At 35.1% G+C, this 72089-nt stretch overlaps 2 protein-coding genes across 2 annotated transcripts; both read right to left on the bottom strand.

The window, feature by feature from the left end:
- Positions 1 to 3105: 3105 nt before the first annotated feature.
- On the bottom strand, positions 3106 to 14522 carry LOC133338646 (zinc finger protein 468-like). The gene is made up of 5 exons (XM_061546814.1): positions 14517 to 14522; positions 12176 to 12223; positions 4729 to 5028; positions 4486 to 4656; positions 3106 to 4425 (listed from the first exon to the last, which is right to left on the bottom strand). The coding sequence occupies exons 1-5, from the start codon at positions 14520 to 14522 to the stop codon at positions 3106 to 3108; spliced, it is 1845 nt and encodes a 614-aa protein (XP_061402798.1).
- Positions 14523 to 44795: 30273 nt separating this feature from the next.
- Positions 44796 to 60771, bottom strand: LOC133338652 (LIM domain-containing protein A). Its single transcript, XM_061546819.1, has 8 exons — positions 60600 to 60771; positions 49631 to 49786; positions 48638 to 49391; positions 48304 to 48522; positions 47963 to 48232; positions 46767 to 47902; positions 45001 to 45208; positions 44796 to 44933 (listed from the first exon to the last, which is right to left on the bottom strand). Exons 1-8 carry the CDS (start codon positions 60678 to 60680, stop codon positions 44884 to 44886), a joined length of 2874 nt encoding a protein of 957 aa, XP_061402803.1. The 5' UTR covers positions 60681 to 60771; the 3' UTR covers positions 44796 to 44883.
- Positions 60772 to 72089: the final 11318 nt, after the last annotated feature.

The following is a 72089-nucleotide window of genomic DNA, read 5'->3' as shown; positions in this document are numbered from 1 at the left end:
TTACTAAAAAATTTAGTTGTAATTGTGATAAACGAGGAGCTAAATGTAATATTTTTTTATTTTAACAGATTTTCTTAATACTAATTCCTTTATTTTTTTATTTCATTCAGAAAAGGGCAACATAAAAAATTGTTGCAAGAAACCAGACCTGTTTATTAGGCCATGCAGTAAGGCCAGCTGATATCTAAATTTTTGACAAAACATTTGATTTCGAATTATGTTTTTTATTCGAAATCAAATGTTTTGTTGGCCAAAAAAAAGGTATCAAGGTTTATTCCAAGCAAGATCTATATATGAAGGTCATCCAGTTAGTGCGGCTCAAGGTATATTTAATAAGGTAGTCGCATCGACCCAGCTGTTGGACAAATAAATGTCAAAAATGTTGTTGTAATGTTGAACCAAAAAATTAAAAAACAAAAGTATAAATGAAAATCTCCGAATTTCGAATAGCTTTTTTGGCAATACTTTTATTAACATTTTCTACAAGAATTTGTGTAAAAAAAGCTTGTCAATCTGTTTGTTTTGGCAAAATATTTTTGACATATCAAAATACAACAACCGATGTTTGTTGTAGAAATTCGCCGATGCGGCTACCTTGTATATCTACCTTGGTGCGGCTCAAGGTTTATTCTTAAGGTTAATAAGAAGGCGAATTCGAAGTCTTGAAGAAGGCGAATTGACTGTCAAATTTATTGTTTGAAGAATAAATAAACAAAAAAAATTTTATTCGAACCAAAATATACGTGCACATTACTATCATTACGTTTTATTGAAAGATATTTTGAGTTTTTATCCTGTTCTGGTTGGTATTTCGCGATTAAAAAGTTGACAGAGAAGACTAAGGCATGAATTCGCCTGTCGGTTAACATTTGGTCTGTTCCCGTACTGCAAGAATCTACTCGATTTTACTATTTTCTTCGATATCATAAAGGAAAATTCGTTATCGTAGTAAAAAGTAGTAGATTCTTGCAGTACGGGAACAGACCAATTATTAATAAACCTTGGTGTAGCTGATATCTACCTTTTTTGTCAAAATATATAAAATTCAAAAAATTACCATAGTTAGCTTTGTTTAAATGTTTGTCTTAGTCCTGATTTATATTAGGCGAGTATACTTGCGGCAATTCTTATCGTTCTCTTTTGAACTTGCTTCATGCGTCTATACAAGGCAATTCGGTTGCAAACATATATTTTCTGAATTGAATTATTTTTTCTGAAATAACACTACAAACCAAATACACAAAACGAATTGCCAGGAAATTGTCGGTACGAGCAATTTTTTCCATTTCTATTCCCCTTGCCCCTCTCTCCAGCAATCAAAGACTTGCGGCAAGTAAACTCGATTAATCTAAATTAGGACTTAAAATACACAAAATGCTTATCGAATTTATTGAAAAAGCAATTATTTATAAAAATAAAAGAAGTGTTGTGTTAAAAATTTATTCTGCGCGCTTAAAAAGTGCAAAATAAATCGAAATGTTTTAAAAGATATTTTCGCCACAACAACAACTTCTGGCAGAAAATGTAGATAAAGGGTTGTATATTTCCTGAAAATCGCCTTCTGATACCAGATATTTGGGCCATGGGTAAGCTATCGGTTGTGTTGGGTACCAGGACATTGTGACATCTTGGGTAATGAAAGAGCGGACGAACTAGCTGGGCGAGGATCTCAATCCACAGATCTAGCAACTGATTACTCAACCAAACCACACATATGTCATTTTTACCGGCACTTTGAGGCATTCTTTGTCGAATGAGCCTATGATCATTGGCACAACGAACCTAGGTGCAAAGTGAATCATTACTGGTCACTGCATATCAGGGCTTTTTCTAGTAAATGGGATCTTGATGCAATTGATTACTGTAGACTCTGTGTTGACGAGGAGGAGACGGAGACAATGGAGCATCTCTTGTGTCACTTCCCAGCCCTGACTTACAGGCGGCACAGACTAGTGGGTGCTCATTTTCTACCGAGTCTTAGCTTCTTCTCAACAACCGAACCTGCTCTAATCTACAGCATAATTAAAAACCTAAAGTGTTTAGGAACGTGCAACCTTGACACGTAACACATCTTCTGTCTGATTCCTATAGCCATCGACCTTATTCCAATCTTACCTTTTTTGTATCTTTCTGTAAGCTTCTCATCTCCCTTTATTTCCCCAATCTTCTCTCTCCTATAGATCTGTCCTTTTCTCTTTTCTTCTCGTGGATGAGACCGCTTAGGTCCAGAGTGCTGCAGCCACATAAGTGACTGCACATCCCCAAACCTAACCTACGGTCCCTGCTAAAAAGTCTACAAAATTACAAAACAGTTGTTCTGTTTTGTTTTGACTTCATAGTCGATTCATTACCCTTTGCATTACCAGTAACTAACGAATTGGTATGATGTGTCTAAACAACTTTTTCAATCTACAAATGTCAATTTTTGGGGTATAAAGTATCTAGATCACCAAGTAACTAGCCATATAACTATATAATAGCAGACAATTGATATTTTTTGTTATAAATTATACAATTGCACTTGGGGAAAAGAAATAAACCGATAATCCTCTATTCTGGTGAAATATTTAATAATATTTCCATAAAATATATTTTATAATTCCTCACTTATGAAAAAGTTTTTTATTTCGGAAAACTTTGTAACTTCGTACAAACAAAAAAAAAACGTATTTTTTTCCGATCGATTTGAAGTATTTTGCAATAAATTATGTACTTTAAAATGAGATAATAAAAATTTCGTTGACAAAAGCCTGGCCTTCAACGCGATTATCACCAACCGTTTCCAAGACACATAATACCATGGATAATACTAAAGCGCCCAAAAGCTTGGTTTGTTTTAAAATTAATTTTAATCTCCAATCAGAGCCATGGTCTCTTACAAAACTAATTTTAATCTCCGCTCATAGGAGTGGAGATATTTTAACAATACGTGGAAAAGACGTAACCCGAAGTAGTATAACAATCTGATTACTCACCAGACAAATGACAAAAACATGTTTGCTTTTTGCTAAAAATCAGCTATTATTAGTCAAAACAAATGTATTATACAGCTTAAACATAATATGTACATAATCCAATAGGGAATACTTATTCCATCTAAAATTTTTATGATGAATTAATTTCCAATTCAATCATTTCATTTTTGCGATGAATTTTAATGTGTTGAGCCAAACCGAGTTTATTCTTAAAAGTCTTGTCACAAAATGGGCACATATGATTACGTCCTTCTTCGTGTGTTAATTTGTGCTGCAACATTGTTTTCTTTGTTTTGAAACCTTTACCACATACATCACATTTGATGTCTCGTATGTCGGTATGTGTTCGTAGATGATTATTCAGCTGATCCTTCTTGTAGAACCCCTTCGAACACACTGGACAATGATGCAAATATTGTTTCTGATGTCGTCTTTTGTGTGTTTTAAACGCTTGGCTGTGTCGATATGAGGCTCCACAAATTTCACAACAATATGGTTTGGATCCCGTGTGACAACGTGAGTGAATTTCCAGGTCGGCTGGCCGGGAGAATTTCTTGCCACATTCTTTGCATTCATAGCGCAGATCGTTCATATGTCTTCTGGCATGCGCCATATAGGCATCCGTTGTTTTGTATTCTTTTTTACACAACGAACATGTTAAAGGTATTGTGCCATCATGTTCCGCCACATGCACCTTCCAATTGAGTGGACTCAGAAATGAACGATTACAATCTGTGCATTTAAATGGGCCCACATGATCTGTGAGAAATACCAGATGCTTGTACAAATCGAATCTTTCTTTTGTGGTGCGGAAACTGTTTGTACTGTTACGTTTCTCTTTGGTGAAGAACGCATGAATGGTGTGTAAATATCTTCGAATGTTATTGATATTCACTTTAATGCCCATTTCGTTGTCGATCAATTTCTGCATTTGTGACAAGGCTTCTGAACGCTTGTTGGTACAAACGTTTTCAATTAATTCGCTATTCCAAAGAACCGGCAGACGTTTGTATATTCCAAAAATGTGTATAATTTGTTCAATTTCCAATGGCGGTTGACTCGAATCCAAATTAAAAATAGAACAATTTTCTATGTAAGGTTGTAAAAAGTCCATTTGTTCGTAGAACCAGGAACGTGTATTTTTGATTTTGTTATTTTCGGCGCCAAATTCATTTGCCCGTTTTAAACGTTCTCTGTAATCGTGTCTTAGACGAGCTATTATAGCGGCAACTTCCTTACTTGTTACCTGTACATTAATTCTATCCTTAATTTCATCGGCAATTTTCTGTAAACATTTCGGACGTTCTTTGGCCCGTACTTCGGGTGGATTGTTACTGTTCCACAAATATGGTTGTTTCTTATAGGCAGCTATTATTGTGGTTACATTCAATTTAATACTCATGAAATTACGAACAAACATTGATGTTTTGCTATCTTCACCGTCGTTATCCTGAGAAAAAGAGAACATTTCAAAAATTATAGTAAAACAATCTGATTATATGATACCTACTTCATCTTCAGACTGGTCCAATTCGAGCATACATTCTTCTTCGTCGGCTTGATTTTCATCAATTTCCTTTTCCGTTCCTTCCTCATCATCTGGTTCTTCTTTGGAACTATTAAGAGCTTCGATTTTCTCATCGAGATATTCCTCTGCAGTATCAATTACTGATATGGTATCCTAGAAATACATAGTTATTCATGGTATCCATCGTAATGATATATTTACCATAGAATCGTTCGTTCCACTTACCATTTCATCTAGTTCCATTTCGGATAAAATTTCATATTTTACAGTCACTTTTTCCTCCACCTCCTCACCATTGTTCTCCTCGCCTACAAACATGTCATCTATTAGTGCCGAGACCGAGGACTTCTCATCGAGCTCTGCAATGTTTTGTTGATAGTGACCCAAACAATGCTCTATCAACATGTCCATTTCTGTATAACAATCCTCACATTCTATACATTTCAATATGTACTGGTCTTTGTAGTCCAATGACGGGGACAATAGTATTTCTCCACATTTTATATATTCCAAATAGTCACACATCTTTATTTTGTTTATTCAATTTCTCCAAGTTGTTCGAGCGTTAGTTGATGAAGAGCCTCATCTGCGCCCTGTTGCCATATACTGAATGAACCGACCTCATTTAAAAACGTTCCATTTGCAACGAATGGAAAATGGGTGATAAATAATTAACTCGAAACAAAGTTGTCGTTGAAGCTTTGTTTACGAAGGAATGAAGTGGCATAAGGCCGATATCATTTGTTTAGAAACGGATATGAAGGAATGAAATCAGTTGAAAAGACATTGTAAATGAACGGTCGGAAAGATTTTTCTGTTGTGATATTCACTGTGAAATGATTGCTCATCGTGCCATTGTGTAAAATTGTTATAGAAGGTTTATATAATTGACAATTTAAACTCACTGCAAGACAGGAGGGAATGAGGTGAATGATAAAAAAACAACTCTGTAGATAGTGGCTTCTTCTGTCAAATATAAAAAGGATACGCAATTAATGGTTGTGCTAATGTGACATTTTTTCTCAAACTATAGGAGGTGAAGCAAATGTGGTATATTTTTTTTTAGATTGCCAAATTGTTATTTATTATCCGATTAAATTGAAATTTTACACTTAAGATGCTACATGGGATGTCTTTAAATGTATCAATTTGAAAATAATATTATTCTAACTATTTAAGAGATATTTGAGAAAATATTTAAAATTCCATTAAAAGTGATTTTAAAAAAAGTGTAGGTAATGTGGTATACCACATGATGTTAATGTGGTATAGTATAATTTTCACTTCCAATTTATATGTTATATAATTTATTGTTTTTAATGAATGCGAATTAGCTCGAGATTTGTCTGTTAAGATTTTTAACGGATACGTTAAGTGGAACTTTAATTTTTATTACATAATAATGTCTACACATGGCAATATTTAATTTTTGTATGCAGAAGTTGTTAAAACTCATAGCCTTTGTTTTTAATCCTTGTGATTCATGGTATACTCTCGTAGAGTACAAATGTTTCAAATAGTAATGAGATTTTGCCTACTGCTGGCTTTTTTCATGCAGACTCAAGGTATACCACATTACCTGAACTTGTGTTTTCTGAAGAAATTTCTATTTTTTTCCTAAATTGGTGATTATGTGGTGCAATCGCGCATATTATTTGATTTTTAGTTCGTACTAAGTATTTTAAAGTTTTAGTAACAACGATTAAATGAAAAAAATTAATAGAAAAATGTGATTTCTTCCAAAAATCCAGAAGAGAATATTATGAAATGTTTGATCCTTTACAAAGTATATGCTAAAGAATGATTTAGATATTGAATCATTAACAAATCATAAATTTCTTTTTCCCAAAGTTGTACAATTCATCTCAAAAAATGGATTTTAGAACATATTTTTTATATTTTTCAAAACATTACATACATTATCACACTATTTGTATACGACATTGGAATAACAAGACATAATATGAAAAAAATTTTAATTTATGAGTTGCTATGGACTAACTTAAGTAATTGTACCATAATTGTAATAATATTTCTATCCATAACACTAAATAATTTTACTTTCAAATGCTGTAATTTTAAATTTTAATTACAACTGAATTTGAATATATACATATATATATTTTTTTTGTATTTTTCAAGAAATAAACATATATGGTCTGTCCCAGTACTTTTTTTAATATTAAATGGTCTGTTCCGTACTGCAAGAATGTACTAAATTTTACTATTTTCTCCGATATCATAAAGGAAAATTCGTTATCGTAGTAAAAATTAATAGATTCTTGCAATACGGGAACAGACCAAAAGCTAGTAAAAAGGAAACATTTCAAAATCGCTCTCAGAGTTCAAAATAATTTCAAAAGTTCGGGAACGAAAATCTAGTAAATATGCCAAAACTAGATGACAATACTTCAAAATCAACATAACAGCCAGCTTACCATTTTTACTTGGCTAAATTTCTCGAGTTTTCAAATTATTTTGTACTCTGGAACAGACCAAGGTGTATTTAATAAGGTGTAAGTGACAATAATATGGTTTCAAACTTTTTTCTTTATTGTTGGTAAAGCAAATTGTCAAAAACATTTTCAACAACATTTCGATTTCAAAATTGGTCTTTAAATGTATGCTTTTTAATAATAAAAATTCAAGAAAACTACATTCATATAGGCGGACGGAAAAAATAGCCTAATCTTAAATCAGGTATAACAACGTTCGCCGATTGATACACATCTTTTATGTTATATGTGGAAATCTGTCTGGCGGGGGTTAAATACGCCTATGGAAACATTTTATACGGTCAACACGATTTCCATGATTTAGTCTTTGGCCAGGGATTTATGTCCCTTCAATTTTCTTTAAGAAGGCAAGATTTGAAGCCACTCCATAGAAAAAATAGATTGTAATTCACAATATAGCAAGATCACAAGGAGCCATGGGCTGCATGTAGGAAACTTAAATTAATCGCGACCAGGTCGTAAACTATATTTTTCACTGACCTAAAATTACCAATAACCCAAGAATACACAAATTCATTAATTATTCCACAAAATATCCTTGGCAAACATAAATTAATAATTGTTTTTGTTTATTTTTGTCAAAAACCTATTGTCAGCATGACAATTTAATTTCTATAACAACAATGTTAAATACATCTTGGAACAGACCATATATTAATTGATTTTATTGGACAGAAAAGGGACACCACAGGAAAATATTGTAATCAACAAATATTATAAACCTATTTCTTGTTATTGAACCATGTTATATTCAACTTCTAAAACAGGCTCGTTAACTTCAAATACAATATGAATTTTTTCGAAAATTCTCCGTCGATCATTTATATTTTATCATGGTATAAGGTAACAGCGAGCATGGTACAATAACAAGAGGTAGGCTTACTTGTCGAAATTAATTAACCGTTGTTGTTGTAGCAGCCCTAAGTTAAATCTGAATTTTAAAATATTTTATGTTTTTGTCCTTTTCAAAACATTACATTCGCATATAAAAATTGAGTTATTATTTTGACAGAACAGTAGCACACAAAAGAAAAATTTGTAATCAGGAGTTACCATTATTCTACCTCTTATTATTGTACCATGGCAAAAAGTGTTGTTGTACAACAAACGATACAACAACCACATGGAAATTTGTTGTTGTAATAATAGTGCCAATGTCATTTAACCAAAAAATGTGAACAAAACATAATTTATCAAAAATGTTATTTATTTCAAAATAAAATATTTTGAAATCCTCAAAATGAAGATCTATCAAATTTATATTGTTACGAATATAAATTTAGATTTAAGTTAATTTAGATGAATTCCGTTAATTTAAGAATTTGAATTGTAACGTAAATTTGTACTACGCAGTTTATTTGAATAACTTCACAACAACAACTACTGTTTAGATTTTTCTACATCCTTCCATTTCCTCTTTCATTTTCTATTTTGTTATTGTCGTACAATTCTTGTTAAACGTCATCATTGATGATCGCTTAATTCCTCTTCCTTTGTTACCCCCTCGCCTGTATATGTGTTGTTGTTATTGTTTACTCAATGTAAGTTTGTATGTGTTGTTGTTATTGTTCACTCAATGTAAGTTTGTATGTGTTGTTGTTATTTTTCACTCAATGTAAGTTTGTATGTGTGTTTGTTGCATTGGTAGATTGTTCGTGATCTAGGTGTTACCAGATCGTCTAGAAACTTCTGTAGCTACAAGCAAGGCTCATATAAATAGGGGAAATGGAAAGGCAGTGAGTCAGTTGTGAATCAGATCGCGAATTGAAACCGTCGTGTAAAGTAAAGTGCAAAGTAAAGTTGTGTGAATAAAATCATTGTAATAATCGTAATCAGAACGAACCCGCGTTTTATTTGGTACGAACTGTATCGGGAAATAAAACAACGTCTACACGGGAATAAGTAAAGCCCAAGAACGTAACAATTGGTGTCAGAAGTGGGATTACGATAATACTACGATGAAGTTTAAGGATATACGAGTGGAAGACTTGGAAGTGGAAGTGGAAGGAGCTGAATAAATTGGAATTGTCCTCTACTGGCAACAAGGCTGAACTACAAAAACGTCTGTTGGATGAGTTCGAGCGCCGGGGTATGAACATCGATACATATGAGTTTGACAGTAAGGATGAAGTGGATTTATCGGAAATGGGCGAATCCAACGGTGGGGAAGTCTCGTCAGTAGCTGTCAGGGGTGACGATTTCAGAGAAATGCTGGCTAAAATGTTCGAAGAGAATTCCAGAAACAAGAGACGAATGTTCGAAGAGAATTCCAGAAAGTCAGAAGAAAACTCGAGACGAATGTTCGAAGAGAATTCCAGAAAGTTAGATGAACTCAAGGCAGAGAATTGTAGAATGAACAAGAAACTAGAGAACATTACAGAAGTTAGACGTTACAAGACTTTGCAGCTGAGGTGGAACGTTTGGTGCTAATGGCGTATCCAAGAGAGAATCACCCATTGGTGGACCGTATGAAAATCGAAACCTTTGTGAATGGCATACTAGACCCTGAGATTAAGTGTGCAATATATGCGTCACCAAAAGCGTCATTTGCCGAAACTGTGTCGTTTGCCCTTGCCCAAGAGACGGCATGGATAATTGTTAAGCCTCAGACCCACAAGATTCGTCAACTGGAGACCGAATGTTGCGAACCCAAAGCTCTCGTTAACTCGATCAAGGACGCAATGAGGCAGGTAATAGAAGAAACAAAGTCAGTAGGGATGACTAAGCGCAGGATTAGATGCTTCAACTGCGATAAAGCAGGTCATATTGCGCGCGAATGCAGAGCTAAGCGCAAACGATCCAGGTCATCGTCACCACCTCCAACGAAAGATGGTAGAAGAATGGCTCAACAGTCCACCAATGAGTCACCGTTAAACTAAATCGAGCCAGTCCAGCGGGGCATGAACTGGCTCCCATCGACGATGGCCCCACAATCTCCATAGCAATAGTACAACAGAAAAGTCACAACCTAACAACAACTGGGTACATCAATGATGATAAGCGAGTTCTGACGTTAGATACAGGCGCATCAAAGTCCATCATAAGATCAGATCTGGTAAAGGGAAAAATAACGCAAATTAATGGAGTCAGACAGCGCACAGCAACGGGGGAGCCCGCGGCAGTACACGGCAAGATTACCCTAAGACTGACTATTGCCAATAAATCGGTGAATTACGAGTTTATAGTTGCCGATATCGTAGACGAAGTGATAATAGGCGCAGATTTTATGATTGCCTTCGGTATCAATCTGGATATGAAAGAGCGTGTGATGACCTGGTCTAACGTTGAAATTCCGTTAAACGTGGGCTACGATGAAAGTACACCCATTAGACGTCTGACTACGGACCATCCAGAGATAATACCGCCGTGTGCCGAAGCAATAATATGGGTACCAATGAATGGAGATTGTGGAGCCGAGAAGTTGTGGGTGGTGGAACCAGCAGAAAACATAAACAGTAACATCCTAATAGCGAATGCCCTGGTGAAAAGCAACAAGGACGGATTGATTTCTGTTAGAGTTTTGAACCTGTCAAACAAGCAAGAGCAAATTTGCCAATTTTCCGATGTTGGACAATGCACACCAGCTGAAGCTGTAATAAATTTGGAAACTAGCACCGAAAAGCCAGCAGCCATGGAGAAGAAGCACCTCGACGGCTACATAAAAGAGTGGACACACCAATTATCACCTTCCGAGAGGAACAAGGCTAAGCAGCTATTATGGAAATATGCCTCTACCTTTGCGTTGACAAAAGAGCACCAGGGAATAACATCAGTGGTGAAGCATGAAATCCATACAGCAGACGCGAGACCCATTAAACAGCCTCCAAGAAGTGTTCCCCTGGCGAAAAGAGACGAGGTCCAGAAGCTGATAAGTGAAATGGAAAAGAGTGGTGTAATAGAACCATCGTCAAGTCCATGGTGCTCCCCAGTGGTCTTGGTCAAGAAGAAAGACGGAAGCACCCGATTTTGTGTGGACTACCGAAAGTTGAATGATGTCACCAAGAAAGACAGCTATCCGCTCCCAACGTCATGGTTCTCCACCCTCGACCTGCAGAGTGGGTACTGGCAAGTAGAGATCGCCGAGAAAGATAAAGAGAAAACAGCGTTTGGCGTTAATGGGGGTCTCTGGCAGTTCAATGTCATGCCATTCGGACTCTGCAACGCCCCGGCTACATTTGAAAGGCTGATGGATCGTGTGTTAAAAGGGCTGCAGTGGAAGTCGTGCCTCATATACCTGGATGACATCATAGTCATGGGACGCAACTTCGACGAACACATCAAGAACTTAAAGGATGTTCTACAGCAGCTTTCGTCTTCAGGCCTCAAGCTGAACCCAAAGAAGTGCAGTCTCTTCCAACGAGAAGGAAGTTCCTGGGGCACCACGTGACGCCGGAGGGCATATCGACGGATAAGGAGAAAATTCAAGCCGTCAGAGATTGGCCGCAGCCCCGAAATATCCATGAGCTGCGAAGCTTTCTGGGTCTCTGCACATACTACCGTCGATTTGTCCAAAATTTTGCCAACATCGCCGCCTGTCTACACCGCTTGACGCAAAAAGGCCAGAGGTTTCAGTGGGGCAACGACCAGGAGAAGGAGGCATTCAGAAAGCTCAAAGACATGCTATGCAGAGCCCCCATTTTGGCATACCCTATACCTGGCGGCAAGTTTGTTCTGGACACAGACGCAAGTGCGTGCGGCATCGGCATCCTTTCCCAGGAAATCGACGGACAGGAAAAAATCATCGGGTACTACAGCCGGACATTGTCGAAGCCTGAGAGGAATTACTGTGTGACGAGGAGAGAGCTGCTTGCTGTCCTTGAGAGCGTTAAACACTTCCACAAATACCTATATGGCCAGCATTTCCTGCTGAGGACCGACCACGCTGCTCTCCAATGGTTGCTGCGGTTTAAGAATCCGGAAGGTCAACTAGCCCGTTGGATCGAGAGGCTCCAGAGTTATGACTTCAAAATCGAGCACAGAAAAGGCGGAAAACACGGTAATGCTGATGCCCTGTCTCGTCGGCCATGCAAGGTAGAATGCAGGCATTGTTCAAAGGCTGAGTGTAAGGAGAATATCGTTGATGTCCGGCTATTGCAGTTTGAGTCGGGTGAAGATTGGTCGACGGAACAACGAGGGGATCCCATTCTGGGCAAAATAATTTCGGCCATAGAAACGGGCAAGCGACCTAGTCGCAAAGAAATTACCTCCGAAAGCCCTCTTTTAAAATCCTATTGGGCCCAGTGGGACAGTCTGCTTATAAAAGATGGTTGCCTATATCGCAAATGGGAAAGTGAGGACGGTAAATCTCACCGGAATTTGATCGTCGTCCCAGACTCCAAAATAAGAGATGTCTTATCGGAGTTTCACGATGGGCCAAGTGGAGGACATCTTGGCATAGCAAAGACGGCTGAAAAGGTAAAGCAGAGATTCTACTGGGTCGGCTGTCAAAAATCCATTGCCGACTGGATCGCCAATTGTGAAAGGTGCGTAAGAGCTAAAGGTCCAACACGGAAGAGTCGAGGCTACATGCAGCAGTATAATTCAGGAGCCCCTTTTGAAAGAATCGCAATGGATGTAGCTGGACCGTTCCCCTCAAGCGACTCTGGGAACCGGTATGTCTTAGTGTCATAGATTACTTCAGTAAATGGCCAGAGGTTTATGCTATCCCAAATCAAGAAGCCAGGACAATTGTGGATGTGTTCAGCAAAAATTGGATTTGTCGCTATGGTGTTCCATCTGAGGTTCATTCCGATCAAGGTAGGAATTTTGAATCAGCGATCTTCAAGGAAATGTGTGACTCCTACGGAATCAAGAAAACCAGAACGACGCCCCTACATCCACAATCAGATGGCATGATGGAGAGATTCAATCGCACCCTGGAAGAACATCTACGGAAAGTGGTGGACAGTGGCCAACGAGACTGGGATGAGCATATTCCAAAGTTTTTACTGGCTTATAGATCGGCCATTCATGATTCCACATCCCGGACCCCAGCCAAAGTTCTGTTCGGAAATGAATTAAAGCTACCTGGCGATTTGATATTCGGTGCTACCCCAAACGACGATGTGAACCAAGATGAAGACAGTCAAAACTCTTTTAGTAAAGTCCACGATGCAGTCCGACATCGAATAAAAATGGTTAGCAACCGCATGAAGGCAAGGTACGATCGAGCGGCAAATACCGATGGGTTTCAAGAAGGGCAACTGGTACTATTGTTCAACCCACAACGAAATTGCAAACGCACTGGGAAGGACCCTACAAGATTGTCACGAAAATAAATGACGTCGTTTATCGCATCCATAGGAGCGACAGTCCCAGGTCGAAGATGAAAGTTGTACATTTGGAGCGGCTGACCCCCTACGGAACGGGAACTGTGCCTATTCGGGACGAACAGGCTTAAGCGGGGGGCAATGTTACGAATATAAATTTAGATTTAAGTTAATTTAGATGAATTCCGTTAATTTAAGAATTTGAATTGTAACGTAAATTTGTACTACGCAGTTTATTTGAATAACTTCACAACAACAACTACTGTATAGATTTTTCTACATCCTTCCATTTCCTCTTTCATTTTCTATTTTGTTATTATCGTACAATTCTTGTTAAACGTCATCATTGATGATCGCTTAATTCCTCTTTCTTTGTTACCCCCTCGCCTGTATATGTGTTGTTGTTATTGTTTACTCAATGTAAGTTTGTATGTGTTGTTGTTATTGTTCACTCAATGTAAGTTTGTATGTGTTGTTGTTATTGTTCACTCAATGTAAGTTTGTATGTGTGTTTGTTGCATTGGTAGATTGTTCGTGATCTAGGTGTTACCAGATCGTCTAGAAACTTCTGTAGCTACAAGCAAGGCTCATATAAATAGGGGAAATGGAAAGGCAGTGAGTCAGTTGTGAATCAGATCGCGAATTGAAACCGTCGTGTAAAGTAAAGTGCAAAGTAAAGTTGTGTGAATAAAATCATTGTAATAATCGTAATCAGAACGAACCCACGTTTTATTTGGTACGAACTGTATCGGGAAATAAAACAACGTCTACACGGGAATAAGTAAAGTCCAAGAACGTAACAATATTTCTATCGTTTCCATATCTTTCCTCTAATTGAGTCATTGCTAGAAATTGCGAGTTAATCCATGAAGAAAAATTGAATACGGGAGGACATTTTTTATAAAGAACAATTTCGAATTGTATGCGTACCCAATTTTCCTGTTGGGACATTTTTAAAAACATAATATGTCGTATTCATATTGATACGAGTATTATGTTAGAATCAAATCAGTATTATGTTAGAATCAATCAGCCTTTTATAATATTTTATAAACCTTCTATAACATTTCACGCAGTAGCACGATTAGCTACCATTTTACAGTGCATTGCACGACGGGAATATCGTTCCGTCCGTTCATTTCACAGAGATTCATTCCTTCATGTCCGTTTCTAAACAAAACGATATCGGCGTTATGCATCACCTTCATTCATAAACAAAGATCTTAACGTCCATTTTGTTTTGAGTTTGGTAATTATCGCCAATTTTCTCCTTGCTGCTCTATTCATTGTAAGTGGAACGTTTTTCAACAGATAATTGGTTCATTCATAACAAAAAAGGGCGCAAAGGAGGTTTTCCAACAACAAACGGTCGGACGAATTGGACATTAGGATAGGCTTGTTATTAGCTTCAAATAATGGAGGATTATATCGAATATATACTATGTGGAGAAATATTGGCATCAACTTCAATATCTTCCAAAGATCAATATTTTCTAAAATGCAACGAATGCAATGGTTATTATTCCACTCTCGATGAGTTCATTGTTCATCATCAGTCGAATCATAACGATGAGACATTGGATGGTTCACAAACTGAATTGATAGAGGAGGAAAATGAAGAATATTTGGAAATCTATTCACCTTTGTCGGTCAAGTCGGAGCAACCGGATGAAGGTTGTGCTGATAAACATGTTAAGCTGTCTACAAAGGGCGACTGTGAAAACAAAACAGAGATTGTGGAAGAAGGTTGTGCTGATGGACATGTTAAACAGTCTCCAAAGGGCGATTGTGAAAACGAAACAGAAGTTGTGGATATAAAATCAAATAGTTCACCTCAACATTCAAAGGAATTACCTGTTGATAATTGTATAAAAGATGAAATAGATGATGGGGAAGGTTTTAAAGGATTTGAAAGTGATGATGAGATGGTAAGTTTTATGGAATAAGATCATGTTTTATATTTATTGTAAACAATGTTATTTTGCAGGACCCTCTAGAGCAATCATTGGGCAAGGAAATGGAAGATCAGCTGAATGAAGAAGACAATGAGTATATTTGTTCCGAATCAGAAGATGAGGTAAATATGAAAATAATATGTATAAATAAAATACAAAGGCTGCAATGATTTATATTTTTTAATGAATTACCTATATCGGACGGAATGAATCTGGATCAGATTGAGTTGAGAGGCATATCTCAGATTTAAATTTTTTTTTTTTTAATATATGGCTTTTATGGGTATGTCCTTACTTCCCGAGATATGGGCTTCTGAAGTTCGTGAATTCATATGCTCATAATATCGTCATCTATGAAACGATGATGGTAATATGGGTAGAAATTTTCCAAAATACACGACCTTTGGTCGGGGATTTGGTACTTTCTGCTATGGACAAAGAAAAACTCGGCTAAGCCATCAAATATTCTTGTAAACTAGAAACTTTCGAGATGAGCACCTTAACTTAAGCCCAATAAACAGTCGGATATGGTCATAAATATAGCTTTTCATTTAGTAAATTATAAATTATTTTGTATTTCCTTTCAGTGGGAACCAGAAGATAATAAAACTAAATTATTTGTTCGCCAATTTTTAAAATCGGAGAAAAACTTCATGGCATTTATAGAGGCATATAAAAAACAGCCACGTCTATGGAATTGGAAACAATACCCGTCAAAATTTAAAACCAACAAAGAACGTGAAATATATTGGTCAAAAATTGCCAATGATATCAAAAGTAATTTAAATATAGACATGACCAGTAGCTATGTATCGGCTGTCATACGGCGTATTCGAAATGGCTATGCTATTAAATTAAATCGCCTCAAATCGAATGAGCAACGTGGTGGTACACTAAAGAGTAGAACAATTCCACAATGGTATTTCGATAAAATGAAATTTCTTGAACCATTTTTGAATAATTATTCAATTGTTGAAATTGGTACACAACGAGAATCATTAGAATCGAAACAGATCACACAACTTCTACAGATATATAAAAGGTTTCCGCATTTATGGAATACAAATTTAGTGGAAAATGTTTGTACCAATAAACGTAACGATGCTCTGAATCAAATGATAAAAACTCTAAAGGAGGAAATGTCACTGCAGGTTGATGAGATTGCCCTTAAGAAATATTTGTATTGCATCCATGGCCACTTTACGACCGAAAAATCCAAAATACAAAACCAGAAGTCTTCATCCAAAGACATATCGATGTATTATGAACACATGACATATTTAGATGAACACGTTGGCCCTTTCTTTTGTTCAGAGTGTAATAAGAAACACAAGAACCCATTGCAGTTGAAAGTCCACGAAGCACTGGCCCATGGCCTGGAACCGCTGAAATGCCCACTCTGTACGAAAACATATACCAATGTCCAGGCGTATACATTTCATGCTCGACGACACATGAACGACACCAGTGAAATGTGTAAAATTTGCGGTAAAACATTTATAAAAGTTGTAGACCTAAAGGCTCACATGCGTGGACACAATGGCATTAAACCGTATTTCTGTGAAATATGTGGTGCCTCGTTCACGATGCCATCATCGTTGACGGAACACAAAAAACGACACGATACAGAAAGTAAAGAGCATTGTACAATTTGTTCCAAAGAGTTCTTTAGCAAGCGCCGACTGAATATGCATCTTCAAACTCATTCCAACGAAAGAAATTTCATTTGCAATACTTGCGGCAAAGCCTTTAAAACTAAGAAAACCATGCGAGCACATGAAACGATTCACGAAGATAGTCGAAATCATCCCTGTCCCGTTTGTGGTAAAATGTTTAAAAATAGAATTGGTGTTACACAGCATTTGAGAACGCATCGGAATCAAGCTGAAACTTCATCAAATCCCTTTATAGATAGTTGAGAATCAATGTAATGAATTTGTATTGAAGTTTGTTTGATTTTATTTAAGTAGATTTTATATTTATATAGAGAGTACAATTGTATATAAATAAAAAACGTATAAAATGAATATATTTAATATATCTGATTGACTATTTTATAGTCGTTGATAAGAAACTACTATCGGATCTAGGCTTTATAACGACTCGACCAATTATTTTCCTCCAGATTAGTAAAAAAACTCCAGCGGATTTGCTCTAAACAATGTTGTTGTTGTTGTTGTAGCAGTTTGTATGAATTGCATGTTTTCTGTTATGTTTCCTCCAGTTCTGTCTCCAGATTCAGAAATGCAGCTACCTCCACTGGCTGTAACCACAGATCTTCCGGAGTGAGGTGAGTAGGTTTGGCTGGGCAATTGAACAAGTGCAGTGTGGTATGAGGGCCTGTACCACATGCTGGACAGACATCCTGCACCTGGTCATCAATCCGTGCCCAATACGAATTGAGCCGACTGCACCATCCAGAACGTAACTGAGCCAAAACTACTCTGGTTTGTCTAGGCAGCTGACGTTCTTCAGCTGCTATGGGTGGGGGGTGAGCTCCGAGGACGGCATTCACTTTGTAACCGTTCAGCGCTGCGGCTACTGCATCTGTATGAATGCCATTCAGACCTGCTCGATAGGCAACTTGATCTAGAGGCTCCCTTTATAATGTTGATCATTGTTGGTGCTTCAACACCACCTCAATCAGTAGCATATCGATGAACAACAGTACCTTTTGTCCGCGTTTTAGGGGATTTCAATGCCCACCTTGAGTTATGGCATTCCGTCCTAGGTTATGACCAGAGGAGTACAGCGCTGGCAGTGACAAACCCGAAGAGATGCGCGTGCTAACCGCCTGTAACGGTTAAATCGCATAAGGGCAATCCGAGCCGAAAAGATACCTCCACAATTTACGAAAGAGGGCGTTGCAGATGTCATCAAAAACGCCAAGTCGTTAAAAGACTTAATCGGCTGGATGAACCCGGAGTTGAGTCGTTAACCACTCACATAGTTCCTAAAGCCTAGAAAATAGTCAGGGTGGTCCCGCTACTAAAGCATGACAAGGCACTAGCAGGAGTGAATCGTACATGCCGATTTAACTCCTGAAACCAGTAGCAAATATACTTCAGGCGCTATTCCTCCCACCGACGAGAAACAGTATTCCAGTTACCCAACCTCAGCATGTATTCCCCCTGCAAGCATTTTTTATCGCCTATGTAAAAAAACAGTCACTTAAATTCTGGTATAGCATCGTCGGCGACAATCGCTTTCTTATCGAAAATCATAAAGATCACGGGAATAGTTGTACCACGTCCGCGATAGTACTTGGTAGGATCTTCTCCGTGACCACTATGAGTTACTCAGGCGATAAAGTTTGTAGTAACGCAGGCGTGGTACAACTCTTCCCGTGAACTTTATCGTTTTCGATAAGAAAGCGATTGTCACCGACGATGCTATACCAGAATTTAAGTGTCTGTTTCTTTACTTAGGCGATCACATTAAATGTTCAAGTGTTTTAGTCTACGCTCAAGGATATGTCTGCATTTCACTAATTTCATTTTTATGTGATATTTTTTACTTTTTTATATACAAAAACCTTTCGATTTCATTTCATAGTAAGTGTATAATTTACCAAGCGTTTGACACGTAAAAATTTTTCACTTCATCACAAATGTCTAAAAAATAAAAATAACTACATATTTATTTGCTTATTTTAAATATCACTTCACTTTTTCCACATACACAAAATATAACATTCTATTTTTTCACTTTAATTTCAACACTGTAACACTATAACCGATCTCAACGCAATTCACGAATAAACTAAGTCTGTTTAATTTTGTCTAGTTTCCACAATTCGAGAATAACTGTAAACTATCGCTTTTACATGGAAGTGAAGTTACGAAAAAGATACTGAAAGAAGTTAAATGTAACGGTGCAATACAATTGTTATTGTAAATCGCCTTTTTAAAAGAAAGAAGTTACGAAAATGACACATTTTTCTCTTGGAAGATAAAACTCACTTCCAAATGCTTGCAGGGCCGTAAGATGCACAGCACTGTATTACACGCAATTTCCTCACACACGAAAGGCCATGCAACCGAATAGTTATGGTGGCACTTGACCTATCGAAGACATTCGATACCGTCAACCATGCCATGCTGTTATAGGACATAGAGAAGATAAATCTCCGGCCGTGTTTGAGATGTGTTATGTGTGGGCTTCAGTCAAATGTGGAATTCAGAAACAAGAAGCCACAAAGTGAAACAGAGAGCTCCCCAAAGAAGGGTCATATATCCGGAATTGTGAGAGGTTAAATTTCTACGTATCTGATCTTGTGACTTTTTTACATCTGAGGAATATAAAAATATCCGCCACCAAATGCACGGCTGAAATGAAGCTCCCGCGATGGAGAGCTACCCCAAGGTAGGTTAAGGAATGCAGGAGGAATGCTAGATTATCAATTTCATATATACGGTGTCTTATGCTAATTAGCGATGGACACCTACAGAGTAAATGTTCAATAGTTTCCAGGTCTTCCTCATCCTCGTATAGACTGCAATAGTAAATTCCGTTAATGTCCCATTTGGAAGTAAGAGATCTAATCCAGCAGTGACCTGTTATGATCCCCACAATGATTTTTATCTCCCTCTTACTATGAAGCGATAAAGTTTTACGGCGAGTGAATTCAGACGAGATGGTTTTTGAAACCCTTCATCCAGATTCCGTTGACCATCTGTTGCCGACTACCTCACAACAGCTCATACAGTTTTGCCAATAAAGTAGCCAATAGGAGGTTGTATAGATCCCTCAATCGGTAGATTAGACGACTGTGAACCCCGTCGAGTAAGCTCATCGGCTTCTATCTTACTGTGTCCTGGAACCCAACATAATCAAACTATTTGTACCACGTCCGCGATAGTACTTGGTAGGATCTTCTCCGTGACCACTATGAGTTACTCAGGCGATAAAGTTTGTAGTAACGCAGGCGTGGTACAACTCTTCCCGTGAACTTTATCGTTTTCGATAAGAAAGCGATTGTCACCGACGATGCTATACCAGAATTTAAGTGTCTGTTTCTTTACTTAGGCGATCACATTAAATGTTCAAGTGTTTTAGTCTACGCTCAAGGATATGTCTGCATTTCACTAATTTCATTTTTATGTGATATTTTTTACTTTTTTATATACAAAAACCTTTCGATTTCATTTCATAGTAAGTGTATAATTTACCAAGCGTTTGACACGTAAAAATTTTTCACTTCATCACAAATGTCTAAAAAATAAAAATAACTACATATTTATTTGCTTATTTTAAATATCACTTCACTTTTTCCACATACACAAAATATAACATTCTATTTTTTCACTTTAATTTCAACACTGTAACACTATAACCGATCTCAACGCAATTCACGAATAAACTAAGTCTGTTTAATTTTGTCTAGTTTCCACAATTCGAGAATAACTGTAAACTATCGCTTTTACATGGAAGTGAAGTTACGAAAAAGATACTGAAAGAAGTTAAATGTAACGGTGCAATACAATTGTTATTGTAAATCGCCTTTTTAAAAGAAAGAAGTTACGAAAATGACACATTTTTCTCTTGGAAGATAAAACTCACTTCCAAATGCTTGCAGGGCCGTAAGATGCACAGCACTGTATTACACGCAATTTCCTCACACACGAAAGGCCATGCAACCGAATAGTTATGGTGGCACTTGACCTATCGAAGACATTCGATACCGTCAACCATGCCATGCTGTTATAGGACATAGAGAAGATAAATCTCCGGCCGTGTTTGAGATGTGTTATGTGTGGGCTTCAGTCAAATGTGGAATTCAGAAACAAGAAGCCACAAAGTGAAACAGAGAGCTCCCCAAAGAAGGGTCATATCTCCGGAATTGTGAGAGGTTAAATTTCTACGTATCTGATCTTGTGACTTTTTTACATCTGAGGAATATGAAAATATCCGCCACCAAATGCACGGCTGAAATGAAGCTCCCGCGATGGAGAGCTACCCCAAGGTAGGTTAAGGAATGCAGGAGGAATGCTAGATTATCAATTTCATATATACGGTGTGTTTAGGTTCGATACATTGTTTACGACAATGTATATGTTCGATATGTTGTTCACCCCTTCCGTAGCATACCAATTATTATTCACATTAATTGGCCACTCATTTGAGTCAATGGGGGAATCTTCTCTGCGCTCTCTTCTAGGAGTCACATTCGCCTGGTTCGGATTGTAGGAGAGAGTATCCGCTCTTTCCTACGCTCTCTCCTAGAAGTCACATTCGCTCAGTTCGGATGCAGAGAGGACTTTCTAGTGCTACGGTCGTCGATGTGATCTCGACCTTGTTTACGCTACATTTGCTCACCGCGACTTCACTTGCATTCTAACTTTCGTTGTTTAAACTTGCTTTCTATCTTGCAATCTCGCTTTCGATCGAACACGCACGCATTAAGGTAAAGTTTTGTTTCATTCGAAACTCATTAACTTTCCAAATAAAGTTTGAAAATACACTTAACCCAAACCTTGTTTTATTTTGTTTTTCTCTTTTTGGGTTTTTCTCCCCTTAACCGGTATCACGCCAACATTTTGATCCATTCGAGCCGGATAAAATAAGCATTGTTGTTGCATTTTGATCCCATCAAGTCGGATAATCTACCAACAATTTCGCACTTTTCGCTATTTCAAAGGAGAAAAATATCATCACCCCTCACCATATACAACATCTCATCATCATCATATTCACCAAAACCATAATCATCAAAAACTGCATCATCATCCACAAACAACAATACATCATAAACTCAAAGGTACGTATTTCAGTTTCTTTTATATTGAGCATAACGCGAGTGTTTTCGTTTTTACATCTCGCTTTACAAAAAAAAAAAAAAAAAAAAATTGTTTCTACATTTTTCGCTACCTCACGTACTCGTCGACTTACAATTGCCTTAACGCGTGTTTTCCTAAATATACAGTCCACTCATTGTCGCATATTCTCGCCATAATTTGTTTGCTAGTAATCTGTTGTGTAGTGCTTATTTGCGATTTCTCACTAAAGGCAACCTATACACTCCGCTTTCTCGTTGACTTTGACAGCCACTAGTGAGAAAAAGCACTAACAACAATCCGAATACTCATCTTGCCCTTTTTCTACTTTTCCTTGTTATTCTCAAACACAACAATAATATTCTAATATTCCACGCGCCTTTTTATAGCGTCTGTTTGTTAACATTCGATCCACCAACAAATTATTTCTCTTCACCACTATTACTGTTCAATCGTTCATTCCCCCACTCACTGTTGGTTCATTCTCGTTGTGTTGTTGATCGTGTGATATCAACAACAAATATCCCTCTCGCATTCCAGCCGCCTTGTCCAGGGTGAGCCGACTAACAAACAAACGTACCAACAAGTTCTTACTCTCCCCACACATCTCTGTTGGTTCGTTGTCGTTGGTCTGTTTGTAGTGCGTTAGCCGCTCACTCAACACTGCTTGTGTTTTATTTTCTTTTGTGCGGTATCCGTTGTTCACCACTGCACAGTGGGTCCGTATGAAAAATAGTGGATTTTTATAAATAGTTTTTTAAAAAAATATTTAATAAAAAATTCTTGTTATATTTGTTGGTCTATAGAAGAATTTTGGACTTTTTAACGAAAAGTACCTTCTTTCGGCATTTCACAAGCGCATTCAAAGCATTTCTTTGTTGTTAATTAAAAACTCTTTTTGGGCAATTTTTATTGAAATTGTTGTATTTTTTTGCGAAAAAATTGATATTTACTTTTACAACAAAAATTATTTGTCTGTAAAATTATAGCATAATTTGAAATTTCGTGCACCCTACTGTCGGTAATTGCGATTTTCAAATTAATTTCGTAAATTTTTGTTCCTTTTTTGGAAATTTCACAAAATTTGTTGTTTTTAGTTGTTCCTATCGACTATATTTCCCCTTTTTCATCGATCCTATTGCAAATTCGACTGTGTGTACCCTACATTCGGTTCTAGTCGACCTTAAATAGCAAAAATATAGATTTTTTAGACTTTTTTGCTTCGATATCTTTTGTTTTTCAATAGAATCATGTCGGTCACTCCATTGACACAATTTATTCGCGCGTCAGATAATGTGGTCAAATTTATTGCCTCATACCATATGCTTAAGCCAGAAAGTCATACGATTTTCAGCCTTGAAATTCAAAGCTCGGAACTTCAAGAGTTATGGTCTAAAGTCAAAGACACTTACGACAAGTGTATTGACTATTTGTTGACACTAGAGGGTACAACATCTGAGAAAATCTCTTCTGCCGATTCGAAGTACCAATCATCAAACCTAAGTTTCATTGATTGTTTGTCGGAGATCAATGAAAAGATTCACAATCTTAAGTCGGTGAAATCTCCTCCTGCAACTCCTGTCGTCGTTAATGCTAGCACACCGCAAACTACTTTAGCTCCAAATTCTCAACTAATCGGTAGTGCTTCTAATCGACCTCTTGTTGATCAGCCACGTTCCGCAAATGGCATGAATAATTCTCGTGATAGTTCGAATATCCCAAATTTTACAAATATGGTTCAAACAAATTTTCCAAATCCTGCAGAAGTTTCCATCTCTAATTGGAGTTTGCCTCCAATAGTTTCGAATACCATGCATAACCTTAACTTACCACCGTGTGAGATTGAGGAGTTTCATGGAGACTTCTTATCGTGGCCCACATTCCGGGATCTTTTCTCAGCTATATTTATTAATAACTCTCGCCTAAGTGACATTGAGAGGCTTTGTCACTTAGTTCAGAAAACAAAAGGTGAAGCTAGGGAAATCGTGTCTAAGTTTCCACTCACCCATAAAAGTTTCGCTATGGCTTGGCAGTCGTTGAAGGATACGTACGATAATAAACGTATTCTAGTTCATAATCATCTCAAGCTCTTATTCGACCTTCCAATGTTAGAATCCGAATCTAGTTCTAATTTGAAAACTATACAGCGTGGTATCAACGGCTGCATTTCGGCTATGTCAATCTATGATGTAGTCACGGATCATTGGGATCCAATTTTGGTTTATATTTGTCAGCAGCGTTTACCAAAATTAACTCTAGCTTTGTGGGAGCAAAGTATAAAAGACAAATCTTCGCTATCGTCGTGGGAAGACTTAAACAAATTCCTTACTGAAAGGATTCAAACTTTAGCTTGTTTACGAGACATGAGAGCTTCTCCTTCTAGTCCAATTTCGAAAAGTAAAATCAAAGCCCATGTAGCTACTTCTGCGGTTAAACATAGATCAAATTCATGCATTCTTTGTCGAAATGAATCCCATTCATTACGTTCATGTCCCAAATTTAGAACTCTTTCGTTTGAAAAAAGATTCGAAGTGGCTAAGAAACAGGGTTGTTGTTTAAATTGTCTCTCTGTAGGACATTCCGTCAAGAATTGTGCCAGTAGTAATAACTGTAATATTTGTAATATTCGTCATCATACGCTCTTGCATAGGCCTACTGCTTCTCCTCAATCGTCTAGGAATGGTTCTACCCCATCATCTAGGATTGGTTCTCCTCAATCATCCATACTTGGTTCTCCTATATCGTCTAGGCCTTCGAATACTATCGCGACAAATGTCAATCATCCACAAGTAGATGGCAATGTGGCATCAACTTCTACTGGCACTAGTCCTAGAGTAGTAAATAGTCAAGTGTTCCATGCAACCCAAAATCGTAATGTCTTATTGGGTACTGCTATGGTCAACATAGTTCATTTAGGAGTTTCGTACCCTGTTCGCGCTCTGATCGACCCTGGTTCAGAGGCTTCTTTCATATCTGAACACTTGCAAACTCGTCTTCAACTACCTACTCAGTCAATTTCTGCCACCATTTCCGGTGTAAATAGTTCAAACTATGCCACTTCAAAGAAAAACTGTTCAGTTCGCATCCGTTCTCTCCTCGATTCTTCTTTCATTGTTGATGTTAATACTCTCGTTATTCCAAAAATCTCTGGAAATCTTCCTTCAGTGCCCCTCCGTTCTGATCTTACTTCTTGCTTGCCCAATCTACCTTTAGCCGATGCTAACCTCTTCAACTGTAGACCTGTCGATTTGTTATTAGGGGCAGATTTGTATCCACAGATCTTGAGGGAAGGGACGCAACGAAATGTTTTGGGTTCCCTCCTAGCCCAAAACACGATATTCGGCTGGATTCTGACTGGTCCTGTGCCTTCGTCCTCAGTCCAGGTCTTTAGGACTGCGTTGGATTTTGCTGAGGATGAATCTCGCCACAGAACACTACTCCGACTTTGGGGACTTCCCTATGTTCCCAAATTGAAGCATCCTTCGCCGTCGGACATGTTCTGTGAGAGGAATTATCGTCGTTGCGTCCGGTCAAAATTCATTTAATATTCGTAATTCTCGCATACCTAGACTATCGTTGCTGACCAATCTTTCTTTGCTTTCGAACAGTTAACTCCTCCCCAAAGCTCTCATTCTCTATCGCTGTCATCGATTCAACGTCAACCAATTACATTATCGTTTCTTGCCAATTGTTTGTATTATTGCAGAATTCGTTCACGCGATTTCCATTCATGGTGGAAATCAGCCTCGTAGCCTTCTTATCCATATTTGGTTCTCTAAAATTATGCGTATTGTTATCAATCGTTTCATCCTCTTGAGGCTTCATGGTTGCTCTTTTTTGAAAAAAAAGTTACTCGAGCCATTCGATATGAAGTTATTTACGAATTCAGCGTGTCATATCGTCAAAGGTTTTGTATATGTCTTCGTCTGCTTTTAAATTAAAGCAGTTTCTGAGAAGTCATTCCTCCTTTGTGTTCTGCTTCCTTTTGGCATCTCATTCTCGTTTTTGCGTTGTCGCGTTTGTCATATGACAGAATTTGTTTTTAGTTCGCACAGAGGCTTACTTAATTCTAGATCCCTTTCGATACTGTTCAACTTGCATCGGACCATCTATCTAGTCGCTATTCCTCATTCGCCACATTAACAAATAATAGTCGATTTCCCTCTAAGTCTTATCAATAGACTTCTCTAGTTAAAAATTGTAATATTTACTTCAATCGCACAATAAAAATAAAAAAAATCGAATTATACTTAGCCAATATGCAATTTCAATAACTCGTTGTGCTCTGCCATGAGCAAACACTTTAGGTCCAACAAGGAATTGTTCGTCGACCAGATACTAAATTAGTTGTAAATAGTAAAGAATAACTTCATCGTGTATTCTTTTTGTCAAAATAGTCGAAAAATAAAGAATCTCAAATTGAATTATATCCGCACCTGCTCAATAAAACTGAACTACTATACCTGTAGATGCATTTTATTCATAATACAAATACTAACCTAGAATAAGTCGCGATTTAGTCTAATTCATGTTGCATTGCATTGTAGCGCTGCAAGGTGGGCGGCAATGTTTAGGTTCGATACATTGTTTACGACAATGTATATGTTCGATATGTTGTTCACCCCTTCCGTAGCATACCAATTATTATTCACATTAATTGGCCACTCATTTGAGTCAATGGGGGAATCTTCTCTGCGCTCTCTTCTAGGAGTCACATTCGCCTGGTTCGGATTGTAGGAGAGAGTATCCGCTCTTTCCTACGCTCTCTCCTAGAAGTCACATTCGCTCAGTTCGGATGCAGAGAGGACTTTCTAGTGCTACGGTCGTCGATGTGATCTCGACCTTGTTTACGCTACATTTGCTCACCGCGACTTCACTTGCATTCTAACTTTCGTTGTTTAAACTTGCTTTCTAACTTGCAATCTCGCTTTCGATCGAACACGCACGCATTAAGGTAAAGTTTTGTTTCATTCGAAACTCATTAACTTTCCAAATAAAGTTTGAAAATACACTTAACCCAAACCTTGTTTTATTTTGTTTTTCTCTTTTTGGGTTTTTCTCCCCTTAACCGGTATCACGCCAACACGGTGTCTTATGCTAATTAGCGATGGACACCTACAGAGTAAATGTTCAATAGTTTCCAGGTCTTCCTCATCCTCGTATAGACTGCAATAGTAAATTCCGTTAATGTCCCATTTGGAAGTAAGAGATCTAATCCAGCAGTGACCTGTTATGATCCCCACAATGATTTTTATCTCCCTCTTACTATGAAGCGATAAAGTTTTACGGCGAGTGAATTCAGACGAGATGGTTTTTGAAACCCTTCATCCAGATTCCGTTGACCATCTGTTGCCGACTACCTCACAACAGCTCATACAGTTTTGCCAATAAAGTAGCCAATAGGAGGTTGTATAGATCCCTCAATCGGTAGATTAGACGACTGTGAACCCCGTCGAGTAAGCTCATCGGCTTCTATCTTACTGTGTCCTGGAACCCAACATAATCAAACTATATGTCGTATATCATGTAAAGCATCCTTGCAGTCACGAATCGCGTTTGAATTAATAGTATACGATTTAATTGCCTTAAGGGTCGCCTGACTATCGACATATATAGTCACCGGTCCTATGTTGTCGGCAATAAATGTTAACACTACAAAGATTGTTAAGTTTATATGATTTGTAGATATCTAGTTCCTTGCAGGAAACACCTGCACCAGTACCTTCCTATATCTTTGACCTGTGAAAAATGACAGCCCTGGCAGAGGTAAGGAGCCACTAGTCCAGGATTCCCTACTAAGAAAATCTACTCTGATGTCGTTAAAGTCTCTATGAGACGGAACATAATCACTAATGTGAGTACTTCTCCTCAAGAAATCATAACATGCCGTTATGTTGAGGATACTAGCGTGATCATAGTTCAGCGACTTCCAGGCATTCGTTTCTTGGAGCCTCAGGGCACATCTAGCAGCCTGGAATTTAATCAGAGTTGCAGTGGTTGGAGATTCAAGATCGCATTCAAGACTGCCTGTGGTGTGCTTCTTAGCGCTCCGGTAGTCAGGTTTATTTGAGCCTCAGGGCACATCTAGCTGCCTGGAATTTAATCAGAGTTGCAGTGGTTGGAGATTCAAGGTCGCATTTAAGACTGCCTGTGGTGTGCTTCTTAGCGATCCGGTAGTCAGGTTCGAAGCCGACCGCTATACTGAGTTCATTTTAGTCAGCAGTATCTTTTTGTTGACCCCCTGCCCCCATATGTAAGAATGGGGAGTACGACCATCATAGTGTACTACCAGTGTATGATCTCTGGTCTTAGTCCCCAGCTTCCTATGGAGTTCTTGCAGGAGTAGAGTGCTATTAGTCCTTTCATAGAGTGTTCCTCAACATTCCTATTCCACGTTGGTCAGAGTTGAATGGGCGCCCTTCGTAATATCTGAAATGGTCGTTAGAAACTTCCCACCGACTAGCAAGACTACATCATCGGCATAGGCTACAATCTTTATTTTAAGATGGTCGAATTTCAGAAGTATCTCATTTATCACCAGAAGCCATAAAAGAGGAGATAATACACCTTCTTGTGGTTTCAGAGTCTAGTAACCTTTCTAAAGTCTTAAGCAGAAAGGAAGAGAGGTTAATCGGTCTATATTCCTTAGATAGCGTATGAATCGGCTTCCCGGCCTTCGGGATAAGGTTCATTGTTACCTCATTCCATAGACTAGGTATGTACGATAAGAGCAGACAAGCGCTAAAAGTGTCCTGCAGAATGATTAATACCCGTTCATCCGTGTGTTGCAGCATGGCCGGTATAATGTCATCTGGGCCCGGAGATCTTTAGATGTTACTCTGCGAAATCTACCCGCTTCGTTCACTCCTTCGATTGGTTCGCTATAGCACATCCAAGACCGACGTTTGATTTCACTTTTGAATTGTTCTCTGTAAAAGTCTCAATCTGTACTAAGTTTTCTAACAGCTTTTCTCAAGGATGCTATGTTTTCTGACCACCATACCGGCTGAGATTTCCTCCAAGTCGTCTGTTCAAGCCACTGCTTTAAGGGATAAGCCCAGAAGCAGGAACAAGGTCCTCAAGTGGCTAAACGTCAGTACTTGTGGCTCTGACAAAGAAACCTTGTTGATCTTTTATAAAGCAAAAGGCCAGTTAGTGGTAAACTATGACAGAAACGTCAGGAGAAATCCTCATGGTCTAGAGAGAGAGATCGCCTAGATCAACATGCCTATCAAGATGGTTTGAATGGAATTCTCTCAGACACAGTCTTCACTTTTTTTGGAGACTCCCAATATTGCTACCTGAAGTGTTTTGATGTCGAAAGTGTATGAGGCGAAGAGGATTATGTGTTGATTGTTAGACAGTTCCTCCTGGTCTGTCATCTGCCAAGTGATCCAAGCCATCTCATTGTGATGGATGATTATCCTCCACAACACATCCGGAAGGACATCAGATACGTCTGCCGGACATCCAAGACCTATTACAAACTGAAGTATTATCTTAGCACATTTTTTATTTTCCATCCTGAGTCAGCCCCGTCTGACTTTTGTTCTTAAGGGTCCCATACACTATACATCATGCCGTATAGCATTTATCATAGTATGTGTAATTTTTAGAAAATTTGGAGTCGATTTACACATATCCGTTCGTTGTCCGTCTGGCTGGCTGGTGCTCTCGAAGGTAGCAACCGATTTCATTCAAACTTGGCACATCTTATTATTTTTACCTAGTCTAGATCAATTAGGAAGATGGGACCCATTGATGGGACACTTCTTATAGTAACTCCCCCACAAATAGTCAAAATTTTCAATATTAGTAAATCCAATATCAGGCGAATGGAATGTCAGATTTGAACCAAAACTTGAACAACCTATTATCTTTACCAACCCTAGATGAAGTCTGAAGATGGGAACCATTGCTCCATTCCTTCAGGTACCTCCCCCATAAATTGACAAATTTTTAAATATTTGTAAAGCCAATATCAGGTGAATGGAATGTCCGATATGAACCAAACTTTACGAAGTCTAGATCATGTCCAAAGATGGGACCCATTGGTCTACTCTTTCTGGTACCTCCCCTACGAATGGTTAAAATTTCCAATATTTATAAATGCAATATCAGGCGAATGGAATGTCATATTTCAACCAAACCTTGCACAACCTATTATCTTTACCAACCCTGTATCAAGTCCGAAGATGGGACCCAGAAGTCCACAAATGGTCAATATTTTGTAAAATTATATCAACATTAAATTTAAAACCTCTTTGATAAAAACCTATTTCTTATATAAAGCTTATAATAAAATCTGCGTGTTATTCCGAAGACTTCCGCGACCATAGGCTGGGGGTATATATTTAATTGTCAAAGATGGCAGTAAATAATTTGTAGTATACATATAATAAAATTGTGACGAAATAAAAAGCAACTGAATTTACAACATAAAATTAAATTTTTTTGGGAACCCCTATTTTTATGGAATAATGATTTAACAGTTTGCCACACACTAGTCAATCACACACATATACAAAGGGGTTTATCGCACTGTTCACCAAACAGGCGCCCGTGTGCGCTTTGGGAGAGTACCAATACAATCACAGTTCTGTGTTCGAAATCAACATTATTCTCGACATCGAACATGTCGTATGCTTTGCAATGCTTTAACATAGACGATCTGTACCGAGAGAGCGAAAATTACTCTCCCAACGGATCTATGCGTGTGTCCAACACAATCATAGCAGTTTGCATATGTATTGTTGGCTAACCCTGCCCTGTAGGACTTTCATCAACTAGTTTACAAAATGTTTAGTTATAAAGAAATTATTAATCTACTGATTATAAATTAGCTAGAAAGTCATCTAAGACTCAACCACATTGAAAACAAAAATATGTTCATGTCATCAAAAAAATAACACACGCAAAACAAAAAAACCGTTAGAATTGCATTTCACACAACAACACCGAATGCAAAGATGAAGAAAAATCATTCTGTTTTAAAGTTTCGAGAGTGAAGACGTGTAAATCGTAATTAATTGTAATTGTGTTCTTTAAGTGTGAAATTAAAAATAAATTGGTAAGTGTTTTAATAATATAATTGAAATGTTACCTAGCAAGTCACATGTAAAAAGCAAAGAGAAGAATATGTAAATATAGAACCACATCATACCAACATCAACAGTAATACATATTTTTTTAATTTGTAGCGCATATACAGAATATTTGTAAAATTTTTAACATAAGTCATCCAATAAAAAACATGGAGTCCCCGCCAAAATCAGTGAAACGCCTCAGCATGAATTTAAGTAAGTAATTTATTATATAAATTAAAAACAACTATTCTAATTCGAATTTTAATTTCACTATATTTCAGATGTTCATCAGCCTACTTCACAGGAAAATATGGCTTTGCCGAACTGCCCTTCTTGCAGAAACCTCTAGGCGACGGTGGACTCCAAATTTACTGAATTAAATAGTAAGTATAGAAAATAATAGAACTAAATACGCATTTTTAAAATCTTCACCATTTCAGACAGCATAAATGCGTTGAAGAGTGCAATCCAACATCAGAACGAACCAATCATATATGGAAAACAATAATGTAAGGAAATATTTCCCCGTCAAAACGGTTGAGGATTTATTTGCCCTCAATAACGTTATAGATGAAGACAATCGACTGATATACGTAAGTATTTATTTCCCCTTTTTAAACTTTGTTATTTTTATTATTTTTTTAATTTTTTCACAGGTAAATTCAATGACGAGGTTACTTAAAGGCAAATTACAAAAGACGCTGCTGGAAATATTTGCAATAATCAATTTTCTGTGATAAATTATTTATTGCACATATTTTATGTATTTCCACCTATGTATATAATTTTCGAAATATTTATAATAAAATATATTGAATTCTAAACTGAAATTGTATATTGTCTATCGTTATTTCATAGATTCAAACATTGCAGTATTGGTATAATTACAAATTAGCCAAGTTAAGTTAGTAAATAGTTATATTAACATATACCAACTAATAGTCATTTCGAAAATTCTACATACAAATTAATCTCTTTTAGATCGATTACTCTCTGCATTTTTTTAATCTAACTATAAATCTGTCAAAAATAACTAGTTTGTAACCAGTTGAAAAGGTACTGACTACTACCGCGATCATCGCCATGTAAAAATAGTCAGTTGGTTCAAAGAAAAATAATCGATAAATGGACTAGTAGTGACTATTTTAAAATTAGTTTAAAGTTAGTTTAAAATTGGTTCATTTCCCTACAGGGTGGTTTATCGGCATGACGGTATGATGTATAGCAGGGTTAGCCAACAATACATATGCAAACTGCTATGATTGTGTTGGACACACGCATAGATCCGTTGGGAGAGTAATTTTCGCTCTCTCGGTACAGATCGTCTATGTTAAAGCATTGCAAAGCATACGACATGTTCGATGTCGAGAATAATGTTGATTTCGAACACAGAACTGTGATTGTATTGGTACTCTCCCAAAGCGCCCACGGGCGCCTGTTTGGTGAACAGTGATGTATAGTGTGTGGACCATTTATACTTGGATTTTTGCTATAAGTCAATTATTTGGAATTTTACTTACTTACCATATATAGCAGATCCATCAAAATAACTGTTTAAAAACTGTTTATTAAATTACTTTTTATTATATTTTTTCTTGTTGTTGTTTTAGTTGTTTTTTTAATCTCCAATAAAGATAGAGTTGTTATTACAAAAAAATCTCCACAATAGAACTCTGCATTTAAAGGAGATTTGAATAAGTCGTAATTTTCTTTATTATTTTATTTGTATTTTGGGTTTGTTGTTTTATGGATTTTATTGCACATTGTACAGCATTTTGTGTGTGAGTGTTGTTTCATAAATTAAATTAAAATTAAAAAAAAAAAAATAATAATAATAAATTGAAAATTTACATAAATTAAATATTGATATTTAGTTCTGTTACATGAATTTTGAAACCAATAGCTGTATTAAGTGATTATTGTTTTATTTTTAGAAAATTATTTATATTAAAAATTTAATGTATAAACTAATTTCGGGAGCTGTAAAATTTTAATTTCCTTTTTTTCCTTTCAAAAATAAAAGAAAAAAATCTTGCAATGACCAGTTGCAAAAATTTTTATTGGAAAATAAAACTTTTAGAGCTCCATGCAAATAAACAAAAAATAACAAATAAGTATTTCTTATTGTATTTCTGTTGCTTATGTTCCATTTTTTTCTTATTTCATTTCATTCATCCATTTAAAAAATATCTTTGCTGCATTTATTTTTTTCTATTTTGGTTTTCATAAAATTATATTAAAGCTGGTATTTTATTAACTATTGCGCTTGCATTGTATAATTTTTATTTTTATGTAAACTAAAATTATAAATTATTTGTTATGTTATTGTTTTATGTTTTATAAACATTAGCTTTTTTGTATTTTTGTTTTACTTTACGAATTATTTTGAGGTTATGTTTTGCTAAATTTTATAGGTATTGCCTGTTAGCAGTTGTTTATGTATTTTTATTTATTGTTATTTTCCGTTTAATATTTTTTACTTTTTAAATAAAGTATTCACAGCCAATTTTTTTATAAAAATTATATTACGATTTTATGTTTTTGAGTAAAAAAGGGGGGTTTCTATTATTTTTGCATAAATGACCAGTTTATGCAAAATAATATTATTTTGTAATGAAATTTGAATAATGTCTTTGTTTAAAATATGCACATGTGGAGAAATTATGTAGATATAATTTTAAACCGATAAACAAGAAAAAAATAAACCATTTTGAGTCTATTTGATGAATTGTTAAGGCATCAGATATAAATAAATCAATAAATACAAAATTTAGATTGAAAATTGAAGGATTTAATTTATTTTAGGACAAATTTTCGTTTACCTCAACAACGTCTGTCTATGGCAATGCTACGAGAATTCAGCCTACGCCAAAAAATATCACGATAAAACCAGGACTCGCTCACTCTGGGACGTATTTATGTGGATTCAGAATTTATTTCAGAACCAATCCGCTGGGAATTATTATTAGGAAATAATATTGAATATTCATTCAAATAACCTGCAAAATGTGAATAATTTATAAAAGTTTTTTTTGCTTAAATCAATTTTTATAAATCAATATAAAAAGATGTTCCAATTTTTTCTTCGAATTGAATTCTTATCGTTGTAAAATATGTATATAATGTGTTTTCGTTAAAAATGCTGCGGTTTCCAAATTAATTTGACTCTAAACAATTGCAGTTTCCAGTTGATTTTTGGTTTTTGTTTGCTAATGCAATTTTTTATGTTAATGATTTTAATTGATGATGTTGGTAGTTTTTGTTCTTTTTCATAGTTTTTTATTTTCATTTTATGTATATTTTATGCTTTTTGTTATTTTATTTATTTTCATTAACTTTTAGATTCGTTTTTTACTTTGTTTTTAAAACTTAGGCACATTAACACCCTAACAATATATTTATATTTGTTATTCAATTATTTTAAGTATTATTATTATTTTCTGTTTCTTATGTATAAGTATTTTGTATTTTTATGTATATGTTTACAAATATAAAACGAAATATTTTCAAACTTAATGGAACGGGGTTTCTTTAATGTTCAGCACAGAGGAGTGGAAATAGGTTAAATTGCAGAAGAAATTTTGAAATCAAATATATATATATATATATTGTTGCAATATAGTACTATTTTCGATAGAAAAGCGTTCACTTACTCCGAAAACTAGCAAAAGTTGAAGTTAAAAGTACATTTATGATTTTAAATTAACCCCATTAACGAAATCGAAAAATATATCTTAGCCGCCATTTACACATATCTGGAGATGATGTAAATGCAGTCAGCTAACAATTGCTGATATATTCATTTAAACATAAAGAGCGCGTTTAGACTGCTAAATTCACTCCCACAGAAATTATGTTTAAAGGATTGCCATCTAGTTTTGACCTTTTTACTACTTTTCCGTTCTCACATTGGTCGTTTCGATTATGCCTTCTTAATCGAGGTAAAAAATCGTAGCTGTTACGGCTAATTTAACTCTTTCTTTTTGTTTTTGCTGAAAAACAGTCAAACTGTCCGAATTAAATGTCCGGGTTAAAATGAAAATTGCTTTTTTTTCTAAACTCTATGCTTTTATATGATTTTAAGTACCAAATTTTAGATTTTTATTCCGACAAAATTGTTTTTTGACACTGAAGGAGTTAAATGATATAAAGTTGAGATTAGGCTTTTAGTTGTTTACGTAATTTGCTCTCTATTGGTCAAAAAGCAAAAAAAAAAAAAAACACATGTCGTTTTAAATTATTGTAGCATTCATTATAAATTCAAATGTTCAATTTGCACATATCTTTGATCCAAAATATACCAAATATAATAACTTCTTTTATTTCTAACGGATTTATATTATTTTTTTCTTTCGAAGAGTAAAATTTTTCTTTTCAAACAAGATATATATTGGTAAATCGGTTGAAGATTGGCTGAGTTACAGTGGTTGAAATGTGAAAAAATACGCATAAAAAGGACTGTACGATGAAATTGTGATATCAAGCCGTATAAGTTTTATTATATTACGGGGATGAAAATTAAATAAGGTTTCGAAAAAAATCGTTTAAAAAATGGGTGACTTATACACATTTTTGTATTGATTCTATGCATATTCTCTAAAGGAATTATGGGTTCCTGAATATTTTTTTTGTTGTTTTGCAGAACAGTTTTATTATATCTCATATCTCCTACCAAATATTATCAATGCCAGGAATTCAATTTGTTGGCAAAAAGTCAGTTTATATATTTAAAATCTGGAGACTTTGAGCTTTGCACCAGTAAAATTTTATAACATTGTGGGTCACGGTTTACAAATGACATGAGTTCAAAGTCAAAATTTCATATTTTTGTGTAATTTATTTTAGCCCCATATAAACGGACCCCACATTTTTTGGTCATTTTGGGATTTTGAGTATCTTTTTCAATCAAATTGGCTACATTTACAATTTATTTAATGTATGTCATAGTTTTAAGACTATAATACATAAAAAATACGAATTCATGCTATTTTGATATTAAATGCTGCACCGATATGAAATATTTAGATTTTTTTAGTTTTAGTCCAAACATAATTTAATTAATTAGACTTTTTAAAAAATGTACCGAACCCTATTGAATGGATCTATGGATCTATGGCCCATATTGGACTATGTTAACTCAAAAACAACAAATAATAAAATGCAATTGGAACTTCTAATGATAACGATGCAGGTTCAACCAAGCATTGCCACTATTTGATTTTGATGCAATTTGGAGGCGGAATTAAGACATGTGTGAGAAAAAAAACCAAGTAAAATCATATAATAATTATCGCTCTTACAGGGAAAAACTCAAAAAATATGCAAGATCAATTATAATACCACGGATATCATAGACTGGGCACTTGAAGATAAATTATCAAAATACAGACAATAATGTAGTGAAGTAACGTTCGGCGTGTCTTTGACACCGTTCAATGCGATTTTTTCGGTCATCAACAAATTTTTTTATTTGTTATATTGTTGTAGTTGTTGCACCAAATTGCTTCAAACAATAAAAAGCTGTAAAACTTAAATTTATTTTCTTTTAATTAAAAGCAATTTTATTTGAATTCTCCCCATTTAAAATTTCTACTGTTAGAAATTTTTAAAAATGTTTCATTTGATCTGAAAAAAATCCTGTTTAATTGCACTTTTACTTTTTTATACATCTCAAGGGGATAATAACAAGGCCTAAGGTTTTTATATATGTTGAATAAGTACTGAGATATATAGCTCTAAACTATGTAAACCAGTTCATAGAGTAAATTTAATTTTGTATCGTATATCGATGTAAATTCAGATCGATTTACTTATTAAATCAAAATAATGCACATAATCACAAAAGAGCTTTATCTCTTTTACTAGATTAAAAATACAATATAACGGGAACACAGCATATATGCACATTTTTCATATGGGCATTTCCGCAAAAAGGTAAACCAAAGTAAAAGAATTTGTTTCTTTAATTGTGCTTAAATACGTAAAGTAAAGGTAAAAAATACAAAGAAAGACCACATTTGTCATTTTTTCTTCTTGTTCTTAGCATAAATACTAATTTAATGGCTATAAATCCAGACACTGCAGAAATAAAAACAGCAAAATCGCGACATTTTTGATTTTGCTGTTTTTATTTCTGCAGTGACCGAGAAAAATTCTTGGCAAATAAAGGATATGCCAAATTTTGAAAGTGCAATAATAATGCTTGGTATCTCTTATTCATGTAAAGAATATTAAAAGTTCAAAATATTCACACAATTCGCAGAGTTTTCTCATTATTAGTAGTGATGTCTAAAGTCATGTATATTTGAAGTCGCGTGAGTGACCGCTCTTTTGTGGCTTTTATCTCAAAAGTAAAGTACTCCTAAAGTTCTACAAAAAAGTATTAAGGGAGAATGGAGAATGGTAAAAAAATGTGATTGTTTTCGATTTATTTAAGATTTAAAATTTGATTTTGCCTCTGAAAGTCGTGTAAGTGACTGCGGAAGTGCCCATATATGGACAACTTTATGCACAGCAGATGTGAGCCTAACATATGCCTGTTCCAGAACCTGCAAAAATTTTAAATTTTTTACTACGATAATATTTTTCTCTTTATAACACTAAACACATATTAGCTGTGTCTGGTTTCTTTTCCATTAATTTTAACTAAGTAAGTTATAGTTCAGAGAGTAAGCCGTTTTTATTCTCTTCTGGATAATACTGAGAAAAGTGAACAGACAACACCCTAAAAGGCTTTGCAAAATATCCAGTAATTTCAATTAAAATGGTTGAAACAAATGTGTTGGATAAATCTTACTAGAAGAAATTTACCCAGTAACATTCAGTAAGTTCTTAACGTAGTATTGTCAAACTAGCTCTCTCTTTCTGCTCCCTTTGGAGTAAACAGACAACATTCAGTAACAATTGTTACCAAATATCGAGTAAACAGACAAAGCTATTCTCTTTCTTTTCTTTTCGTCAGTTATTTTTGAAGATGATCTCTCAGTTACGCACTCACAAACTTACTCTCATTTAGTTCTGTTCAACACTGCTTTATAATATAGAAAAAAAGTTAAATTAGTAGATTCTTGCAGTACGGCAACATGCCAATAATCTTCCAGTTAATTTGTGCATTCTTATACAAAAAATTTGAAAATTCGTAATACCGAAAATGTGTTGTAGCGTAATATGGGGATGTTAAGCCTGAACGTTGTTCAATACAGACCATACATGTGCATATAACATAACCTGCCGTCTATTATAATCACAAACGGATCTTTTGTTGGCAGGATTGATGTTCAGAAAATTGTACATTAACATCATAAAGATCAAAATGATAGTTGTTTTAATAAATTTAAATCAATATGAATATTCCTTCTCCATTGTGCCGAACTTTTTTTTTTTTTAAATAATGCACATACCTTCTATTCGATCATTAGGCATTGCTTTCGGAACAAAATTATAAAAAAATGTTGGTTTAACTTGTTTGAATAACCTGTAGTTGTATATTTTTGTTTTCTATAATTTCTCTACTACTTTTGTTTTTTTGTTTGTTTAATTTTTTTCAAAATTTTCCAATTGTGTATAAATTGTTTTTGTTTAGTTATTATCAATATTTGTAATATATATGTATGTATATAATCATGTAAAAATTACATGCGCGCCTTGCATTTTGTTTTATGTTATACATATAAGTTCTATATGGTAATTTTTGTTGTTGTTGTTTCTGTTGTTGTATATATAGATAGGTATGTATGTATATATTCAATATAAATATATATCTTTTATTTATATATATATATTTTGATGTTTGTTTATTATTTATTTTAGGGTTCTTGTTGTTGTTGGTTTATATTAGGTATGTATATATATTTATATATATAAATAGTAACTAATTGTTTTTTTGTTGCTTTAAAAACTACTATTGTCTGTTTACTATCTTTTAGGGGTTTCTGCCTTCTTTCGTAATTTATTTTTATCATTATTTATTTATAAAATATATGTATTGTATATATTGTTTTTTTCTAAAACTAAAGTTGTTTAAATAGTTCATTCATTTTTGTTGTTATTAGTTGTTTTTGTTGTAGTTTATAGTTCTAATGTATTCCTAGGTTCTCCATTTTTGGGGGCTTTGTTAACAAATGTACAAAGTTGTTGTTTTTTTTGCAGTTTAGTAACCATTTTTTTTGTAGTTTTGTTTGAATTCTTCTCATTTACCCATTTGTTTGTATGCATGTGTGTTTTTTCATATATAAAAAAAGCATTTTTTGATGTAGGCTTTTGGTTTATTTTTTATTCCTTTTTTATTTTTTTTTTCTACAATTTGCGTTTAGCTTAAAAGGAACCATTTTTTCAATTTTTTTTTTTAATTTCTTTAAAATCTAAAACTGAGCATTTTCTTTATTGCTGCTGATGTTTCTTTGTTTTAATATTGGTATTAAATTCTAGTTTTTTTCTTTTTTTATATTTATAATAATAAAGCACCAATATATAATTATATATTTTATATAAATTATATTTTTGTTGTTTATGTTACTATCTCTTCAAATGGCCGCAGGAGTTACATTTTGTTGTTTTGCTAATTTTTTTCTGTTTTTAAATATAAAATCTAATCGTTGCTAGTTGTATTTAATTATAGTTGTATATAAATTTATATTGCTTCTATGGTAAATATATATTTTTTTGTTTGGGCATAACTTAATTAATAATGTCTAGCAGTTGTATTTTCTTAGTTATTCTGTTTTTTTTTAATTGCAGTTCTAGTTTTTTAAACTTTACTGTTCTCTTAACGATTTCTTTTTTCTGTATTTAAAGTTTTTGTTTTTTTTGGTTCTTTCCATTAAAAATGTTGTACATTTTGTTTGTTGTTGTTGTCAATTTTAGTATTTTTGTTGTTGTTTTTTTTTTGTATTACAATTTGAGCCTTAGTTTATGTTGTTGTTTTTTTTATTTTGAATAAAAATCGATTCAAAGCCTCTTTATTTTAGAGAAAGGCTTTTTTCAATAATATTTTTATAGGTGAAGAATAAGAAGGTTAGTTTTTAGATAATAGTAAAGTCCAAAAGTAAATAAAATGTTATTTGTGTATAATAATAAAAAAAATAATTAATTTCATTCACAATGAACTAGTCTGACCAGGACTAGTCTAATGGAATTACTCAGGAAAATTAATTAACAAAAATTAAAAAAAACTTTAAAAGTCAATATAAAATTATATTAATAGAAATAAATATATTATTATTGAAAAATTGTCAATATTATTTTTATTTTATATATCAGTCCTCGAATTTGATTCAAAATGCCTTATTTAACTGCGAATTAAATTTGGAGTTTTAAGAAAAATTGCACTTTTCTTTTTTAGTTAAATCAAAAAATTCAATAGATTTTTAATCTTCTAATACAATTTTATAACTCAAGGTCCGATTAAGCAAATTTTCAAATAAAAAATTCATTAACAAATATTTATGTTAACAATAGTTCCGTTCCAGGACCTAAAATATACTACTCATTTTACAAGTTTTGCAACTTTTTACTCGAAAACCGTTCCACAACCCACAAAACTAGTAAAACATTGTATCAAATTTAAGAGAACACAAAAAAAACGGCGTTCTCTTTGTAGACTTTTTACTTCTGATTGGCTGTTATGTTGATTTTGAAGTATTGTCATATAATTTTGGCATATTTCCTAGATTTGTGTTCCCGAACTTTTCAAATTATTTTGTACTCTGAGAGCCATTTTGAAATGTTTCTCTTTTACTAGCTTTACTATTAAAAAATACGGGAACAGACCAAATATGTGAAGTTTTATTAAACCTGCCCTAATAAACTCATAACAAACAAGTCTGGCCAGGACTGGTATGAATGAGCTGTTAGGAAAATTTAATATCACAGAGACATATTTTTATACCCTACACAACTATGTTGTCAGGATATGATAGCTTTGTGCAGCCCCAAAAGTTGTTGTTTTGATGGCAAAAGAAAAATAAGATTTAGGTCAAAATTATTCTTTTTCGCTGAAGGCAAGTCAGTATCATTCTCCTAGTTTTTAAAAATTAAATTCAAGGGACAATTTTCAACAGGGACATTTTTTTAAATATTTAGGGGGAATTAATGAGAGCATAATAAAAAATGTTAAATGAATTTAATGCCAATTTGTTAGAATTATTTTTAAATTAATTTTATGTTAAGGTGTTTTCGCCGGGCTGATTCGAAAATGTTCTTTTGGTACCGTAGTGCGTATGACTAATAAAAATTATTAGGCTATATGATTATTTGGGGTGTTACTCCTTGGTAATTTAACATAGAGTTGTAGTTTTGTAATTCTGATTTAAAAATATATTTATTGATTCATATAGATTACTATTAATTTTTAATGGGCATGCTATATATTTTTTTGAAAAGGAGTTAGACAAGTTTCATTAAATTTGCTTAAATATTACATAACAAAATAGTCTGACCAGGACTATTTTGGTTGATATTTTTGTGGAAACTTAATGAAAAGTGTCATAATTTTTTTCCATTAATTTGATATTGGGCAAATGCTAAGAAACTAATGATTTTCTTTCTTCTAACTAACACTGACAATCTTGAAATGAATTTCTTCTCGAACAGTAGTGCGTATGACAAATACAAATTATTGGGTCATAGCGTATAACTTTTTGAGAAATTAATAAATGGCAAATGAAAGATAAGATTTACGACTCTTATATTCTTTAATTTGAAATATATTTTCTATTTATGAAATCTTTAGTTATAAATCTCATATTATTGTTTGCTAAATTTGTTGTTGCTGTTGATAAATTCCACATCATGATATGACTATCAAGTATCATTTAATTCCATTAAATAATTCATAACAAAATAGTCTGACCAGGACTATTTTGCTTGCAATTTTTGTGGGAACTTAATGAAAAGTGGCTTACATTTTCTGAAATTAATTTGAAAACTGTATATAGAAAATATGCTTCCAAAACAAAAAAAAAAAAACAAAACTAACGCCGATAATTTTTACATGAATTTCTTCCAGAATCGTAGTGCGTATTACTTATACAAATTATAGCGGACTAATAAAAATTAACTTTTTATTAAATTACCTAGGTATTATGGTTGTAATGAAAAATACGATTTTCGGTTCTTATATAAAGGTGTTAAGTTTTATGAAAAATTATCAGGGAATTATGATTTTGATTCAAATAAAAGATACGATAAGATAAGGTATGTGATTTAAATATAAAATATTCTATTATTTAAATTTGATAAATGTTGCATCATAAAATATGGAGATTTGATTTGAAATAGGTTTTCTATTTTTTGGAATCTTTTGTTATAAACATATTATTTGCCATTTTTTTGTTGCTGTTAAAAAATCTCATCATTATATGAATAAAAACTGTCATTAAATTCCATTAAATAATTCATAACAAAATAGTCTGACCAGGACTATTTTGGTTGGATTTTTTAAATAAATTTAATGAAAAGTGAAAGTTTTTTGAACATTTATTTAAAATTCCTTCATTATGGTCGTACCTAAAATCAGGACGACAGGACTATTTTAGTTGAGATTTTTGTGGAAACTTATTAAAAAGTGGCATAATTTTTCTGAAATTAAATTGCAAATTGACTTTTGGAAAAATGCTTTCAAATCAAAAAAGAAAAAAAAACTAATGATTTTATTTCTTGCAACTAACGCAAATGATTTTAAAATTAATTTCTTCCCGAACCGTAGTGCGTATGACTAATAATAATTATAGGATGATTTTAAAATTAATTTCATCCGGAACCCTAGTGCGTATGCCTAATAAAAATTATTATTAGGTATAACTTTTTTAAAAATTACCAGGAAATTATGATTTCGATGCAAATAAAAAATAAGATAAGCGGTTCTAATATAAAATATTCTATTATTTAAATTTGATAAATGTTGCATCATAAAATATGGAGATTTGATTTTATAAACCTGATATTATTTGCCATTTCTCATCATAATATGAACAAAAACTGTCAAGTTTCATTAAATTCCATTAAATAATTCATAACAAAATAGTCTGACCAGGACTATTTTGGTTGGATTTTTTAAAGACATTTAATGAAAAGTGAAAGTTTTTTGAACAAATGAAAGATACGAATTTTGGCTTCAATATTTTCATTGTATCCACAAAGGAAATATAAATTAAGATTGTGGTATTCTATTTGGTAGTATGTTTTCATCTTTCTTTGTGGAGAATCGATCATATTATTATTTTTAGACAATTATGTTGCTCTGTTTAAAATTAATACTAATTTTCATAAACTAAAGTATTACAACATAATCTGACCAGGATTATTTTGTAATAATCATTCGGGCAATTTAGGGACAAGATATGTGATTTCTGACATTTATTTTAAAGAAATTATTGCCATATTGTTTATTATGATATTTTTTTGAATTGAAAATTCCCAAAGGAAATACGTCAAATGTTATTAATTTCTTAAAAAAAAAATCATAACAAAAAAGTCTGACCAGGACTAATTTGTTTGAACTTTTTAGGAAATTTAATATTTGACATATTTTATTCAGGAAAAATTTGGAAAATCAAAAGAAAATCTCAGTAAACAATATGTTTTACATGATGAAATTTCTAAAATTAAAAAAAATTGTGTTTAAAACTTTAAAAATTACGTCAAATTAATATAATTTAAACGAATTTCTTCAAGTACCTTAGTGCGTATGACTAATAATATTTATTGACTTTTAAGGCGGTTTGTATTATAACTCTTTTGAAAATGATCATAGAATTTTAGTTTTGGTGGCAAATGAGAAATGGAAATTGGAACTTTAACTTCGAAAATTTTTCCAAGTGCAATCTCTATATTGAGTTATAATGTTTTAAAATTTGTTATTTCTCAGTTGTTTTGGAGAACTATTTTGTATAAACCGTTAGCGAAATATAAAAAGTAAATGAGCGAGTTAATTTCTAAATGAAGTATTTTTTTTTTTTGAAAATAAAGATTGAATGTGTATGTCAAGTTTCACTAAAGTTCATTAAATAATTCAGAACAAAATAGTCTGACCAGGACTATTTTGGTTGAACTTTTTTAAGAATTTTAATGAAAAGTGGCATAATTTTTTTGAAAGAAATTTCATAATTGGATATTGGAAAAATGCATTCAAATAGAAAAATATAACAATTTTCTTTATAGAAACTAACGCCGACAATTTTTAAAATATGTTTTTTCCAGAACCATAGTGCGTATGACTAATAATAATTATTGACTTTTAAGGCTTTTTGTATTATTACTGTTTTGAAAATGATTATAGAACTTTGGTTTTGATGGCAACTGATGAATAAAAATCGGAACTTCAACTTCAAATATTTTGTCAAGTGCAATCAGTATATTGAAAAATAGTGTTTTAAATTTTGTTTTTTTTTACTTTTGGACTTTACCATTTCTTTTTTATATATCTTGTTTCTCCTTTCTTCATTTTTTAATTTATATTTATAAACATTTGAACATGTTTTTCTTTGTATTTTCATATATACGAATCATTTCGTTTAACAGGCTTCTAAAAAATATTTGTTTTTTTTTTGTTTGTTTGTGTTTATATATAAAACTAAATAAATATTAATAATTTATCATAATAGTAATTTTAATAATAATAATAAATAGTCTAATTATATTTATAATTATTATAATTTAATTTAGTATTATTTTCTTACAGTTGCTGTTGTTGTTAGTATTATTGTTTGTTGTTGTTGTTTGTCAGTTGTCTGTTGATTGCAGTTCTAGTAGGGCATATAAAACGTTTGCTGCATTTATAATCATGTAACATAGTCACGACTTGTCACATATTCATCGCTATAACGGCCAGCTGTCAAAAAATTTTGTTTTTTTTGTGGATTTAGAAAACTCAAAATTAGTTTTATCGAAATACTCACAGTCTTCCATTAGTATAACCGGTGTGGCTTCCGGATTTGTGCTTGTCAGTGTGTGGGACATCATATTGAAATCATCTTCCATGGAGAGAAACGATGAGTTCCAACGTGATCTCGGTGTTGTGCGATGTGATGAAACGCCTGTTGTCGATGAATATAGGCTAAGATTTGTTGGACTAATAACACCCGACATGGTTGTATAACCCAAGAGCTAGAATTTAAATACAATGCAATATTTAAAGTTAAAAAAATAACTAATAAACTGATGTCGGATTTTTTTTTATGGAAAAAAAATTTCTCAACCTGAGGACTGAGTATTTTCTATGACAAAAATAACTCATAACAGATATTTTTCTATAGAAAAATATCTATTGGGATTATTTTTCTATAAAAAACAATAGAAAGAAATACCGCATAAATAATAGTACGTTTACATTTAACCGGATTTCGTTAACCCAGTGGGTTTCAATTGTCATTTCCTTTGCATATACGTCAAATAAATCCTCATAAAGTAGGTTAACCCGGTAAAAAGTTCTAATGTACAAGGAGTTTAAGGGTCTGATTTTTTATAAAAAACATATTTTTTGACATTAAAATGGATTTTGGGAAAATGCTTTCAAATAAAGAAAAAAACTAAAGATATTCTTTCTTGAAACTAAAATCGATAACTTTTAAGTTATTTTCTTCAAGAACCGCAGTTGTCGCATGTAGATCCGTAGTGCGTATGATTAATACAAATTATTGGGTGGCATGTCCAACCGTAGTGCGTATGACTAATACAGATTATTATGTTGTATGATTGTTTAGCTTATAACTTTTTTAAAACTTAACAAGGAATTGTTATTTTGATGGCAAACAAAAGACAAAATTTACGTTTCTTATATACAAATATTCCATTATTTAAATTTGACAGAAAAATATATAATAACTGAGGTCTGATTTTTTCTATAGAAAAAACTAACGATTTTTTTTTCTTGAAACAAAATTCGATAACTTTTAAATTAATTTCTTCCAGAACCGTAGTGCGTATGACTAATAAAAATATTGGGTTGTATGTAGAACCATAGTGCGTATGATTGATAAGAATTATATAGAACCGTGGTGCGTATGACTAATTAAAATATTTTTTTTTGTATGACTGTTTAGCGTATAACTTTTTGAACAATTAACAAGGAATTGTGATTTTGATCGAAAAAGAAGGATACGATTTACGGTTCTTGTTATTTTGATGGCAAAAGATAGATAAAATGTACGGTTCTTATATACAAATATTCTATTATTTAAATTTGACAGAAAAATATATAATCACTTAGGTCTGATTTTTTCTATAGAAAAAACTAAAGATTTTTTTGAAACTAAATTCGAAAACTTATAAATTAATTTCTTCCAGAACCGAAGTGCGTATGACTAATAAAAAATATTGGGTTGTATGTAGAACCACAGTGCGTATTACTGATAAAAATTATGTAGTACCGTGGTGCGTATGACTAATAAAAAAATTTTGTTTTGTATGACTGTTTAGCATATAACTTTTTGAACAATTAACAATTTATCGTTAACTAAGACCTGATTTCTATAGAAAAAATATCACCACTAATGGAGGCCTGACGGGGCATCGGTTAAACCTTTCTAGTACCCCACCCACAAAGGCACAACATTTTTAATATTTGCACGTCTCGTATTAAAATTCGAATGAAAATTTGAATTGAACCCATCTTTGCCCTGCACAATTGTTTTAATTTCTATTTTGAATAAGTTCTCCATCTTACCGGTGTTGTCTGTGTATGGAAATGATTAAAGTATTCACGACCATTTGTATTCGGATATGGCTGGGCCGAGATGCGTGTCAGTGCCGATGTTGGTGTTGATACCGCCACAGCTGATGCCGATGATGTCGGCGAGGTTTTACATCGTGCCACATCTATAATGTGTGAATGCGGCGATTGTGTGGGTGCTGGAGGCGGTGAGGCTGCTGCTGTCGAGGCCACCACCAAATCTGATGAATTATTGTTAGCGGTAGTGCCCACAGTTATTGTGGTATTGGAAGCCGTTGTATCTTGGGCGGAACTGGTAGAGTTGGCGGTTGTGTTGGTAAGTTTCGAAGACATTGAACTGAGACCACTGCTGGATGTGTGATCTATGGTTGTGTGCTGTTGCGGCTGCTGTTGATGATGTTGTTGTGGTTGCGCCTGCTGCTGCTGACCATGTTGAGCATGGTGATGATGATGGTGGTGGTGATGTGGATGATGCTGCAAACTCTGATGACTGTGATGATGACGCGGCGAATCACCAGCCGAGGATACACTCGTCAGTGGTGGTGGAGATATGGCGGTTGAGGTTGGCGGGGATGACACCATGGTGAGGTCCCCCGTTGAACGTATAATGGCCACCGGTCGTGCCATAGGCGGTAGTGGAGGTGGTGGCAACATGGTGCTGTATTGCTGGTAATGAGCTGCAGCTGCAGCAGCCGATACGGCCGAAATTTTGGGACCACGACCCACAGCGGCGGCGGCAGCAGCATGCTGCAATTGAAAATGGGAAGACGTTTGATGGTGATGCACATGCAGATCGGAAGGATCTCCAGCATTGGCTGGATGTATACCCCCAGTATCCTGGCATACGTAGGCCACAAATTCCGACATATCCTGGCCATGCTGTACCAATTCTGTGGCATATTTGGGAGTGGCGGAGGCCTGATGCAGCTGATGTTGGTGGTGGTGGTGTTGATGATGCTGCTGCTGTTGATGATGATGGTGATGCTGTTGTTGTTGCTGCTGCTGTTGGTGATGGGCATCATCCGAAGATTCATTGGGATTTGAACCGGGACTGTTCTGCTGGGGATAATAAAGGGCTGGGCTCACCGAATTTGGCACCAGTGATGAGCTAACATTGTGCTGCATTAGAACTAGAAGTGAAGATAAAATAGAGTTTATTTATTTATATGAAGTTAATTAAATTACTGTACCTTCTCCCGGTCGCATCTGACCCATGCTCAATAACACTCGATTGCTGGTCGGTGTGTATCTTTGTAAAGCTGGATCTTCGGCATTGCTGGCCGAGGAAGTTCCTGCTCCGCCATTACTGCCATTGTCTTCATTTTGCCTTAATATCACAGAGAAACTGCTGCCATCCTGAGGCGAACCATTGGGATCACTTTTACAAGTGGCAGCGGAAGAGGCCCTCAGAAGTGATGAATTCGAAAGATGCATGCTGCTGCGTGGATCCACAAAGTCAACTAAAAACAAAAAAGAAGAACACATCACATCACTATAGAGTCCCATTCAGCTATACATTTACCACACTTACTACTATAACCCGAAGGCAATACCATGGAAGCACTGACCGATGAACGACCATCCGCTGAGGTCACCATACCGGCACTGTTCACCCCACCGACTACCGATCCCAGTGGAGCAGCCGCAGCTGACATTTGATATGTATTGCACTCATAGGCAGCCGCCGGATGCTCCAATTTAATCGAACTAGCCTGGATGAGATCATTGGTGGTTTCTTCCAAAATGGAAGCTACAACGAAAGAATTGTTACGCTCTTAAGTTTAAATAATTTCAGTGATCAGCCAGTGGCGAGAATTAAAATTAGACTAGCATTTCCCAAAAACAAAAGTAGAACAAGCAATTACCTTTTGACAGCTTCCAAAGTTCCTTGGAAGAGAATACACCAGTGGCCAAAATTATATCATTACACACAACACCATTGTAAGGATTGTGACTGTAGCCTGCAAATGGTGTGTTGTCTACATCTGAATTGTTAGTGTCCTTGATACAAGAAAACTTCACATGATCCTCTTCATCCTGCCGATACATACCTTTGTGCTTGCGCTCATCTTCTAGCCGTTTCTTATTGTCTGTGGCGTTATTTGGGTTGTTGTTGTTGCTGTTGGTATTGTTATTGTTGTTGTTGCTGGCATTGTGCTCGCTGCCGCCACTGTACAACATCAGCGATGGTGTGGAAGGGGTACCCGGTGGCGGTGATGTGGGCGAAGGACTACTCAGTGGATCGTGGGTATTTATGAAATTGGCCAAATACAAATCCAATTCCCTCACCGACACGTTAATGTGATACGGATTGACACATAGAGCCGGGTGTATACATTCAGGACTTTTTTCCAGGCGTTCTCCATCTGTGCTCTCCAGCGGAATGGCCTTGAACAGAATGACCATAACCAGATCTAGACGCCATACCTTGTCGGCCTGACGCAGACAATCGATGCGTCGCATTTTGCCCTTTTGATCGGGATTGGAGAGGACACATATCGATTTGCGTTTACCCGTTATGGATTGTACGAAATCTTCACGGCATTCTTGGGTTATGTCTTTGCGTAGTTTGCCCAGCAAGCGGGATGCCCATTTTTGTTTGACTTCGGCTTTTTCGTTCTGGGGGGAGAAATGGGGAATAAGAAAATGTTTCAGTTATGAGGTATTATTGTTGAGGTAGTTTTTTTTGAATAGAAATAGGGAAAATCGGACAAAGTTATGAGGCATTTTTGTATAAAGTAGTCTTCAGTTATTAAGATTTTTTTATGGAAAAATCTATTCTCTGCATTGAGGAAATAATGACCTCAGAATTGGTTTCTTTTTGAAGCCTTTTTTGTCCAAACCGAAAAGTTTCTTACCTGTAGCTCATCCTTACAGTGTCTCTCCTCCTCCAGGGACATACGCTTCTCATGTTTCTTGTAGTATTTTCGCTTGGCCGCTTGCAGATTAAACCATGAATACGAAAATGATTTGACATACGGCAACAGGGCTTCAATGAACGGATGAAACTCATCCTGAATATTCAGAAGAAGGAGAACAAAACAAACAAAGTTATATATTAAAATCTATTGGCGAGTCCAGTAGTAGAATGACAAGAAAACACCGATTAAGAAAATATAAAGAAAAAACCACTAGAATACGAATACGATATGGCAGAAAATGTACGATTATAAATAGACAAATAGGATTATTAAATATATGGTAGTATGTAGAAAGATTTTTTATATATGTATATAGACACACAGATAAATGTAAATATATATTTATATGTAAAGAAACATATGTAGGTATGAATGTTTAGAAATCAAATGCATTTCACGATCAATTTGTTTTGGGGGGTTGCAGTATATTATTTATTTTTTTTTTGGTTTTATTATTTTCAACATCGAGATTTGAAAGGAAAAATATAAACGTTGATTTTCATTGCAAAATTTGCAAAATCGAATTGAGAGTGAGACAGAGAGAAATACAGAGAATATAACTACTTATGGGGAAGAGTGATAGAAAAAACACACATTGAGTTTCGTTTTCAAATTTTCAGATCACAGGCCAGGTTTACAACATCGAATGAAACGTAGGCTTACAGTTAGACACATAACAAACGTAAAAACACCGATAAAACATTTACAATAAATAAATACAATTAAAAAAATGAACAAAAACTTTTACATATTTAAACATTTAATGGAAAGGAGTAGCTAATCACATCAATAATTAAAAACATTTGTGTTGTAACTTTGTTAGATGTTGTAAATGTATGTGTGTGGTTATATTTGTTAGTTAGTATAAAGGGTAATTTGTTGTGAAACATTTATTTAGTGCTAGTATAACTTGTTGACATATCACTTCAAAATATTTGTTTTTTATGTCATTATTGAAGGGTTGTTTATTTCGTGGTTTCAAAAGTACGGGACTATGATTTGACATTTGTCCAACTAAATGTTGCCGAAGACCCGAATGTGCCGCTCATAAAAATTATGACTGTACATAATGGCGTTTTTTTGTATTTAGATCTACGCCTACATCCATACAAATTCAATCTCACAGAAAAACAGAAGCCAACTTGATCAATCACAACATCGTTAATACGTGGAATGGATGCTTGAACAACAGGCGTTGGACGTAAATTTTTCAAAAGTTTCTTCAACGATGAAACCATTTTTCGATTCGTTGCATATGTTAAATTGTCATAATTGGGGTTCTGAGAATTCTCAACTAATTGGAGAAAGACCGTTACATTTTTACGTTTACGGAAACAGAGCTGAATGCTAAAGGACGCGCCCACAGGTTGCCGATAGTGGAAAGCCCAATATTATTCATTGTGTAGCTGTGAATATATATAAACAGTCGCGGCCAACCAGCGGGTCCTGAGTGAGAGTCTCGGAGAAAATGGCAGAGTGCCGAGTGTTTACTGTTTGCACTATCCTTCGGCGGTACAGCACTATCCTTCGGGAGTGTGTTGTTGATAGGTGGAGGACAAGGTGGACGAACAGTGACAAAGGAAGGGTGTAGTACGAATTTATTCGTGAAGCAACGTTCGTAGTGGACCGACCAGACTTTCGCTTCGGCTTAAGTACTGGTTTCTTACTGACGGGGCATGGTTCTCTCAATGCGTTTCTGCATAAAAGAGGCCTTTCCCAGACGGATTTATATGGGTGCGGGATGACTGAGGACTGGAAGCATATACTGACGGAATGCTGTTACTATGATGACATTAGAGATTTAGCAAGTATGGGTATATCGAATGGAGGGGCGGGGTGGGATTTCAGTAGGGCTCTTGAAGACGATCGGACCTTTAATTGTTTAAGTAGTTTTGCTCGTGAAGCATTTAGGAGAAGGACAGTTCTTAGTGGAGGTGGTCCTTGCGCATAGTCCCCTTGCAGTTGGGTTTGGTCGGTTACACCGGGTGGTAGTGGGTTGGTGCACCGGGTGGCGGTGGGTGATGGTGCGGTCCTTGGGCCCTTTGTGCAGTCCGTGAGGACAGCATGTTAATTGTTTTTGTTATGTGCGTTTGTTCGACGTCGCCACTACCTGTGACAGGGTCTTCCTTGTCACTTGCGGTTTTTTTATGCTGTAGTTCATTTTGTTTTGGGTTACCAGCCCGGACTTGCGTCGAACTGGGAGAGGCTTCGGTCTCGAGCCTGAGCGGAGGTTTTCCGTACCGCGGGTGTCAGTTGCCCCTGGATCTGTTGATCCAGCCTGAAAGTTGGTGTGGCCCCCTGGGGAGTTTCGCGGGGGCTGTGGTTTCGCCCTTCACCAAGGGGGAGAGTATGCCTTCTGCATGCTCTCCGATTGGTACAGCACTTCGGTGCTGGCGCGCTGGTGGGCGCATATCCGCCTGTGGCTCAGCCACTGTGAGGTAGGCCAACAGGCAGGTACTCACACAAAGTAATTCAAGATACTGTTTGCAGTCAGGGTCCTAACTATATTCGAACGGAGCCTTTTTGATACCTGGACGTCTCAACAAGTTTTTTCAGGTCTAATAGGAGGCTATGCCTTGGCTGACCTCAAGTCCTCACTTCAAAAAACTTTATATGGAGCCGACTTTTAAAACAGACCCCCCTCACTTCAAAATGTTATGAAATGCGATTTTTCGACTGATGTTGGTGTGATAGCTTTGGCACCTTCAGTCTGGAATTTTTCACTTTCGACGATGTCAACACAAGCTGGGTGAGGCATACGGATCTTATTGAGGAAATCGTTTCCTTCCACTTTAGTCAGGAGAGTATCCCGACTCATCTCTGGGATAACTAACCTTGACAGACGAGGAAGACGCTATGGATAACACTGTGATTAGCACAATGGCTATTTGTAGGAGTCATTAGACTCGGTTTATCGGACGGGAGGGATAATCTATTACCGACAAGAAATTCCTTTAGATTAAGAGCAATCACAAATTCATTCGGAAGTTCTCTCGAAACCATCCCTCGAATGACATTGCGAGGGACTGCTTAATTGAAAGAATTCGTACGGAGTGTGTGGAATCAATCATCCCAGTAGCCCCTTAAAAGTAGGAGAAGACTTTGGGTAGTCTGAGTACAACCAGGACGATGCTGGCTGGGATTTCTGATCACTCTGCACCCTCCAAGGGATCTCTGAGTGTTGAGAATTCTCTGACACCATCCTCCACCGCGAAACAGGGCAATGTAGTTTCAAAGTCTGAATCTGGAACACAGCCTATGGCAGTAAAGAGATGAGCAGCATCGTGCTGCAAAGAGACCCTCGCAGTCCTTAGAGCAATGGAGAATCCAGCCAAAAGCGTTTAGAGTGAGGTGAAAGACAAGCCCGTCGTCTCGAAGCAGGAAGTCCAGAAACCGACACCAGCTGATCTGCCATTGGCGAACATGGATCGTCGACAGATACATAAAGGACCTTTTGCTTAAGGATCACCTTATGCAAAAAGAACTAAGGAGTCCTTGGACTTTTTAAGAGCTTAATTAACAACTTTGATCCATTTTGGGAGCCTTTGCGGTCTACAAGATTCCGAGTGGGATGGTGACCTCAGTGTGGATCCCACCACCACTTATGGGACTGGTGAAATGCTGAGGTTAGTTGAAAAGCAGAACGACGGATTTCACTTGAGCAAATGGACGATTTTCACCTAATTTGAAAAGAACGGCGGTCTTGTGAGAAGATTGTCTCAGTGGGAATAAAGGTGGCGTTATATCTTCGAAATCGACAACTGCCAATTTGGAGCATTATGGTCATATGATAACGTTGACACGTTTTCTTGTTTCCACTGATCTCCCTTTGACATATGTGTGCTGTTGTATCTAAAGACTGTACCATTCATCGTTTAAAGTAGAAATAATTTAAAGCTTATTCGTCGAAAGTGGTCTGACTCATTTTGTAATATAGCTGGGAAGACGCTACCTGCTTCAATTGCTTTGTAGGGGGACATACTCTCGATATTCCTGAAATACCTCCCATTTTTTGAGATTAATTGTTAATCACTTTGAACATGGTAATGCCCTTAGATCATGGACGGCTCAGAAATTAGCCACAATGGTTTTTTATGTACAGTCAAGTATAAGCGTACTTGACAAACACCTATTATTGGGGGCGAACTGTTGTATGGGGGCTACACCAAAACGTGGACCGATATATTCCATACCAACAATTTCAGTACTGTATCTTAAAAAATAAGCGTTCTCTACCGTATTTTCAACAGACAGACGTGGGCAGACATACGCATAAATCGACACATAATGTAATTCTGATTAAGAATATATATACTTTTGGGGTCTCTGGTAAATATTTCGAGGTGTTGCAAACGGAATGACAAATTTAATATACACCCCACCTTATGGTGGAGGCTATAAAAAGAGACAGCTTAAATATTGTAAAAAAGGACCAGTTTCTACCTGAATATATGTATATTTTCTGATAAACCAATGTTTTGTCGGGTTCCTGCAAGTTACATATAGTCGTATTTGACTGGGTATAATTTATATTAAGCTGCCCTTATTTTGATAAAATTTTTAACCAATAATTATTATTTCATTTTCACAAATTTCTTGTTAACACTTTTTTTCATTTTTCTGTCAATGACCTGATTTTGTTGTAACACAGAAACGCGGACCCCTCTCCCCTATATTCGATTAGACATTGATCAATCATTGACTGACTGACTATCTGACAATCAATGACATTCGTCACGATTAACGAACTTTCCAAAATGCATAGCTCCGACAATGTTTTTTTTTTCTATGCAAAAAATTTAACGATGATATTTAGTTTTTCGTTTCGTTTAAAATTGTCTTGCAGTTTTTGTGCAATTTCGTAAAATTAGTATGCATTTGTTCACCTACTTTGGTGAAATCATGATGGAAAATACGCCGCTCAACAATAAAAAAAAAGAAAAATACCGAACAAAAATGAAAAACAAATTCCAAACTAACCAAATGTTTGCCACCAGCGAAAGATTTGTTTTGCATTACGCGAATAACTCTTTTAGTGCGAAATGCATAGCCACAAAACTGACCTACCAACATGTGTTGGTAGTCAACATATGTCGTCTGTGCCTCTATGCCCTGAAACGCTTCCTAATTGGTATGCAAAGCGTGTAAATATGGTGAGTACGCATCAAGAATTAAAACGTTTTAGAAATAGAAGACCATAAGTTGTAGATGATGACGACGATGGCGGTGATGATGATGATGATGAAGAAGAAGAAATAGTGGCAATTAAATACAATGGCCTGCTAAAGGCAAGGCTTTATATGACAACTCATTCCAACATTGGGTCATTGTACCTCTGTAATTTGTTTAGAAGTGAAATTTTTATAAGCGGCAAGTATAGTTTCAGGCTATGATAGTATTTATCTAAAATTGTAAACAATCCTATTTTGAACATCGAAATGTAGAAATAACTTTATGTTAGAAGTTGACGGCACATATCATGGAATGGAAATGGCACGGAAATGCTGAAAAAGGGGCGGGCCGATATGACAAAATATTCCGCTATATTGATCATTTTATTTTTTTATCATCTTAAAATCTGACATGGAAACTTATAACCATTCTGTTCACACGAATTGCAGTTACTTCGTTTCGAAAATAAAATATGAGGACTATGGTATAACATGGATTAAATATGCGGTCCTTTATCCACTTAGAATGCGAAATGCCACATTTAAGAAAGAGTAAATTCAGATCTTCAAAATAAGACAATACCGATGACCGTACGTAAAAATAGGGTTGAGGAATTTGGCTAAAACTTCTAAATGTCATTATATGGAGTATATATCATATTTTCAATGGTAAAGCTTGAATCAAATTTAAAATTCCTATTGGGGATAAAAGACTTGGTGAGTATATAAAAACCCCTGAAGGGCCGACCATACGATACCCTACACAACTACCACAGAACTCTATCTTTCTGCGGATTTTTATTGCGCGATTAAAGGTCAACAGCGCCTCTTCCTATTTTCCGAATATTACCAATATTCAGTACAGCCCTTTTAATTACTTGTCCATACTCCCTTCAGCGTGGGTTGTTTTGTGATGTTTGGCTTATAATTGTAGCATATATATATATATATATATATATATATATCAAATCGAAAAAAGTTTTCGGTTCACTTCATCCCAAAATTATTATCTGATCATCACCGAAAATTATAGGCGTTGTCCTTGAACATAACTGGAACCTCATGGAACATTTCAAAGCGATCAGCGCTATATTTCCGCCCTCCAGTGTGATAATGGTTTATTAAATAATATCTGAATACATAAGTACCTGTAAATATTTACGTGTAACTCCCACCTCCGAGTACATACGACAGCATAATTGGTATCAATTTAAAGGCCAACCACTCCTCTTGGATATACTATCAATTTCTCGGCTCTATATCCTTCAGGAGTATATATATACGCTATAGAATACAGATTTTGTCATTTTTCACACAAAAGTCAGGGTCCATTTGACCCGCTAAATATTGACCGATCTTTATCAAAACAGACATGCTTATTCTTTGGCCCAATCCCCTTCTCCATGTAAAAATTCAAGATGTTTGGGCCATAATTGCGGCGACAAAAATTAACTATTTGGTCCATTTCATCCTCTAAATATTAACCGATCTTTTTTAAAAACATAAGCGGTCTTCATTGGGCCGAACCCATCCTACATGCAAAATTTCGTGAAGATTTGTCTATAACTGTGGCCTGCATCGTGTTTACAAATTATAATGGACAGACGGACAGTTCGGTTGGAAAATGTGTCCAAAAGCCCTATACTGCCGAATACTAGGGAGTATCGTTATATTAATAATTAATAGTTTTTATACGAATTCAATGAGAACCCAAAATACCAAATTACAGCCAATTCTACTGAAAAACATGTCCAAAATTCCGAATATTAGGGTTTACCGTTATATGGAGGCTACACCAAAACGTGGACCGATATATGCCATTTACAATACCAAACAACTCAGGAGTACTAGCAACGTTTGTGCAAAATTTTAATGCTATATCTAAACCAGTAAGCAGAGCAATATAGTCGGACGGGGCCGACCATACGATACCCTACACAACTGCAACGGAACTTTAACTTTCCGCTGGTGTTTATTCCGAGCCTGGACAATATTTCGTGATATTTGCACATTCTTGCCCCATTAGAGGTCACCGAAAATTATAGGCGTTGTCTTGACCATAACTGGAATTGTATTGACCATAACTGGAATCTAATGGAAAATTTCAAAGCAGTCAGCGCTATAATTCCGCCCTCTAGTGTGGTAATGGGTTTCTAAATAATATCTCAGTACGTAAGCACCCGTAAATATTTATGTGTACTGACTAAATACTGACCGATCTTCATCAAAACAGGCATACTTATTCTTTGGCCCGATCCCCTTCTCCATGCAAAAATTCGCGGTGTTTGGGCCATAATTACGGCCTCTGGAACGACCAGAAAAACCGACACAAAAATAAAGTTTTTGGTCCATTTCATCCCCTAAATATTAACCGATCTTTTTCAAAAGCAATAGGGGTCTTCATTGGCCAGAACCCATCCTACATGCAAAATTTGAAGACGTGAAGATTGGTCCATAACTGTGGCCTTTATCGTGTTTACAAATTATAATGGACAGACGGACGGATGGACACACATGTCTAGATCGACTCAGCTAGTCGAGATATGACGATCGGTATACTTAAAGGTGGGTCTAGGACCAATATTTCGCGGCGTTACAAACTTTTGGGGCTGCACAAAGCTTTAATACCTTGACAACATAGTTGTGTAGGGTATAAATATTGTGATGTCTATCATGATTTTAACAGACAGGCGGGCATGCGTAAATCGACATAGAATGCGTAAATCGACATTCTGATTACGAATATATATACTTTGTGGGGTCTCCGGTGAATATTTCGAGGTGTTGTAAATGACAAATTTAATATACAAAAGAATGCGAATATTAATAATTTTTGGTACGGAGATTTGTTATCAAATACGAATACAAAATATCAAATTACATCGAGTTCGGTTAAAAAACGCACTCAAAAATCCCAAAATTAAGGTTATGGGGCTACCCAAAAAATTTGACCCATATTGACGACAATTCAATCGAAAAACTTTCCCAAAATCCTCAAGATTCAGATGTTTGCGGATATTGTTATATGGATGCTATCCTGAAAACATGTCCAGACTCCTTATTTCGGGTTATTAGAATAAGAACAATATTAATATTTTTTGGGGAATTACAGTGAATTCGGTTGAAAACCGGTATAAAATCCCAAAATGTCGAAATTTTTTAAAGGGTACCGTTATATGAAGGCTGTCGGAGAAATGTGAACCAATATTGACATTTTTATGAAAAATCGTAAATTTTTTTACCACAAATAGTATTAGCATGTAGCATTATCTTGTAATGATTTTAAAATAATTCATTATAGTTTTAAGTGTTCGTTATAATTATTTTTGTTAAAACATCATTAATAGAAGAAATATGAAGTCTCAATAAATCATATAGCATCGGAAATGAGACAAAATTAATATACCCTCCATACTATGGGGGAGGGTAAAAATATAAATCGTTATTGATCCTCGTAGTCACTGACAAATTTTTCACATAGTCTTTGCGAACATTTTGTAGTAAATGTCTTTGTTTTGACATAATCCCCTAAACATGTATCATCCTATGTTAAGTATTTTGATAGTTCTACTCTAATTTTCCTGGCTCAGCAGGTTTAATATTGATCAATATTTCGGTATATGTAGAACATCCACATAAAGGTTTAGTTTTGCATGATAGCTGTGTAGGTTCAAAATAAAGTATTAAACTAAAATATTGACCATTTGTGGGGAAAGTACCAGAAGAAGTAAACCAATGGGTCCCATCTTCGGTTCAAATCGGACATTCCATTCGCCTGACATTGGATTTATTAATATTGAAAATTTTGTCCATTTGTGGGGGAGGAGTCGACTAATGAGTTTCATCTTCAGACCTGACATAGGCTTAGTAAGATAGTAGGTTGTACAAAGTTTGGTTCATATCGGATTGAACTAAGTTTGGGAGAAATATTACGATGTCCATAGTTTCATTGAAATAGTATTAAATAAAATATATTAAATAAAAAATTAATTTTTGAAGCCCTTTAATGAAAAAATTTAATATGATAGATAATATGATCCTACAATCCAGTTCATTTCATCTGTCCTCACAACATTTAGAAGAAATATGCCTTGGGGAAGAACTGCAAGTCAGATAACAAATATTAAAAGAAAAAAACAATGTTGTGCGTTTCTATTTTTTTCTTTATGGTTAAACTAAAGGTAATAACAAACAAATCTAGACATCCATTAAAAAACCGAACGGAAAAAACACATCGAAAACTATGCTCGAAAGAAAAAAAAAACAACAAAACAGAAAAGAAAAATAAAAACAACAACAATAACTAAACTAAAATCAAAACAAACCGATATTAGTTGATGAATGGTTTAGGCATCAGACCAAACAGCCAAAAAGGGGGTCACACTAACACCAATAGATATATATTTTGACTAGACACACATACTCACAAATGCATACATTCAGCGATTGGCATATGGGCAGACTGACAGTCAGACAGACAGAGAGACAGTTATTGACTATACACACAGACAGAGAGATACAAGAACAAAAATACAAAACATTAAAATTAACAAAAACAACATCAATAAAACAACAATAACAACAACGAAAAAATTATAACGGGGTTTATTAAGGACATTTAGTATGAATGAATAAACGAACGAACGATGATGATACACACACATACATACAAACACAATATATAAATGATGTGAATATGAGAGAGAGTTAGAGAGAGAGAGAGAAAGGGGAACTGTTATGTTGTGACGTGAATAAGTGTAAACAAATTGTTAGTGTATTGGGTGCAAGAGACAATTTAAGTGAGAGAAAGAGAGAGCGAGAATTAAAACAGGAAACGGAAATAACAAAAAATATGAAAGAAAAAACAAATACACCAGAAAAAAGAAGTTTAGTTTTTGTTATTGTTGTTAGAGGGCACACACAAGAACCAAATAAAAGAACATCCATACAGAACAAACCAAAACTGATGAGGGTAAAGAAACAAGAAGAAGAAGAAGAGGGGGAAACAAATGTACAACAACATTAAAGGAATAATAATAACAATAAAACAACACACACAGAGAGATTTGTTAGTAACATTTGTTGTATTAGTAGTAGTAGAGTAGTAGTTGTTGTTGAACTTTTTGGTAATTACTTAGTTAACGGATACACAAGTTGGGTTTCCGAATATTCGGTTCGGTTTTTTTTTGTTTTTCTTTTTTGTTTCTGTTCTTTTGTACGTTCAGTTCACTTCATTACAACTGACGTACAGACGGCAAAACAGACAACGTGGTCGATGGGGGAATGTTGGGGGAAGACACACACACAGAAGAGGGAAACCCAATGGAGAAATGGAAATCAATTTGTTTGTCTGTTAGCTTTGAGCCTGTGTTAGCTAGCCTTTGTACGTTTTTTTTGTTTGGTTTGGTTCGTTTAAAAAACACAATTTGGCTAAATGGAAATGTTGATCAGATCCTCTTTTTTGCGGTCCAAAAATATGCAGAATTTCGATGATGTTTTTTTCTGGGTTTCTTTTTTTTTTGTTTGACGTTGTAAAATGTAAGGAAAAATGATTGGCTTTTAGCTTTTTGAATGTTGTTAGTCGGTGGTTTTGTGAATTATTTTTTTTTGAGATTGGTTAGCTTGTGGCATGGCATGGCATGGCGGGGCAAATTAGTTCATTTTTTGAGGGAGATAGAAAGAAGTTTCTTTCGTATTTGCATTATAAAAACTGATACCACGTATAAGTTCAGCACCTGTCCTGAGGATGATGTTTGGAGGTAGGAATTAACGTCCGTCTCGATCATACAGCTACGCAGTGAATCAGGTATAAACATGCCTTGTTGAAAAAGGCTCTTTGAATGTGGCTCGTGGTTGTTGTTGTTGTTGCTGCTGTTGCGGTTGCTCTAGTTGATGGTAATGTTTGTCTTTTGTAGAGTTGTGTTGTTTTTTTACAGTTTGTCGTTGTATGCTGGTTTATTTGTATTTTTTATAGTTGTTGTTAATTATCCTTGGAAGACGTTAAGTTTTATTTTATGTTGAGCTTTAGTATTTTTCATTGCTTTAATAAGTTTGTAGTGCTGTCTGAATAATTTTTTCGGAATTATTGAAGACATCGAATTGAATCTGTAAGGAAGAAAAATAATATGGTTAAAATTTTTTAGAATTAAAGAAAATGTAGATACAATTTGCAAAAGATCACAACTGTTGCATAAACGTCCGTTCAATATGGTATTGTACTAAATTATATAATTTATTTTTTTAAAACAAATCGTACTGGTATTTGAAAAAGTGAACGTTTACTAAAATAAAGTACGCATTCAAAATACATACAATTTTTACAATTATGTGTTTCACCTGACAAGAATCCGACATACCACAACTTTCACATTTTCAATCAGTGAGGTAAATTCAAAAGCCAATCTTGTCTCTGACAAAGGTTTTGAGTGGGTACAAGTCACAATCAGATCAAACCAATACCAGAGAATTATGCAGCTCTGATAAAAAAAAACTAAAAAGTATAAATATTCCTATATGGTGATACTGATCTCGATTTCAACTTCGCTGATGAACCATTTAATGACTCTATTGCTGTAGAGTGTCGATGTAAGCCAAGACCAATAAAATTCAGGATAGTACATATTAGTAAAATGCTCTGATAAAAATAATGTAAAATCGTTGGACTTTTTAAAGAGAAACCCAGGTTCCTTTAAGTTTTTTATCCTAATATAGCATCAAAAGGTACATAAATGCTATACAAACGACTTAAAGTAAGTCGTCTTCAAAAATAAGCAAAAGTCCAATAATTATTTTTATGTGCCTTTTAATGTGCCTTCCTCTACCCTACATAATATTATATACATATGCACAAAGACCTAATGCCCTGTACCAAAGTGAGGTGAAGCTTATACAAATTGTTCTCCTCAACACTATATAGAAATTCCGTAGTTCCATGGAAAACCAAAATAGCACATAAAAGCCAGGATAAGTGCAACTCCGACTGACTATTTTTTTATACTCCACCATAAGGTTGAGTGAATATTAAATTTGTCATTGCATTAAAATTCGTCGATTTATGAGATCGCAATATTTGAGATAAAGTTTTGAAATTTGGCTCTGGCATTGCTATTACTCCTAGGATAGCTCGTATTGTAAAAGAGGTATATCGGTCCAGGGGATTTTCAACACGTTTTTCAACCGAATAGACTGTAATTTGCTATGTTTGATTCTCATTGGGTGCCAAATCTTCCTACCGAAAATTATCAATATTGGTCCACTTTAGCGGGTGGCCACCATATGTTGGCGGTTTTAGACACGTTTTTCACAGAATCAGCTATAATTTTGTATATTTGCTATCAGAAAATCTACTTACGAAAAATTATAAATATTGGCATATATTTCGGGGTAGCCCCCATATAACGGTACCCCCAATATTCGGTATTTTGATGGTTTTGGGCACATGTTTCTACCTTATTTTGGGTTGTGGTATGGAAGTAGGTTAGGTTACGTTGAAAAGAGGGGTGGATGATTCCACCATATGTTCAACATGAGAAGGACACACATAAGCCATTTAAGGTCTGTTGTGCGCTCTATAAATGTGGAGAATGTCAAGAATTAGTGAAAGTTTATATTAAAAACATTTGAGTTTGATTTCACTATTAATCTTGGAATTCCGTGTTTTTTTTTTGTGAACTCCTTCAATCTTCTCCATTCACACCCCTCAGATCGGTTAGTCCGTGAAGAGTGTCATTTCCCAAGAATTGTCTCCGAAGGCATGTAAATGCCGAATTTTCTTATAGAAGTGGCTAAAACTTGACATACGGATATATATTCCGAGCCAATATTTCGCGATAGTTGCACTCTCTTGACAGATTATAGGTCAAAAGCTTCACTCCAAATCTTGTTTTGCCGAGGCGAGTATTTACGCTATAAAATAAAAGTTCTGTCACTTTAAGTTTATCTAAACAGTCGTTCTAAGTATTTGATCTTATCCTCTTCTCCGTGTAAAATGTGTGAGGTTCTGCATATAATAATGGCCTCTTGAGCCATTAGACAATACGACAAAAATAAAGTTTTCAGTTCATTGCACCCCCTAAATATGAGCTCAACATCACCGAAAACTTCATGTAAAATTTTAAAGCGATCAGCCTGACATTTCCGCCCTCTAGTTGGGTAATAGTAATACTAAATAAAATCAAAACACATAGACACTTTAAAATATTTACGTATAACTCCCACAACCGATTACATACAACTACATAATGGTATCAATTTAAAGGTTAAACACCCCTCTTGGATATACTATCAATTTTTCGGGTCTATGTCCTTCAGAAATAAATATATACTCCCCAGAATACAAATTTTGTAATTTTTCAGACAATAGACCCGTTACATATTGACTGATCTCCATCAAAACAGTAATGCTTATTCTATGGCCAGACTCTTTACTATGTGTAAAATTTCGTGGTGTTCGGGCCATACAAGGGATGCTCATATGTACAATATCCTTTAGATATAATAGACATAACATCTTGGAGGCCAAATGAAATGGAAACGGACGAAATTAACTGCATGAAATACATTGATATTTGAACTAAATTAAAACTGCCCATACACATACCAATGTGAAATTTATGAAAAATTTAATGTCAATCATCGAGGAAAATACATATAAGATCTATATATAAATGGACGTGTATGAGCAACCGTGGCATCCACCATTTGGTATGCTGCAACACAGTGCGCTACTCAAAATTTATAACGACAGAAAATCTAATACACGTTATTCATTTTGATGAAATCGGGTGAAAATATATATGGAAGCTATATCTAAACCTGACCCGCTGCTAAATTTCGTGAATATAGAACAAACATAGACTCCTCTATGCATATTCTCAAAAGGAATTATGGGTCTATCTCGATTCCTTTTACCTGTTACAAACATATGGAGAAAGACATAATACCCTGTACCACAGTGTGTTGAAGGATATAATACAGTTTTTGGTCCATTTCCTCCCCTAAATATAAACGAATCATTTCCAAAAACGATAGGGGTCTTCTTTGGCCTGTTTCATGTTTACAAATTATGCTAGACAGACGGACGGACGAGATATGACGATCGATATACTTAAAGGTGGGTTTAGGACCAATATTTCGCGGCGTTACAAACCATTCGGTTTCCAACTAGTGTGTCTGTAATTTGGAACACTATTTTTTCGGAGCATGAACTACCTACAATCACATAACAGTCCCCAGATAAATATCCCGATCGACTTAAAGAATTTTGAATTTATCCACGTGGTGGAGGGTATCAAAATTTAAAAGATAATCTACCTAAAACAATTATAATAATTTCGTTTATTAGGGACTAACATTTTGTAGCCCTAGACAAAATTTAAATATATATTTCTTTAATGTATATTCTTTTGAGTATCTACATCTAGCTTAGATCCGTATAGACTAATGTACAAAAACCCCGTGCTATTTTTGGATAGTCCTAATTTGGCATTTCAGGGCAAAGGCATTTATGCTTATAATTTTTGAGGTTAATGTTTTGAGCCTCAAATTACAAATCCCGGCTAATTTGGGAGTTTTTATTATCCTTATATTCTTGATGGGTAATATGGTGGCTCTATCAAACCATGTCCCTATATTGGAACATTTCTGCAAATATGGTTTGTGATCCTGTGAAGTTTCAGATTTCTAATATTACAAATTTTTTCTGTGGTACAATTTTTAATACGATCTTCCAAAAATCAGAGGTTCATAGTCGAGTTATAAATCAACACTGTCATACATGCAATATGTCAATATACTAGTTTCAGTCGTTTTGTCTGGGCGTTGATGTTCAGTCATTTCTAATAATACTCACCAAAAACAGTCGAATTTGTAAGCGAATGCAATTATGGAAGAACACAGAAGTCGACAGGAAGTTAGAGAAAACGATGACTCCTTCATGGAAGTTTTGATACTGCCAATAGACTTGATGAAACACTTAATATTAGTAGTGTATGTGAGTGTGTGCTCGCGCAATTATCTTTTAAGCAGACGACCAAAATTGCATCATTGGATTAATAAATGATTTGAAATTAGGTGGCAACATCATCGGCATCGGGACAACATTATCAACTTTAATGAGCATTCGTCTGGTGGTGGTCTATAGCAGTGTGTGAATTCTTATTGTTGTTGTTGCTGCTGCTCTTCTTCTAGGCGCTATTATTTTTTGGCTGCTGGTTGTTTGCTTTGCTCTCCTTCTTTGCTACTTTGTTCTTGGAAAATTTATGCACAAGTATTTGTTGACAAGTCAGCTTGAATTTGTTTTTGTGTGTATGTGTATGAGTGAAGATTCAAGTGTATTTGTTGATTTATATTTGTTTTGATTATTGTAATTGTTGTTGGTGTTGTTATCGTTGCTGCTGCAGTTGTTATTTGTTATTATATTGGATTTTTTTTGTTATTTTAATTTTTGTTGTTGTGTTTTATCAGCCATTTTTTATAGGAACTCAACGAATATCGAACATTTTGCTTTGTTATTTTCTTCTTGTTGTTATTATTATTTTTGTGTGTTTTTTTTTTTGTTAATAAAAAATATATATTTATTGTTATTGTCTTTTATTGTTGTTGTGCATTAAACATTTTCATTAGCTGCTGCAGAAATGAAAGTAGAGAAATAAAATAAATGAAAACACCAATCACTGCGGAGGGATTTATTAACACACACACACGCTTTTGTAATTAATTCATTATCATTGAATTGTTATATTTTTGGGTAAATATTTATTCCTTTTAATTGTTTGTTTTTTGTAATTATGCGTTCATAAATTTCATGCGACTTTTTTCAATGCAAAAGTTACATTTATATAGGGAGGTTCTCCATTTTTATACACTCCACCATAGTATGGACGGTATATTAATTTTGTCATTCCGTTTGTAACTCAGCGAAATATTCATTTCCGACCCTATAAAGTATATACATTCTTGATCAGGGTAAAATTCTAAGACGATCTAGCCATGTCTGTCAGTCTGTTGTAATCACGCTATATTCTGAAGGAATTGAGATAGGGTGCTGACATTTGGAATAGGTTTATCTTTTGTTTGCAGGCAAGTTCGAAGATGGGGTATATCGGTCCAAGTCTAGGCATAGTTCCCATATAACGGTACCCCAAATTTTCCGTATTTTGGGGTTTTTGAGCGCGTTTTTCTACCGAATTCGCTGCAATTTGGTATTTTATAGTCGTATATGGTAACAAATCTCCTCACCAAAAATTATTAATATTTGCCCCCTTTTTGGGGTAGACCCCATATAACCCCCTTTTTATACCCTTCACCACACTGTGGTACAGGGTATTATGTCTTTGTGCATATGTTTGTAACAGGCAAAAGGAAACATGATAGAGACATGGTTCCTTTTGAGAATATGCATAGAATCGCTTTCTGAGTCGATTTATGCATATCCGTCCGTCTGTTCGTCCGACTTCCCGTCTGTAGATGTTAAATTGTAAACAAAGTACAGGTCGCATTTATGATCCGATTTGGATGAAATTTGCCACAAGTCACTTATTTGGCCCAAGGATGAACCCTATTAAAATTGGGAAAAATCGGTTCAGATTTAGATATAGCTCCCATATATAGTTTCGTCCGATTTAGGGTGAATAGTGCACCCTATGTATCATTCGATTTGCACGAAATTTGGGTACTGAATTGGGTCCAGAATGATGTGTGCTAAGTTTCGTGAAAATCGGTTCAGATTTAGATATAGATCCAATATATACTTTCGTCCGGTTTAATGTAAATTGTGCACTAAAGACCCATAGCTAGGCTGATTGGCAAAACGTACTGAAATTAATATAAATAAATCTCCGGCAAGTTTCCTTGAAATCAGTACAGATTTAGATATAGCATAGCTTCCATATATAATTTCGACCATAGATTGCAGAATGACATGTGTAAGGATTGATGTTAGTCGGTTTACTTATAGATAAAGATCGCATTTTTAAGTTCGTTCATGTCAATGTTCCCTCGAAAAGACGACATCTGTAATATGTAGAATATCCCAAAAGTGGTGAAGGGTATCATATAGTCGGCCCAGTCCAACTTTACTTTGCTTACCAGTTTATATTAAAATAGTTATCTAATTTGTTCCGCGTTTTGGGTTTGGTTCTAAGAGTCTGTTATTTCACCTGCGGAGGATATTGAGATAACAAGCTAGAACGTAAGGTTCGATAATAAACTATATAAGAACTATAACCCGCATTTAGGCCTAGCCCCTGTGTGGGAGGTACCAGAAGTAGTGGACCGATATTTCCAATCTTCGAATTTGAACAAAGTTTGGATGAAATCAAAATTTTCTGAAACAAATGTGGTCCAAAGAAACATGGGGTCCAGAACCAATATTTCCATGAGGCACATTTTCACTGTCAAAGGTTATACACCCTCATCAGCCACAAGGCTGAAGGTATAATTATCCATTAAAAATTTCTGAAATTTGTATTATGGTTTACATAATCGGTTTGTAGAAATGTCGGTATAGGTCCACTTTTTGATATTTTCCCTATATTTTCATTTCAAGTATCTGTCGGTATATCTATGGTGGAGGGTATCCAAAGTTCAGCTCGGCCGAACTTAACGCTTTTTCACTTATTTATTTTAAAAATGTCCCCATTTTTTGCCAATTTCGGTAGAAGCTACATACGTTCCTGAAAACTTTAAACGCGTTTTCTCGAAAAGGTGTTTATACCCTTTACCACACTGTGTACGCAAAAGGAAACGAAATCTATCCATAGGTACTTTGTCATATATGGCACCAAATTGAACCTGGAATGGCGTATGATAATTTTTGTTAAAAACAGGCCCCTTGAGTTGTCCTACTATTGTCTTCCTTGTGAACTCCATATTTCCGTTTAGAACAACTATAACGTTTGAAACCCGCCTTCAGTTAAGACCCCATAGGAGGGACATTAGATTTCCCCTTGTGATGTACTCTATTCTACAATATGCCTAATACGGCATTTACATTAGAACTTTTTACCGGGTTAACCTACTTTATGAGGATCTATTTGGCATATATTCCAAGGAAATGAAAATTTAAACCCACAGGGTTAAATAAATCCGGTTCAATGTAAACGACCTTTAAGGTAGTGGATTAATACCATTTTCAATATTATGAAATTTTTAGTCATATTTTCCCACCGAAGTGACTGCAAGGCAAGTTGCCTATGAGGGTTCTTGGAGGGATAAAAAAACTCCTGACAGAAAATATGTAATGTAGTTCCATTATTATTGTCCCCATAAACATTTTCGACTGATTTTCTTGTGAGTCAGTGTAAAACCTGTAGGCAAAAAAACATGCCATAAATTTTATACAGGGTTATCCATTACGTGATTTCAAGAGTATGAGACTGAAATTCGACATTTGCCTAATTCGTCCGACATTTGACGAAAATCGATAGCTTACTTATTTCTCAAGGCATGAATATTATCTAAATCTACTACAAAATTGGTAGTAGATTTAGCCACTATGCAAGCAATTGACAAAATTGTAAAGAAATTTGAAAAAAAAACTGGAGCGGTTACAAATATTGTAAGGCCTGTGCATCATCGTTTCGTTGAAAATATCGCTGCTGTAAGTGAAAGTGTTGCCGAAGACCGGAATATGTCAATTCCTTGTCGTTCTCAAGAATTAGGACTGTCTTACGCAGATTATGACATTTATATGTACGCCTACATCTATATAAAGTCCAGTTCACGCAAAAACTGAAACCGGCTGACTATTCAAAATCTTCTTAAGCACATTTCTCACTCGGTAGGTATTAACATACCCATAAAAAGATTATGTGGTTCGTTCTGGTAGAAACGACTGTCACCGTCAATTCGGAGAGGTGTGCTTTTAAAGAATACGACTTGGAGAATATGTGCTTTCAAGAAGACGGTGTCACATGCCACACAACTCGTGCGAATGTGGCTTTATTACAGGATACATTTCCTGGCCGCGTAATTTCTCGTCGTGGAGATATCATGCGAGGTACCAGAAGGGTCTCATCTTCGGACTTGGTCTAGAATTGGTAAAGATAATACGTTGTACAAAGTTTGGTTGAAATCGGATAGATCATTCGCCTGATATTAAATTAATGAATATTGTAAATTTTAGTCGGTCGAATACACTACACAACTACTACGAAACATTAATATTCTGCTAAAACTATATTCAGTGCCTGGGCAATATTTCGCGACCTGACCGATTAGAGGTCAACAGTTACTCTTTCTTATACTGGCATCTTTCCGAATATTTTTCTAATTAGTTGGCCAGATCCCTAACCCATTGGTGTTGCGATGTTTGGCTTATTATTGTGGCCTAACAACACAAAATTAAGTTTTTCGTCCATTTTAGTCCCTATATCATCTGATCATATCCGAAAATTATAGGTGTCGTCCTTGACCATAATCGGAACTTGGTGTAGAATTTCAAATCGATCAGCGAAATATGGCCTGTATCTTGTTTACAATGGACACAATGTCTATATCGACTCAGCTAGTCGAGATATAACGATCCGTATACTAAAAATTGGGTCGAGGATCAATATTTCGCGGCGTTACAAACTCTTGGGGCTGCACAAGGCTATAATGCACTGACAACATAGTTGTTTTTAGCGGACCACCCATTCAAAAAACATATTGTGTTTTTTTTTATTTAATTCGAAGTCGCATACTATAAACTCGAAAGCTGTTCATGATTCTAAGTCCGCTTTGAATGATATACGACAGATAGTTGGTTTATGTTGGATTCCAGGACATAGTGACATTGAAGGGAATGAGATAGCCGACGAGCTTGCACGAGGGGGCTCACAGTCGCCCAATCTTGGCAGAATCCGTGCGTTCCACTGCGAGGTAGTCGGTAACAGATGCCTAAGGGAACCTGCTTGCAAATCTCAAAATCTATCTGGCCTGAATTCTCTCGTAAAAGAACGTCTTCGCTGCTGACACACAACAAGAGGGAGATCAAAATCGTTGTGGGGATCATAACAGGTCACTGCAAAATTAGATCTCTCACTTCGAAGTGGGACTTCAGTGGAGAGGATTACCGTCGTCTATCTGAGGACGAAGAAGAACTGTAAACAATTGAACGCATCCTCTGTAAGTTTCCATCGCTGTTTAGCAGAAGACGTAAACAGTTTGAAAGATATGAAATTTATAATCTAGTCTTCTTCTCCAAAATAGACCCAAACCAGATCCTAGGCTTTGTCAAAAATTTTACATTGCTAAAATAGCCTCTCTTCCGCTCTTCTTCTCTCACTATATTTTCTCCCTACTCCTCCACTCTGGACATCACAATGGACAGAGTCTCTGAGTGGACGGTTGTTATCAACAACCGTACATCCTTAACCTAACCTAACCACAAGACGAAATTTATTGACATTCAAATAATTTACAAAAATTCGTGTCTTCCCAAGAATAGGATTCTTCCACCTATAGAATAACTTCAACGGTTCTTCATTCCAGTAACGTGGATTTCATTCTACAGATTACTCTAAAATGTTTAAAACACTTGAAGGTTTCCGGCATCAATTTATAGAAGGCCTGTAGAGGGTCTGATTTATACAGAAGACTCCTCAAAATCCCCTCGAAGCTTCAATGTGATATTCTTATATTTTTTCAACTCGTCAATTTTTGAATGGCTCTTCAGCTCATCGTTATGAAGACTATCTATCTATTTTGACTCCACTATTAAATAAGACAAGACGATTCAAATATTCTGTTGCTAAAAATATTTCAGATAAGGTTGTCAAAGTCCTTAGATAGTTGAAACAACAACTTGACTATTAAGCAGACAATTGTACCCAATTTAGATGATCAAATTAAATTTTAGCTTGGACAATCATTAAAAGCATCATCCCTATGTTGGTCCGATCTATCCTATTTTTTTTGTCACTTGTATTTTAGGCCAGTAGTAAGCACTTGTACAACATTTTGACTTTAGTCCTCTTTCCTTACTCCTTGTTCGTGCTAATGCATTTATTATCATTGTTTCCGTAGAATCCTAATGAAATGTGATATTTCCCTCCGTTTTTCGATTCAAAGATTTGTTTCTTTTGAAATCTAAAAGTATTTTTTTACATATTTCTGGGAAATGAGCAATAATTTCATGAAACGATGATTTTTGACATTTTCCGTCATATTCTTTTAAAAGTGTCCCATGTCGTTTTGGGTGGTGCAGCTATAGCCGTGTTTCGTTTGTGCTGTATTTGGAAAATAGTAGGTGGTCTATTGGAAACGTCACGATATCCAAAATGCAATGAAAAAAATCAGCATGAAATTGACATAATTTGTTGGCTGTTTCAATTTATATTTATGTTTGACATTAATTTTATTACTTTTTTAATTAATTATTATTTTTGTTGTAGAAATTTTCTTTATTATATTATTAAAATATATGTATGTATATGTAGAATATTTCTTGCATTTATCGATTTTTCTTTCACAGACACTGTAAATCACTGTCAACATCAATTTTCTTTTGCCACACTTTTTCACATTTCACTGTTTGGCTTTTTTGTTCGTGATTTTGGAAAATATTCATATTTTCTTTTCGAAGAATTTTATTTATTTATCAATTTTTTTGAAAGGGATATTTTTTCTGTGGTTGTTGAAAATTATTTCGAATTTTTGTTACACAATTATTGTTTTATTTTCTTTTTTGTTTTTGGTTCGAGACGACAAGCAGCAATAGGAGACAGTCAGACAGACATACAGACGACAGGCAGCCAGTCAGGCAGAAAGAAGGAAAAAAGAAAATTCGTTCTACGGTGTGTGAGTGTGTGCGCGCGACTTATTTTTGTTTTCGTTTTGTGATTTTCCCGTGCCGTCCGTTCGTTCGTTTGTTTTGTGCGCTTTTTGACGTTCGATTGAGTGAATGTGAGCAGCGTGAGTACGACGAGTGGCAGCAGCAATTCGCTCGGCAATGTTTTCGTTTCCTCTACATTATATAAATAACTTTTTTTTCTGTGGTCTATACTACTGTGCATGGATGGCCGAAGAGGAGATGGACGGACGGACGAACGTACGGACAGGCACAGACATCTATGGATTAACATACATATTTATATAAATATATGCATATATGTACACCCATACATGAGTATTAAAACGAGACAATTTTGTGTGTGTGTTTGGATTTTTAAACTTTTTCATAATATTTTTGATAAATTTGTTGCGTTTTTTCAGTATTTTTTTCAATTCAAATTAACACTTTC

The sequence above is a fragment of the Musca vetustissima genome, unplaced genomic scaffold (genome assembly GCF_032173495.1).
Source record: "Musca vetustissima isolate MV318-11 ecotype Yass unplaced genomic scaffold, APGP_CSIRO_Mvet_v1 utg22725, whole genome shotgun sequence".
NCBI lineage: Eukaryota > Metazoa > Arthropoda > Insecta > Diptera > Muscidae > Musca > Musca vetustissima.
Note: the sequence above shows the minus strand (reverse complement) of the source record. Positions and strands in the feature narration are given on the sequence as shown.

Coding starts and splice junctions, on each gene's coding strand:
- LOC133338652 (XM_061546819.1), bottom strand. CDS start 60,680: ATGTTTATACCTGATTCACTGCGTAGCTGTATGATCGAGACGGACGTT. Junction 48,523..48,637: donor ACTTTGGAAGCTGTCAAAAG/GTAATTGCTTGT, acceptor CTTTCGTTGTAG/CTTCCATTTTGGAAGAAACC. Junction 45,209..46,766: donor TCCATACACAGACAACACCG/GTAAGATGGAGA, acceptor TTTAAATTCTAG/CTCTTGGGTTATACAACCAT.
- LOC133338646 (XM_061546814.1), bottom strand. Junction 5,029..12,175: donor CCGTTTCTATGGCCGAAATT/ATTTTGCCCAGA, acceptor AACAAAATAAAG/ATGTGTGACTATTTGGAATA. Junction 4,657..4,728: donor AAATGGAACTAGATGAAATG/GTAAGTGGAACG, acceptor ATGTATTTCTAG/GATACCATATCAGTAATTGA.